Genomic DNA, 60,934 nt, shown 5'->3' with positions numbered 1-60,934 from the left:
TGGCTATTTCTTCTTCGCGTTCGCATCATTTGCCCCGCATTCGCATAAGCTCCTGCCCATTGTTCATCGCGTTCACGTCCCTTCACTCACGATCACGAAGGATCTTTCTTGGCAGTCTCAATTCTCTTCTCCGCGATCGCGGCCCTATATTCGCTATCGCGATGCATAGTCATTTGGACAGAATATAAGTTTTCCAAATCGAGGGTTAGGCCATTTTCACCATATTTTGACTTGTAGAGCTCGGTTTTGAGCGATGTTTGGTGGGTTTTTTTCAAGAAATTCGATTGGGTAAGTGTTCTTCACCTAGTATTTAATATATTCCATGATTTTATCTTTATTTTTATCATTTAAATTGTATTTTGAGTTGAGGAAAATGTTGGTTTTTGAAGAAAATTTTCAAAACGAAAAATCACGATTTGAGTGACGAAATGGTATCGGAATTTGATAATTTTAGTATGGTTGAACTCGTGAGTGAATGAGCATTCATATTTTGTAACTTTTGTCGAGTTCCGAGATGTGGGCCCCACAAGTAATTTTTGGGTTAAATTTTGGATTTTTGTAGAAAATTTATATTTTCATATGGAATTTATTCCTACAATTTGTATTGATTGAATCGAATTAATTATGACTAGATTCGAGCTGATCGAAGTCGAAAAAATCGAGGAAAGGGCATACTACTTGACTGATTGAGCGCAGTTTGAGATACGTGCCTTGCTTAACCTCGAGTGGGGGAAGTACCCCTTAGGCATTGAGTCTTTTGTGCAATTTGTGTAATTGTAAACAAGTACGCGAGATAACGAGTACGTACTTGGGGTTATATATGCAAATTTCATTGGTTAAAATCCTTAGACGCCTTATGTATTAAATGGGAAATTTTTGGTACTTATTAAATCCTTTAATTTTCTTGTCTAAATTCTTATTTTGTTGGTTTTGTTTCTATAAGATGATTTGGTGGAATTGACACTTTGATTCTTATGTGAAATATTATTTTTCGAGTTGTTCACTCTCGAATATATTTGTTAAAATTTTGTGCACACTATGGTCGAATCATGGGCTCCTTATTATAGAAATTTATTTATTATTGAATTTTGTGACAAATTATAATATTTGAGCACTTGAGGTACAATTTATGAGATGTGATATTGGCACGTTATTTTGTTGGAAAGTTTTGTTCGCGTGTTTGCACGAGGTGTCTGCCGTGTTATTATTGCTATTGATTTATGCGCACACACACACATATTATTGTGTGTGGGTGGGGGGTGGGGGGTGGGTTGGCGCATGTGGCGAGCCAAGGTAGAAACATTATTGTGCGCGTGTGGCGAGACAAGGCGGCATTCACTTTACTATTGCACACGTGGCGAGACAAGGTGTGCTATGTTGGGGATTGATTTATGATGGCCCGAGGGGCATTGTTGTTGTTGCACATTTACTTTTGGGACTACGAGGCGGTACCTCTGGAGTGCCCTTTGTTGATATTTTTCTATGGTTGCACTTGCCTTTGGTTATTTTATTTTTCCGTGATATATAAATTTCTTGTATTCTTCCGTGATGTATTATTTGATTTTATTATGTGTTTGTATTTCTTGTTGTAATGTGTTGGCTTTGGCTCTTGTACGAGAATCTGAGGATTTGTGTTTCTTGTTTTTATTAATTTTTAAGATTAAGTTGTTTTGAATAAAAGAAATTGTTGTATGATTTAATTCTTATAAGTTTTACATCCAAATCAGTAACTACGAGATGCTTCATTTTAATTGAAATGTTATTTTTTTCACCCAAATGAATTCTAAAATAAAGTCATGTGGATCTTATATACATTGATAATAATATTGGCACGTGAACTGTCCGTACAGCTGTAATCGAGGGTTAGGCCATTTTTACCATATTTTGACTTATAGAGCTCGGTTTTGAGCGATTCTTGGTGGGGTTTTCAAGCAATTTGATTGAGTACGTGTTCTTCACCTAGTATTTAATATATTCCATGATTTTATCTTCATTTTTATCATTTAAATTGTGTTTTGAGTTGAGGAAAATGTTGGGTTTTGAAGAAAATTTTCAAAACAAAAAATCACGATTTGAGGGACGAAATGATATCGGAATTTGATAATTTTAGTATGGTTGAACTCGTGAGTGAATGTGCGTTCATATTTTATAACTTTTGTCGGGTTCTGAGACGTGGGCCCCACAGGCGATATTTGGGTTAAATTTTGGATTTTTGTAGAAAATTTATATTTTCATATGGAATTTATTCCTACAATTTGTATTGATTGAATCTAATTAATTATGACTAGATTCGAGCCGATCGGAGTCGTAAAAAATGAGGAAAAGGCACACTACTTGTGCCACGTTCAGTGACTTAAGGTCTCAAGAAACTTCGCAATATGTATTATGACCCGCGGGTGTGGTCGAGTTTGATTTACGGAAGATTCAGAATTTAATTAAAAGAACAATCCTTACTTAGAAGCTTAAATGGAAAGAGTTGATCGGAGAGTTGACTCTTGAGCAAATGACTCTCGGATGGAATTTTGATGATGTCAATAGTTTTGTATGATGATTATGGACTGAGGAGCGTGTCCGTAAAATTATTTGGAGGTTTGTAAAAGAATTTGGCTTGAAATGACGAAAGATAAATTTTTGGGAAGTTTGACCGGGGGTTGACATTTTGATATCGGGGTCGAAATCTGATTCTGGGAATTTGAATAGCTTCTTTATGTCATTTATGATTGCCTGCAAGATTTGACGTCATTCCGGGTTGGTTTGATAGGTTCCGGCACGAGTTTTCAAAGTTGGAAGATTTGAAAGTTCTTATGTTCGATTCATGGCGCGATTCGTATTTTCGGTGTTGTTCGATGTAATTTGAGACCTCGAGTGAGTCCGTGTTAGGTTATGGAACTTGTTTGTGTATTTAGACGGGGTCCCGGGGGCCTCGGGTGTGTTTCGGATGGGCCTCGGGCCAATTTTTTCTATTTTTGGATTACTGGTTTCTAGTGTCTGGTGCTCTCTTTCGCGATCACGTACCTCCAGTCGCGATCGCGTAGTGTTCTGTTGATCCGCCCCATTTTTCTTCATCGCGTTCGCATAGTACCTCTCGCAATCGCGAAAGTCTGCTTTCTTCTACTTCGCGTTCGCATCATTTACCCCGCGTTCGCGTAAGCTCCTGTCTATTGTTCATCGCGTTCACGGCCCTTCACTCGCGATCGTGAAGGGTCTTTCTTGGCAGCCTCAATTCTCTTTTCCGCGATCGCGACCCAATCTCCGCAATCGCGATGCATAGTCAACTGGACAGAATATAAGTTTTTCAAATCGAGGGTTAGGCCATTTTTATCATATTTTGACTTATATAGCTCGGTTTTGAGCAATTCTTGGTGGGTTTTTCAAGCAATTTGATTGGGTACGTGTTCTTCACCTAGTATTTAATATATTCCATGATTTGATCTTTATTTTTATCATTTAAATTGTGTTTTGAGTTGAGGAAAATGTTGGGTTTTGAAGAAAATTTTCAAAACGAAAAATCACGATTTGAGGGACGAAATGATATCGGAATTTGATGATTTTAGTATGGTTGAACTCGTGAGTGAATGTGCGTTCATATTTTATAACTTTTGTCGGGTTTCGAGACGTGGACCCCACATGCAATTTTTGGGTTAAATTTCGGATTTTTGTAGAAAATTTATATTTTCATATGGAATTTATTCCTACAATTTGTATTGATTGAGTCTAATTAATTATGACTAGATTCGAGCCGATCGGAGTCGTAAAAAACGAGGAAAGGGCACACTACTTGACTGATTGAGCGCAGTTTGAGGTAAGTGTCTTACTTAACCTCGAGTGGAGGAATTACCCCTTAAGTCTTATGTACAATTTGTGTAATTGAAAACCAAGTACGCGAGGTGACGAGTACGTACTTGGGTTATATGTGCAAATTACATTGGTTAAAATCCTTAGACGCCTTATGTATTAAATGGAAAATTTTTGGTACTTATTAAATCCTTTAATTGTCTTGCCAAAATTCTTGTTTTGTTAGTTTTGTTTCTACATGATGATTTGGTAGAATTGGCACTTTGATTCTTATGTGAAATATTATTTGTTGAGTTGTTTATTTGTTAAAATTTTGCACACTATGGTCGAGCAATGGGCTCCTTATTATGAAAATTTATGTATTATTGAATTTTGTGGCAAATTGTAATATTTGAGCACTTGAGGTACAATTTATGAGATGTGATATTGGCACGTTATTTTGTTGGGAAGTTTTGTTTGGGTGTTTGCACGATATTTTTGCCGTGCTATTATTGCTATTGATTTATGCACATGCGGCGTGATAAGGCGGGCTATATATATATATATATATATATATAGGTAGGGCATGTGGCGAGATAAGGTGAAAATATTATTGTGTGCATGTGGCGAGACAAGGCGGGCATTCAATTTACTATTGCACACATGGCGAGACAAGGTGGGCTATGTCGGGGATTGATTTGTGATGACCTGGGGGCATTGTTGTTGTTGCATATTTACTTTTGGGACTACGAGGCGGTACCTCAGGAGTGCCCTTTGTTGATATTTCTCTATGGTTGCACTTGCCTTTGGATTTTTTTTCCCGTGATATGTAAATTTTTTGTGTTCTTCTGTGATGTATTATTAGATTTTATTATGTGTTTGTATTCCTTATTGTAATGTGTTGGCTTTGGCTCTGTACGAAACTCTGAGGATTTGTGTTTTTAGTTTTTACTAATTTTTAAGGTTAAGTTGTTTTGAATAAAAGAAATTGTTGTATGCTTTAATTCTTGTAAGTTTTACATCCAAATCAGTAACTATTAGGCGTTTTATTTTAATTGAAATGTTATTTTCTCCACCCAAATAAATTCTAAAATAAATTCATTCCTTTGTTGATTTCTACTTGATTTAAAAAATTTAAACTTATTTTATTGGGAATAAATTGGTCATGTGAATCTTATATACATTGATAATAATATTGCACGTGAATTGTCCGTGCAACTGTAATATGAAAAGTGGGCAGGAGCTGCCGAAGAAATATGATGATTTAATTATGGGCACGAAGGGCCGAAAAAAAATCTGAAAATGGGCTGAGACCCGTATTTTTATGATTATGAAATGAGGTGTCACATGGTGACTTTTAAATTGAAGAATTATATTTTTAAAGATATTTATTTGAAAGAGTTTTATATTTGAAGGATACTTATTTGAAGAAATATACTTGACGGGTATTTATTTGAAGAGATTATATGTGAAATACTTGTTTAATTGGTTGTACTTGTGTTCTTTCTTATTTGTTAGAGTAAAAATTGTGGTGTTCTTGTTGCCTTGCTGTTTATGTCAATGCTATTTGTTCTCGATTATTTTAGTATGGCACAAGTTATTTGACTAGAGAGTGTCTTGAATGTACCTCGTGACTACTCCACTGAGGTTAACATTGATACTTTCTGGGCACCGTTGTGGTGTGCTCATTCTACACTTCTGCACATTTTTGTGCAGATCCAGGTATTTCGAAGTGAGTTGATCATTAGCTAGCCGTGCAGACCTATTGTTGTGGAGACTCAAGGTAAACCTGTTGCTGCGCTCTCAGGCTTCAGAGTCACCTTCTGATTTATATCCATACTGTTTACTTTATTTCAAACAGTTGTATTTAGAAAAATTAAGAAAACTCTGTAGAGCTTATGACTTGTTCTACAGGTTTTGGAAATTTTAAGAGATTTCTATTTAACTTGTTAGATGTTATTTAAATAATATTTTTGTTTCAATTAATGTTAGGTTTACCTAGTCCCTAGTACTAGGTTCCATCAAGATACCAAACAAAGAGAAAATTGGGTCGTGACAAGTTGGTATCAGAGCTCAAGGTTCATAGGTGCTACGAGTCATAAGCGAGTTTAGTAGAGTCTTGCGGATCTGTACGGAGACGTCTGTACTTATCTTCGAGAGGCTACGGAACTATTAGGACAATCTCACTTCTTTCATTCTTATCGTGCGAGTTTATTCATCTCAGAGTTTGAACTTTTATCATTCCATTCTCTCGCAGATGGTGAGGACACGAGGTGCAGTTATCGACGACACTGCTCCCAGAGCAGGTATCGCTAGAGGCAGAGGCCGACTAGAAGTAAGTGTCGCATCCAGAGCACCTACCAGAGCAACAGTTGAAGATCCGCCGGTAGTTCCAGTTGGGGAGCAAGTACGAGAGGCGCCTGATGTTACCCTCGGACTTCATGAGACTTTAGCACAATTCCTGAGCATGTTTGGTATATTGGATCAGGCGGGGTTGATTCTGGTTGCACCAGCTATTTCACATACCGGGGGAGGAACCCAGACTCCCTCCGCGCACACTCCAGAGCAGCGAGTTCATGTTGGTCAGGTTCCAAGTGTCATGGCGACACAACCTATGGTTCCAGTTTAGCCCGTGGTCAGGGTAGCAACATCTGAGGAAGAGAAACTTATACTTGCAAGGTTCAAGAAATATGACCCTCCTACATTCAGTGGTTTGGCTTCAGAGAGTGCACAAGGTTTCCTGGAAGAGTGTCACCGCATTCTTCGTACTATGGGTATTGTGGAGACGAGCGGGGTTGCTTTTACTACGTTCCAGCTCAGGGGAGCGGCTTATCAGTGGTGGCGGGCATATGAGTTGGGTAGCCCAGCCGAGTTAGCTTCACTTACGTGGGTTCAGTTTTCAGAGATGTTCCTGAGAGAGTTTGTACCTCATTCCCTTCGAGATGCATGGCGCGCGGAGTTTGAGCGGCTGCGCCAGGGCACTATGTCAGTGTCAGAGTATGTCGTTAGATTCATTGATTTGGCCAGACATGCACCTGTTTTGGTCGCCACAGTTAGAGAGTGTGTCCGTAGATTCATTGAAGGACTCAGGCATGATATTCGATTCAGCATGGCTCGGGAGTTAGAGTCAGATGTTTCTTTTCAGCAGGTAGTAGGGATCGCTTGTCGTGTACATGGTATGTGGGATCAGGAGAGAGAGGACATGCGGGGATATGAGAGAGAGTACAGGCGAGATCAGAAGAGAGAAGGCAAGGAGGCGAGGAGGCCTCGTAGACCGTAGAGATCTACTGGTCCTTATTTTGGAGGCAGGGTACGACATGGTAGAGGTTTTGTGGGTCAGCCAGTTCAGTTTGCACTTCAAGCTTCGCACGGTGTTTCAGGTGCTCATGGGTCTTAGAGTACCTGTACCGCACAATTCCCACAGCCACGCTAGCAGAGGGGTTGCTTTGAGTGTGGTGACACTAGCCACATTATGAGAGATTGTCCAAGACTTGGGAGGGGTGAATTTTATCAGAACACTCAGACTATAGGCTCAGTGCAACTACCCCCACATGCACAACCAGTTAGGGATGGAGGACAGACGGATAGAGGGCGCCTAAGAGGCGGAGGCTCGACCCGTTGATATAATCGCTATGATTTGGCTGAGGCCAATACACCAGATGATGTCGTTACAGGTACGATCCTGATTTTGTTATAAAAGAATAATTTCCTTTAATTCGATTCGGATTTGAATATTGAGGCAAGTCCTCCTATTATGCTCCGCTTATGGGTGAGCTTAGTAATTTTGTGACCCACTTATATGTTATCCCTGTTGGGAGAATTGAGGATGTGAGCCTGTATCTGTTTTTTTTTTTTTGTTGCACCATTGAGGGTTATAAGTCCCAAAAGTAATTTTTATTATTTATCACATTGGGTTTAATGTGTTTCAGAATAATTGATTCCAATTTTTTTTATGAATTATATACCCTACCGGTATGAGGGTTCATTATGTGTTGTGAAAACTGTTTATGAAATATATTGAAAGAAGAAAGAAAGGAAATTGAAAATTTTAGTTGGCACAATGTGCAAAATACTTGTGATTCGGAGTTGAGGATGATATTCTCGTATTTTTTATATAATGTGAAATATTTAAACCGGGCTACAAGCCGTGGTGGAAGTTATATAAGGACGAGGTCCTTGTGGTAAAATATTTATGAGTTTAAAATTCTCCCTTTGTGAAATTTAATTTTTACAATAATATTAATATAGAGTCATGCCTGTTAGGTTTATTTGATAATTATTGTATATTTTCTGTTCATATTCAGCCATCTTCGTGCTGTAAATATTAAGTTTTAGCCTATGAGGTGAGTGCCCAGGTGATGTTAAATGTGACTCATTAATCCAAGTAAGTAATCATGAGGTTTTCATGCCCCACATTCTGTTGTCAGTGTTGTAAAAATTCGAAACGAGGTAGTGATTAATATGAGATTAATTTAAGATGCTGGAATTAATTATGAACAACTTTTAAGACGAGAGATGTGGTGATGAGCATACATATGATGTGCTTCATATCCTGATATCATTATGATAATGCAGTGCTTGTAATGCTGAGATTAGTGTTATTGATATATACCTTGTGATATTTTGTTGGGTTGTGAATGTGTTGTTAGGAGTTGTTTTGGTGTTACTCTGGCAAGTGGATATACCCAGTTACAGGGGAGACTCTGCCAAAAAAATTTGAAAATTTTGGGAGTTAGTAAAAAAATTTAGGGGATTTATACGTGCAAAAGAAGAGATAAGTTATGTTATGTATTTGGGGGCGAATGATCCTAAGTGAGGGAGAATGTAACAGCCCGAATTTTTTTTGAAATAGTTCAACACTATCAAGAAAGTTGATGTGTGCGTAGGCACGAGTTGCTATAGCCAGTTGAGACTAATACCATTTGTCGTTGTAAAAATCAGGCCTTTTGAAAATATTTGAAGTGTAAGAAATTGGTTTTAAAGTTTATAAATATGGATAAAATAAATAATCTCAAATGAGATGGTGTTGTCGGGCTTATCTCAAATGCGGTAACATGGGATCAACCGTGAGTATATGTGTAAAAGTAAAAAAAATCATCGATTTGGTAACCTCAGAATAATTCTTAGCACGTTCGAGGACGAACATTTGTTTAAGAGTTGGAGAATGTAATGACCTGACTTGTCGTTTTAAGAATTTACGCCTTGTTCAGTGACATAAGGTCTCGAGAAGCTTCGCAATATGTATTATGACCCACGGGTGTGGTCGAGTTTGATTTACGGAAGATTCAAATTTTAATTAAAAGAACAATCCTTACTTAGAAGTTTAAATGGAAAGAGTTGACATGAAAGTTGACTCTTGAGCAAATGACTCTGGGATGGAATTTCGATGATGACAATAGCTCCGTATGGTAATTATGGACTAAGGAGCGTGTCTGTAAAATTATTTGGAGGTCTGTAAAAGAATTTGGCTTTGAAATAGCGAAAGATGAATTTTTGGGAAGTTTGACCGGAGGGGGGGGTTGACTTTTTGATATCGGGGTCGGAATCCGAATATAGAAATTTTAATAGCTTCTTTTATGTCATTTATGACTTGCCTGTAAAATTTGACGTCATTCCGGGTTGGTTTGATAGGTTCCGGCATGAGTTTTCGAAGTTGGAAGATTTGAAAGTTCTTAAGTTCGATTCATGGTGCGATTCGTATTTTCGGCGTTGTCTGATGTGATGTGAGACCTCTAGCGAGTCCGTGTTAGGTTATGAAACTTGTTTGTGTGTTTAGACGGGGTCTCGGGGGCCTCGAGTGCATTTCAGATGGGTCTCAGACCAATTTCTTCTATTGTTTGATTGCTGGTTTCTGGTGCTCTCTTTCGCGATCTCGTAGCTCCAGTCGCGATCGCGTAGTGTTTTGTTGATCTGCCTCATTTTTCTTCATCGCGTTCGCAAAGGTCTGCTTTCTTCTGCTTCGCGTTCGCATTTGTTCCCTCGCGTTCGCATAGTAGAAATTAGGAGCTGGGAACTGTTGGCTATTTCTTCTTCGCGTTCGCATCATTTGCCCCGCATTCGCATAAGCTCCTGCCCATTGTTCATCGCGTTCACGTCCCTTCACTCACGATCGCGAAGGATCTTTCTTGGCAGTCTCAATTCTCTTCTCCGCGATCGCGGCCCTATATTCGCTATCGCGATGCATAGTCATTTGGACAGAATATAAGTTTTCCAAATCGAGGGTTAGGCCATTTTCACCATATTTTGACTTGTAGAGCTCGGTTTTGAGCGATGTTTGGTGGGTTTTTTTCAAGAAATTCGATTGGGTAAGTGTTCTTCACCTAGTATTTAATATATTCCATGATTTTATCTTTATTTTTATCATTTAAATTATGTTTTGAGTTGAGGAAAATGTTGGTTTTTGAAGAAAATTTTCAAAACGAAAAATCACGATTTGAGTGACGAAATGGTATCGGAATTTGATAATTTCAGTATGGTTGAACTCGTGAGTGAATGAGCGTTCATATTTTGTAACTTTTGTCGAGTTCCGAGATGTGGGCCCCACAAGTAATTTTTGGGTTAAATTTTGGATTTTTGTAGAAAATTTATATTTTCATATGGAATTTATTCCTACAATTTGTATTGATTGAATCGAATTAATTATGACTAGATTCGAGCTGATCGAAGTCGGAAAAATCGAGGAAAGGGCATACTACTTGACTGATTGAGCGCAGTTTGAGATACGTGCCTTGCTTAACCTCGAGTGGGGGAAGTACCCCTTAGGCATTGAGTCTTTTGTGCAATTTGTGTAATTGTAAACAAGTACGCGAGATAACGAGTACGTACTTGGGGTTATATGTGCAAATTTTATTGGTTAAAATCCTTAGACGCCTTATGTATTAAATGGGAAATTTTTGGTACTTATTAAATCCTTTAATTGTCTTGTCTAAATTCTTATTTTGTTGGTTTTGTTTCTATATGATGATTTGGTGGAATTGACACTTTGATTCTTATGTGAAATATTATTTTTCGAGTTGTTCACTCTCGAATATATTTGTTAAAATTTTGTGCATACTATGGTCGAACCATGGGCTCCTTATTATAGAAATTTATTTATTATTGAATTTTGTGACAAATTATAATATTTGAGCACTTGAGGTACAATTTATGAGATGTGATATTGGCACGTTATTTTGTTGGAAAGTTTTGTTCGCGTGTTTGCACGAGGTGTCTGCCGTGTTATTATTGCTATTGATTTATGCGCACACACACACATATTATTGTGTGTGGGTGGGGGGTGGGGGGTGGGTTGGCGCATGTGGCGAGCCAAGGTAGAAACATTATTGTGCGCGTGTGGCGAGACAAGGCGGCATTCACTTTACTATTGCACACGTGGCGAGACAAGGTGTGCTATGTTGGGGATTGATTTATGATGGCCCGAGGGACATTGTTGTTGTTGCACATTTACTTTTGGGACTACGAGGCGGTACCTCTGGAGTGCCCTTTGTTGATATTTTTCTATGGTTGCACTTGCCTTTGGTTATTTTATTTTTCCGTGATATATAAATTTCTTGTGTTCTTCCGTGATGTATTATTTGATTTTATTATGTGTTTGTATTTCTTGTTGTAATGTGTTGGCTTTGGCTCTTGTACGAGAATCTGAGGATTTGTGTTTCTAGTTTTTATTAATTTTTAAGATTAAGTTGTTTTGAATAAAAGAAATTGTTGTATGATTTAATTCTTATAAGTTTTACATCCAAATCAGTAACTACGAGATGCTTCATTTTAATTGAAATGTTATTTTTTCCACCCAAATAAATTCTAAAATAAAGTCATGTGGATCTTATATACATTGATAATAATATTGGCACGTGAACTGTCCGTACAGCTGTAATCGAGGGTTAGGCCATTTTTACCATATTTTGACTTATAGAGCTCGGTTTTGAGCGATTCTTGGTGGGGTTTTCAAGCAATTTGATTGAGTACGTGTTCTTCACCTAGTACTTAATATATTTCATGATTTTATCTTCATTTTTATCATTTAAATTGTGTTTTGAGTTGAGGAAAATGTTGGGTTTTGAAGAAAATTTTCAAAACGAAAAATCACGATTTGAGGGACGAAATGATATCGGAATTTGATAATTTTAGTATGGTTGAACTCGTGAGTGAATGTGCGTTCATATTTTATAACTTTTGTCGGGTTCTGAGACGTGGGCCCCACAGGCGATATTTGGGTTAAATTTTGGATTTTTGTAGAAAATTTATATTTTCATATGGAATTTATTCCTACAATTTGTATTGATTGAATCTAATTAATTATGACTAGATTCGAGCCGATCGGAGTCGTAAAAAATGAGGAAAAGGCACACTACTTGTGCCGCGTTCAGTGACTTAAGGTCTCAAGAAACTTCGCAATATGTATTATGACCCGCGGGTGTGGTCGAGTTTGATTTACGGAAGATTCAGAATTTAATTAAAAGAACAATCCTTACTTAGAAGCTTAAATGGAAAGAGTTGATCGGAGAGTTGACTCTTGAGCAAATGACTCTCGGATGGAATTTTGATGATGTCAATAGTTTTGTATGATGATTATGGACTGAGGAGCGTGTCCGTAAAATTATTTGGAGGTTTGTAAAAGAATTTGGCTTGAAATGACGAAAGATAATTTTTTGGGAAGTTTGACCGGGGGTTGACATTTTGATATCGGGGTCGAAATCTGATTCTGGGAATTTGAATAGCTTCTTTATGTCATTTATGACTTGCCTGCAAGATTTGACGTCATTCCGGGTTGGTTTGATAGGTTCCGGCACGAGTTTTCAAAGTTGGAAGATTTGAAAGTTCTTATGTTCGATTCATGGCGCGGTTCGTATTTTCGGTGTTGTTCGATGTAATTTGAGACCTCGAGTGAGTCCGTGTTAGGTTATGGAACTTGTTTGTGTATTTAGACGGGGTCCCGGGGGCCTCGGGTGTGTTTCGGATGGGCCTCGGGCCAATTTTTTCTATTTTTGGATTACTGGTTTCTAGTGTCTGGTGCTCTCTTTCGCGATCACGTACCTCCAGTCGCGATCGCGTAGTGTTCTGTTGATCCGCCCCATTTTTCTTCATCGCGTTCGCATAGTACCTCTCGCAATCGCGAAAGTCTGCTTTCTTCTACTTCGCGTTCGCATCATTTACCCCGCGTTCGCGTAAGCTCCTGTCTATTGTTCATCGCGTTCACGGCCCTTCACTCGCGATCGTGAAGGGTCTTTCTTGGCAGCCTCAATTCTCTTTTCCGCGATCGCGACCCAATCTCCGCAATCGCGATGCATAGTCAACTGGACAGAATATAAGTTTTTCAAATCGAGGGTTAGGCCATTTTTACCATATTTTGACTTATATAGCTCGGTTTTGAGCAATTCTTGGTGGGTTTTTCAAGCAATTTGATTGGGTACGTGTTCTTCACCTAGTATTTAATATATTCCATGATTTGATCTTTATTTTTATCATTTAAATTGTGTTTTGAGTTGAGGAAAATGTTGGGTTTTGAAGAAAATTTTCAAAACGAAAAATCACGATTTGAGGGACGAAATGATATCGGAATTTGATGATTTTAGTATGGTTGAACTCGTGAGTGAATGTGCGTTCATATTTTATAACTTTTATCGGGTTTCGAGACGTGGACCCCACATGCGATTTTTGGGTTAAATTTCGGATTTTTGTAGAAAATTTATATTTTCATATGGAATTTATTCCTACAATTTGTATTGATTGAGTCTAATTAATTATGACTAGATTCGAGCCGATCGGAGTCATAAAAAACGAGGAAAGGGCACACTACTTGACTGATTGAGCGCAGTTTGAGGTAAGTGTCTTACTTAACCTCGAGTGGAGGAATTACCCCTTAAGTCTTATGTACAATTTGTGTAATTGAAAACCAAGTACGCGAGGTGACGAGTACGTACTTGGGTTATATGTGCAAATTACATTGGTTAAAATCCTTAGACGCCTTATGTATTAAATGGAAAATTTTTGGTACTTATTAAATCCTTTAATTGTCTTGCCAAAATTCTTGTTTTGTTAGTTTTGTTTCTACATGATGATTTGGTAGAATTGGCACTTTGATTCTTATGTGAAATATTATTTGTTGAGTTGTTTATTTGTTAAAATTTTGCACACTATGGTCGAGCAATGGGCTCCTTATTATGAAAATTTATGTATTATTGAATTTTATGGCAAATTGTAATATTTGAGCACTTGAGGTACAATTTATGAGATGTGATATTGGCACGTTATTTTGTTGGGAAGTTTTGTTTGGGTGTTTGCACGATATTTTTGCCGTGCTATTACTGCTATTGATTTATGCACATGCGGCGTGATAAGGCGGGCTATATATATATATATATATATATATATATATATATATATATATATATATATAGGGCATGTGGCGAGATAAGGTGAAAATATTATTGTGCGCATGTGGCGAGACAAGGCGGGCATTCAATTTACTATTGCACACATGGCGAGACAAGGTGGGCTATGTCGGGGATTGATTTGTGATGACCTGGGGGCATTGTTGTTGTTGCATATTTACTTTTGGGACTACGAGGCGGTACCTCAGGAGTGCCCTTTGTTGATATTTCTCTATGGTTGCACTTGCCTTTGGATTTTTTTTCCCGTGATATGTAAATTTTTTGTGTTCTTCTGTGATGTATTATTAGATTTTATTATGTGTTTGTATTCCTTGTTGTAATGTGTTGGCTTTGGCTCTTTACGAGACTCTGAGGATTTGTGTTTTTAGTTTTTACTAATTTTTAAGGTTAAGTTGTTTTGAATAAAAGAAATTCTTGTATGCTTTAATTCTTGTAAGTTTTACATCCAAATCAGTAACTATTAGGCGTTTTATTTTAATTGAAATGTTATTTTCTCCACCCAAATAAATTCTAAAATAAATTCATTCCTTTGTTGATTTCTACTTGATTTAAAAAATTTAAACTTATTTTATTGGGAATAAATTGGTCATGTGAATCTTATATACATTGATAATAATATTGCACGTGAATTGTCCGTGCAACTGTAATATGAAAAGTGGGCAGGAGCTGCCGAAGAAATATGATGATTTAATTATGGGCACGAAGGGCCGAAAAAAAATCTGAAAATGGGCTGAGACCCGTATTTTTATGATTATGAAATGAGGTGTCACATGGTGACTTTTAAATTGAAGAATTATATTTTTAAAGATATTTATTTGAAAGAGTTTTATATTTGAAGGATACTTATTTGAAGAAATATACTTGACGGGTATTTATTTGAAGAGATTATATGTGAAATACTTGTTTAATTGGTTGTACTTGTGTTCTTTCTTATTTGTTAGAGTAAAAATTGTGGTGTTCTTGTTGCCTTGCTGTTTATGTCAATGCTATTTGTTCTCGATTATTTTAGTATGGCACAAGTTATTTGACTATAGAGTGTCTTGAATGTACCTCGTGACTACTCCACTGAGGTTAACATTGATACTTTCTGGGCACCGTTGTGGTGTGCTCATTCTACACTTCTGCACATTTTTGTGCAGATCCAGGTATTTCGAAGTGAGTTGATCATTAGCTAGATGTGCAGACTATTATTGTGGAGACTCAAGATAAACCTGCTGCTGCGCCCGCAGGCTTCAGAGTCACCTTCTGATTTATATCCATATTGTTTACTTTATTTCAAATAGTTGTATTTAAAAAATTTTAGAAAATTCTGTAGAGCTTATGACTTGTTCTACAGGTTTTGGGAATTTTAAGAGATTTCTATTTAACTTGTTAGATGTTATTTAAATAATATTTTTGTTTCAATTAATGTTAGGTTTACCTAAGTCCCTAGTACTAGGTGCCATCACGATACCAACCAGAGAGAAAATTGGGTCGTGACAGTTTGGTTATAATTTTTACAACATATTTGGATGTCTTTTTTCAATCATATTTTGCAACTAAACACCAGCAACCTTCCCATTTTCAAGTGAGATTGAAAAAAAATGTAAGATTTTGATAACCGAACATTATTTTCAATTTTTTTTATTTTAAAAAGGTAAAATTTTCTTATATCCAAACGGGCTAAGTGTGGAACTAGACACCAAATTAGACATGGGACAGTTCTCTACTTGATTTACCTGTCATTTTCCAACGAATTAACCTTCTTTCATTTCACAATAGTTGAGCTTATTAACAAAAATCTAACCACTCTTAAGGAAAATGAATTTCCTAGAAACTTACATAGTCAGCTGCATGCAAATAACAAGTCCAACTCCCACATAACACTTTCGATACAGCTGAGGAACACTAGGAAGAAATATTTTATTTTGATTTGTAAGAAAAATAATTAAATGACAATATGATAGTATTGGTGCATGAAGAATATTAGCAACGCGTAAGAAGCAATCTATCTAGATGTGTACGAAATAATAACAACGGCGACGCCTTTCTCCCCCCTACTCTGTCCGGCCGTCCTCTCTCCTCCTACTTCTTTGAAATATCTCCTTAATTAATTACGTTTGAAAGGGCGTCAAAAACTGGTCCAAACCTGCAAATCCAATAATTCTGACCAAATATATATAAAGCCGAAGCTTTATAAAAATCAAAATTCTGACCTCACCTCATTTTCAGTCTCCTGTCATTGCTGAAAATGGAGAACACAAGGTACTCGAATTTGAAGAAATCTTTTGTGATTGGAGTACGCAGCTTGTTAAGTTCTTGTTCTAGAGAGGTACAATAAAAAAACTTCTCTCTCTCTCTCTCTCTCTCTCTCTCTCTCTCTCTCTCTCTCTTTTTTTTTTCTTTCTCTCGTGAATATACCATTAATTTGAGAAATGCAGTGAATATACCATTAATTTGAGAAATGCCCTAAAACCACTACTTTAATTATTGTTTTCTTTTTTGATGAATGAATTGAAGAAATTTGGTGAAACTTTCCCCAATTTCGCTCCAGCAGAAGTTGAACGCCTTCATCAGTTATATTTTGAGGTCAGCTTTTGTTCTTATTCTATTCGTTTTTTTAACATATTTTCTAAAGGCTTCAGAATTTGAGAAATTTAGAATATCTAGTTGGAAATTGGACTTATTCATTAAGTAAGTTAAAATTCATCACTGGAGTTTGGAGATATCGCGAATTGTTTTTGAGTTTAAGTTCCGTGTAAACTTATTTACATTCATGTGGCATTCTTAGATTATGCTATAACTTAAATCCTTTTTGAGTTTAAGTTCATCTGTATAGAAATTGACATGTGGTGTAAACGTTATTTACATTGTCAGCGGATATAACTGAAATCCTTTTGAGTTTAAGTTTTATACACTATCGGTGATAAATTTTTTGCATGATAGGTTAAATTGACTTACAACAATAGGTAAATCTTCATAGCAAGCCTTATAGTAACCTATAAAATAGAGTAATAGCTTGCTGTACTCGATAAAAATTATTTACAATGTTAGTGTATATAATTTAAATCCTTGTTTTTAGCTTAATTCTAGTTATTTACATATTTTTGACTAGCTTTATTATTTTCTTCTCCTATGAGTGTTTTATTCTCTTTCAGGTGATTACTTGTTTGACCGAGAGTATAGAGGTATGTCATGAATACAATTTTATTTTTTATTTTTTCAGCAAAAGCCACCATTGTGGTGTAGGGGTTAAGGCATGACCCCTAACCTGTATATATCAAAATCCAGTAGGTGAAGACATAGAGAAGGGGGACATATTGCCTAACCTCTCCAAGATTCACTTGTAAGTTGGGCATTCCCAACATTAGGAAATTGTAAAGCTTACAAAAAAAGAGTTGTTCCTAGTAGCCTGGTTAGTTACAATTAGCAATGCAGATTAGACTTTGATATACAAACTAGGATGTACAAGATAGCTACACTACTATACAGTTTAAACATTTGAATTTTTCCTGACCTGTTTGATTCTAAAGCATGGAAACTGAGTTTAGCACCATACTTCGCTAGAGCATCCGCAGTTTCATTCCCCTCTCTAAAGCAATGTTGCACTACTACCCTTTGAGAAAAGATAATCTGCTCCACATTGTTGATATCATCTGTTAGTTCCCATGGAGGTTTGAAAATATCCTTCAGCATGTTTACCCCCAGTGAGGAGTCCATTTCTAGAATAACATTTTGGATATTATTGTAGAGACACCAATTCAAGGCATATAAGGCTGCTTGGACTTCAGGTTGGTTGTTAGTGCAAAACTGGAGATTCTTAGCAAATGCCATGATGAGCTCTCCATTTTTGTTCCTAACAATTCCTCCTATCCTTGCAATCTTGGTACGAATTTGACTGCTACCATCTATGTTAATTTTCAGCCATCCATCTGGAGGTTTGTCCAATTTTCAGCCATCCATCTGGAGGTTTGTCCCATATGACTGCTCTGCTACTGATAGTAGGTCTGTATCTCTCTATGTGGTTACAAAGCTGAAGCCAGGACCAAGACATATCAATAAAGACTCCCTTACTTCTCATATAGATTTTTAGATGGAATAGAACTTCCTGTCTCACTCTTGAGACTGAAATCCTATTGTTCCCATATTTAATTGAACACCAGCATTTCCATAGTTCCCGGAAGATAAATATGGCTGCTTCCTGGATCGTAATTCTCATCATTGGGTTTTTGTTGTTGTTCCTCCAGTCTTGAAGGGTTTGTGCATAGAATAAGCATTGGACTGGATACCTAAAAAATTCCAAGTTAGAAATGCAATGTCACTTGTCAGAAAAATTTGTGAGATGGTTTCATTCTTTGGATTCCTACAACACAAGCATTTGGACACCATGTTCTTTCCAAATTTTCTTAGTCTCATCAACCGGTAATTTTCCTTTGACTGCCCTCCACAAAATAAAAGACATCTTAAAAGGAATATGCCCTTTCCATATATCTTTCCAAAGAGGAAGAATCTCTTTTTTCATTCTTAAGCAGTTAAAAGCAGAGGAACAAGAGAAAACACTAGTGGAGGTAGGTATCCAGATAGGGATATCCCTTAATAGTCTATCACCAATGGGAATTCTCCTGATATGATCCAACAAATTAAGAGGGACCAATCTGGAAAGAGCATCTTCATCCCAGATATTGTCCCTAATACATTTCATAAGTTTCATGTTGCCAGGTTTTTTATCCCTCTGAATATAGGACCCCAAAGGACCAATCCCGGCCCAATTATCCCACGAAAATGATATATTTCCTTCATTCACTTTCCAAAGAATGTATGGTTCAATGTCCTTTTTAATGATCATAAGCTCTTTCCAGGCCGCAGAGTGTTTGGACTCTTAAGGATTTTGCCACTGGGTAACTTCTGGGACAATATTTGGCCTTGATGAACTGAGACCAAAGGTTGTTATTGACCCTAAATCTCCACCATCTTTTGGCTGCAAATGTCTTACATACCAGATTTTTAAAGCCAGTACCTCCCTCATTCTCCGAAAAGCAAAGGTTGACCCATTAGCTCCAGTGGTATCTGCTTTTGTTCTCAGCTGTTCCCCAGAAGAAGTTTGAGAAATGTTTTTCAATTTGATTAATGATAGTTTTAGGAGGGGAAACTACAGCTAAAGTATGAATAGATTGAGATTGAAGGATATTCTTGATTAAGATAGCTCTACCAACTGGGATATTAACTTACCTTGCCAGCTACCAAACTTATTCATGGCTTCCTTTTCCATGTCCGCAAAATAGCAAATTTTCTTTCTACCGGAGTAAATAGGACAACCCAAATATATAAAGGGAAAGGATTGATACTGTTAGTTTACAGATATGTATATAATGTAGTCTTGTCCCACATTGGAATATGAGTAATATGTCCTTATAGTGTATAGCTATAAATAAGGACCTCTTGTATTGTATTATTCATCTAATATCAATAACATATTTTCTCCCGTGCTTTCTCACATGGTATCAGAGCTTTGGTGAGAAAAGATCGTCGCGCGTCATTCCAGCGACATCCGGGAAGAAAGAATTCAGTCACCGTGCAATTTTCCACTGACCTAAGTGACTATTTATATCAAAGTCACTATTTATCAGTGTTGTGAAAAAACCAACACCACCACAAGGTCCGCCGTAGTCCCGCGACCAAATCCCAGAAATCCCACCGGAAAACTCATAGCCACGCGCTCTCACGCGCCGGGCAGAGTCCAAATTTTCCGGCGATATCTGTGCATGCGCCGGGCGCGTGAGACCACTTACAGATATTTTTTGACGAACTTCCTTCAGGAAAGCTTACTCGCACGCCAATTTCAGGTCTACCAGTGCTATCCCCGACAAATTCCGACCACTTTGAGTTTTTTCCGGCAGCTACAGTAAGATTCCGACAGCTACAGTATTCCCTTATTCTGTTTCAGTGTTTCCTTACTTTGTTTCAGTGGATTACAGTTGATTTGTCTCTTATTTGGTAATAATTTGCAACGATGTCTTTGGGATTTGATATTTTTGGGTCTAGAAGCATGAGTTCTGGAAGCTCTAGTGTTATGATTACCTCAAAATCTTTAATGGGAAGTTCAAACTACTTAGCATGGGCTTCATCTGTCGAGTTGTGGTGTAGAGGTCAAGGTGTTCAAGATCATCTAATTAAACAGTCTAGCGAAGGATATGAAAAGGCGATAGCACTTTGGGTAAAGATCGATGCTCGGTTATGTAGCATCTTGTGGCGATCTATTGATTCCAAGTTGATGCCCTTGTTTCGTCCATTCCAGACATGTTATTTGGTTTGGGCAAAGGCTCGCACCTTATACACTAATGACATATCTCCCTTCTATGATGCGATATCACGTATGACAAACTTAAAGAAGCAGGAATTAGATGTCTATTTACTTGGGTCAAGTACATGCAGTCATGGAGGAATTTGAGTAGTTGATGTCAGTTTCTGCTAGTGTTGAAAAACAACAAGAGCAGCGACAGAAGATGTTTCTAGCTCTTACCCTTACTGGACTTCCTAATGATCTTGATTCTGTACGCGACCAGATTTTGGCTAGTGCGACTGCCCCCATAGTTGATGAAGTATTCTCTCGATTACTCCGCCTTGCTGCAGCACCAAGTCACCCAGTGATTGAAGTATTCTCTCGATTACTCCGCCTTGCTGCAGCACCAAGTCACCCAGTGATCTCATCATAGATACTTGATTCCTCTGTTCTCGCATCCCAGACAGTGGATGTTCGGGCATCTCAAACTATAGAAAATAAACGAGGAGGAGGTCGCTTTGGAAGATCTAGACCCACGTGTTCTTATTGTCACAAACTTGGACACACTCGTGAAATGTGTTATTCCTTACATTGTCGTCCACCCAAAAATGCTTACATTGCTCAGACCGAGACTACAGGTAACCAGGAATTTTCTTTATCTAAAGAAGAATATAATGAGCTCCTTCAGTATTGAGCAAGTAAGAAAACATCTCCACAAGTAGCCTCTGTTGCTCAGACTGATACTTGTGTTATTGGTAATTCTTTTGCTTGTGTTTCCAAGTCTAGTACTCTTGAACCATGGGTCATGGACTCAGGCGCTTTTGATCACATCTCTGGTAATATATTACTTTTGTCGAATATTGTATATTCACAGTCTCTTCCCACTGTTACTTTTGTCAATGGATGTCAAACTAAGGCAAAAGGAGTTGGACAAGCTAATCCATTGTCTTCTATCACCCTAGATTCCGTTCTTTATGTCCCTGGCTGTCCTTTTAGTTTTGCATCTGTTAGTCGTTTGACTCGTGCCCTTCATTGTGGTACATATTTTATTGACGATTCTTTTATTATGCAGGACCGCAGTACGGGACAGACAATTAGTACAGGACATGAATCAGAATGCCTTTACTACCTTAACTCACTCAGTCCTTCCACAACATGTCTAGTTACAGATCCTCCAGATCTAATCAACAGACGTTTAGGACATCCGAGTTTATCCAAAATTCAGAAGATGGTGCCTAGTTTATCTAGTTTGTCTACATTAGATTGTGAGTCGTGTCAACTTGGGAAACATACCCGAGCCTCCTTCCTCGTAGTGTTGAGAGTCACGCAGAGTCTTTTTTCTCCTTAATTCATTCTGATATATGGGGTCCTAGTAGAGTCAGTTCAACCTTGGGATTTCGTTATTTTGTTAGTTTTATTGATGATTATTCAAGATGTACTTGGCTTTTCTTAATGAAAGATCGTTCTGAGTTATTTTCTATATTCCAGAGTTTCTGTGCTGAAATCAAAAACCAATTTGGTGTTTCTATTCGCATTTTTCGCAGTGATAATGCCTTAGAATATTTATCTTCTCAGTTTCAGCAGTTTATGACTTCTCAAGGAATTATTCATCAGATATCTTGCCGTTATACCCCTCCGCAAAATGAGGTTGCAGAGAGAAAGAATAGGCACCTATTGAGACTGCTCGCACACTTCTAATTGAATCTCGTGTTCCGTTGCGTTTTTTGGGGCGATGCAGTTCTCACCGCTTGTTATTGATTAATCGGATGCCTTCATCTCCCACCAAGGATCAGATTCCGCATTCAGTATTGTTTTCCCAGTCACCCTTATACTGTCTTCCACCTCGTGTTTTTGGGAGCACGTGTTTTGTTTATAACTTAGCCCGTGGGAAAGATAAGTTAGCTCCTCGTGCTCTTAAGTGTGTCTTCCTTGGTTATTCTCGTGTTCAAAAGGGATTTCGTTGTTTTTCCCCTGATCTTCGTAGGTACCTTATGTCAGCTGACGTCACATTTTTTGAGTCTAAACCTTTCTTTATCTCTGCTGACCACCATGATATATCTGAGGTCTTACCCATACCGACCTTTGAGGAGTTTACTATAGCTCCTCTTCCACCTTCGACCACAGAAGTTTCACCCATACCAACCATTGAGGAGTCTAGTGTTGTTCCTCCTAGATCCCCAGCCACAGGAACACCACTCTTGACTTATCATCGACGACCGCGCCCTGTATTAGGCCCAACTGGTTCTCGTCCTGCACCTGACCTTGCTCCTACTGCGGACTTGTCTCTTCCTATTACACCGATTGCACTTCGGAAAGGTATACGGACCACAGTTAATCCTAATCCCCATTATATCGGTTTAAGTTATCATCGTCTGTCATCTCCCCATTATGCTTTTATATCTTCTTTGTCCTCGGTTTACATCCCTAAGTCTACAGGTGAAGCGTTGTCTTATCTAGGATGGCGCCAAGCTATGAGTGGCGAGATGTCTGCTTTACATACAAGTGGTACTTGGGAGCTTGTTCCTCTTCCTTCAGGTAAATCTACTGTTGTTTGTCGTTGGGTTTATGCAGTCAAAGTTGGTCCCGATGGCCAGGTTGATCGACTTAAGGCCCGTCTTGTTGCCATAGGATATACTCAGATATTTGGGCTCGATTACAATGATACCTTCTCTCCCGTGGCTAAAGTCGCATCAGTCCGCCTTTTTCTATCCATGGTTGCGGTTCGTCATTGGCCTCTCTATCAGCTGGACATTAAGACTGCCTTTCTTCACGGTGATCTTGAGGATGAGCTTTATATGGAGCAACCACCTGGTTTTGTTGCTCAGGGGGAGTCTCGTGATTTTGTATGTCGCCTGCATCGGTCACTTTATGGTCTAAAGCAGTCTCCTCGAGCCTGGTGTGGTAAGTTCAGCACGGTTATCCAGGAGTTTGGCATGACTCGTAGTGAAGCTGATCACTCTGTGTTTTATCGGCAATCTGCTTCAAGTCTCTGTATGTATCTGGTAGTCTGTATGTTGATGATATTGTTATTACTGGCAATGATCAGGATGGTATTACCAATCTGAAGCAGCATCTCTTCCAGCACTTCCAAACTAAGGATCTAGGCAGATTGAAGTACTTTTTAGGTATTGAGGTTGCTCAGTCTAGCTCAGGTATTGTTATTTCTCAAAGAAAATATGCTTTAGACATTCTTGAGGAGACATGGATGATAGGTTGCAGACCTGTTGACACTCCGATGGATCCGAATTCTAAACTTCTGCTAGGACAGGGGGAGCCGCTTAGCGATCCTGCAAGCTATAGGCGGCTGGTTGGTAAATTAAATTATCTCACAGTGACTAGACCCGACATTTCTTATCATGTGAGTGTTGTAAGTCAGTTTATGAATTCTCTCTGTGATAGTCATTGGGATGCAGTTGTCCGCATTATTCGATATATAAAATCGGCTCCAGGCAAAGGATTACTGTTTGAGGATCGAGGTCATGAGCAGATCGTTGGATACTCAGATGCTGATTGGGCAGGATCACCTTCTGAGAGACGTTCTACGTCTGGATATTGTATTTTAGTAGGAGGAAATTTGGTGTCTTGGAAGAGCAAGAAACAGAATGTAGTTGCTCTGTCTAGTGCAGAAGCAGAATATCGAGCAATGGTTATAGCAACATGTGAGCTAGTCTGGACCAAACAATTGCCCAAAGAGTTGAAATTTGGTGAAATCAGTCGGATGGAACTTGTGTGCGATAATCAAGTTGCCCTTTCATATTGCATTAAATCCGGTGTTCCATGAGAGAACTACACACATTGAGATTGATTGTCACTTCGTTAGAGAAAAGATACTTTCAGGAGAAATTGCTACAAAGTTTGTGAGGTCGAATGATCAGCTTGCAGATATTTTCACCAAGTCCCTCACTGGTCCTCGTATTAGGTATATATTCAACAAGCTCAGTGATATGATTTGTATGCACCAGCTTGAGGGGGAGTGTTAGTTTACAGAGTGATGCATATAATATAGTCTTGTCCCACATTGGAATATGAGTAATATGTCCTTGTAGTGTATAGTTATAAATAAGGACCTCTTGTATTGTATTCTTCATCTAATATCAATAACATATTTTCTCCCGTGCTTTCTCACAGATACTTATAACCTGTGATCCTTCTGATCATATTTTTATGATGATCAGAAATGTAGATGGAGGTTAAGTAGAAACTCTTGTCTTTACTATTGTCTTGACCATAAGCATTTTCATACTTATGAAGGATCGTCATAACTTGTTTTAGGTAATGCTTTTCCCTTGACGAGAAGATAACTAAGTCATCCGCATATTTAAGATGATTTATCTTAGGACCCATGTTATTCATAGTATATCCAACAAACCTGTCCTTTTCATGGAGATGATTTAAAGCCTTAGATAGTACCTCTTCCCCTAGAATAAACAAGTCAGGGGATAGAGGGTCTCCTACTATCCTTGCTTTAATCCTCTAGTAGACTGAAAAAAGCCGTATCTAATGCCGTTAATAAGCACAGAATACCACACATTAGATAGTAACCTGTATACCATGTCAATGAAGAACTCTGCATAAGAAAGTGCCAGGAGACTTTATCATATGCTTTAGCCATGTGTAACTTGATCATAACATTTCCACCTTTATTCTTCTTATTGATATTTTGAGCTATCTCCCGAGTCAAAAGGATATTCTCAGTAATGAGTCCGCCCTTAACAAAACCAGTTTGATTTTCGGATACTAATTTGGGTAACAAGTCAGTCAACCTGTTAGAGAGGATTTTAGAGATGATTTTGTTTGAGAAAATTTTCTGAAATTAGAACCAGAACTTGAATAGGAAAACAAGTGGACACACCCGCAAGGAAACCCATCTCAAAACCAGCGAGTTGCCTAAAACCTCCCTTGTTGTCTTGCTTGCTTTCGGATAAGAAAGACTAGTTACTTTAACCTACCTTCCTAGCTTTAGTTGCCTTAAGGCTTGTCTTTCTTGGCACAAGAAGGTGAACTGTCATTATATATCAATCTTTTGCTCTTGCTCTAGTTGCTGTTGACTTGACTATATTGTCTCACTGGGCAGTGTTTTCTCATGGAGGAAAGAAAGATGGGCCAAATCATGCGGGTAAGTGCCGGGGTTGACGACATTCTGTTGTAGTACTAACACTAGCTATACTAGAGTAGTTTAGTAGCGCCCTTTGTATCAAATAGGCTCACCCTTTTCGAAAGGCGAACAGCCTGCCTTGCAAGCAAATATATAGCCCCCGCCCCTTTGGGTCGTTGCGAGACTCAAACTAATAGGTCGCATATGGGAAAAGTTGGTAGGAGAGTCCACTTTAGGTATGAGTAAAAAATTTAGTGAGCTTTCCTCCTTTAAAAATATCCTTGATCATGTTATAAACATCTTCAGAAATGATATGCCAACTGATTTCGTAAAATTTGCGGTTAAATCTGCCTGGTCCAGCTGTACTATCAGGGTGAAGGGATAAGACAGCCGCTTTAATCTCTTCATTAGTAGGAAACTTCTGGAGCATGGTGTTATCCTCCTCTGTAATGATTCTATCAATTCCCTATAAAATTCAGTTCATAGTCCTGATGAGGTTGAAAGAATAGGCTGGTATAATATGCAACTGCTGCATCAGCAGTTTTGTCATTACCGTTGATCCAATTATCCTCCTCATTCTTGATTCTGTGAATGTAAGCTTTCTTCCTTCTTTGCCTCATAACACTATGAAAATATTTCGTATTGCTGTCACCTTCCTCTTCCCAGTTTATCTTAGCTTTCTGTCTAAGAATGGATGTTTGCATATTCATCCATTTGATTTTTTCTGCATAGAGCCAATGTAGTTTGATCCTGTTGGTATCATTGCCATCTTGCTCATAGATAGCTTCCATATCAGCAATTTTATTTTCTAATTCATCCACTTTATCAAAAACATTACCAATACTCTCCCTAGACCAATTGCTAAGACAATGAGATAGTCTTTTAAGCTTTTGATGAAGAGAATACATGGCATTTCCTTGAACTTGCTCATCCCAACTCTCTTTGACCACCTTCATGAAATCTGGTTGTTCAGCCAAAAAATTCAAAAACTTAAGTATTTGATAGGAGGGATAACTGTTCCTGTGCACTTAAACAACAAAACACTATGATCTGAACCAGTCCTTGGTAGATGATAAACAGTTGATATTGGAAACATGGTAGACCAAGAATCATTATACAGAATTCTATCCAGCCTCTGTAAGATCCTTTTTCTTTTTCTTCCATTAGTCCAAGTAAAATTAGTACCAGAATATCCTGCATCTGTCATCCCACACTCATCCATACAATTAATGAATTCCAGACTTTTGCTAAGCCTGTGAAGTTTTCCACCCTTCTTTTCGCTGGCTTTCATAATAACATTAAAGTTACCCATGATGGTCCAAGGGCCATCAATCCGATTATTAATATTAGAAAGGTAATTCCTTAGTCTTCTCCTCCTCCTTGATTTGGTGCTGGCATAGACCACAGTAATCCAGAGTAATCTGCTGCTTTTTGTTACTAACAACACTACAGTTGTAATTCCCCTCCCAAAAAACCCATATTTTCCATTACAGTTAGCAACTGCATTTGGAAAACCAGTTTTCCTCCTATAGTATTCCAATTTTCTCGTCTACAAAGGGCTCCTGCAAAGCTATGAAAGAAGCTCTATGTTTCTTTACCAACTTGTTGAGTCTAGTGAAAGCACCCTTAGACTTAACCCCTCTAATGTTCCAACTGATAGAACTAATCATTAAAAAATAATTATTGGGGGGTTTTGATTTTTTTTCCTCTGCCTCTTGTTAAAGGAACATTTGCAGTTTTCTTTGTAGTTTTGTTTTGTGTCTTGGTGCCTCTTGGTGATAGTCCTCCTTTGTCGATGACTTCAGTAATTTGTTGCACGACTACATCATGTAACTCCAGATCAGGGATAGGGGAGTCTATGTTAATTAGACTGCCTGCTCTAGGGACAAAATTATTGTCCCTTCCTTCATTGTTTTTGTCTTCCAGATATTGTTTTTCTCATTGTTTATATGCTGGACATTGCTTATTGTAGTAGCATTCTCATAGTTTTCAAGGTTGGTTTCATGTGGATCGACCTGCTCTTCATTAGTAACCTCATCAAGATTTTGAAAAGAGTTGTTGGTTGTGATTGGAGGATTTGTCGGACACACAAAGATTGTTTTTCTTCTGATCCAGTAACCACTACCACTCTTCTTTGTACCATCATCTTGTTGGCTCCAAAATTATTTTCTATCTTCTTACTTATCTGATTGTTATCCTTATTCACTTCAACTCCTGAACAATGAGTTTCACCCTCTATAGCTTCAGTTTCAATGGTAGTACATATTTCTTCAGCATCACTATTAGTAGTATTAGGCACACCATTCCTTTGTTGCTTGGTAGAGTTGTTCCCATTGTCATCGAATTTATCAACAGTTCCAGGTTGATTAGAAACACCTTCCACTGACTGAATATTTGTAGGCTGGCATTCTTCGTTAACATCTGCTCCGGGTTGTTTAGAAATAACTTCCACTAGGAGTGTTCGTCGGCCGGTACGGTACGGTACGGTATTTAGACATTTCGGTTCGGTATTTTCGGTATTCAATTTCTTAATATGCTATACTTTCGGCTGTTCTCCTTTCGGTTTCGGTTTCGGTTTATTCGGTACGGTAACTTCGGTTTGTTCGGTTTCAATATTAACTAGTGCATAAAGTCATAGACTGTAATTTTCTTAAATAAAGTACTCACAAATATAAAAATAAAGACTTTCTAAGCTCATATGACTATTGACAAATTTTTTGTCGAAAACCAGCAAATATCAACCTATAGAGAGAAAAAACGTACATAAAGGAATAAATTTCATCATTGAAAATGTCTTGTTATTTGCTTAGAGCTAATTGCTGAAGTTAGAGAATACAATAAGGACTAATCCAACAGATGCAATTCAATACACGAGAAGAAACGCCCTAAACATGTGTACTAAAGAAAAGTATTATGTAACTCAATGCGTTATAATCAATAATATGTGTATAGTGTAACTTATTATATATTTCGGAACGGTATCGGTATTTCGGTATTATTTTTGTAAATATCAAATACCATACCTAATACCAAATTTTTATAAAAACTTAAACCAAATACCATATCAAATACCAAATACCAAAATTTTCGGTTTCGTTACGGTAATTCGGTATTTACCAAATTATGCACAGTCCTAACTTCCACTAACTCATTAGTTTTAGCTAAGCATTCTCTATTAGCATCAGTTCCAATTGAGACAATTTCATCTTCCACCAAATGCTGTTGAATCTCTTTTTTTTTGTGTCTTTTTCTTGCTAATGATTCTCTGGATAGCAGTTCTCTTCCTTCTCTCCCTCCTTTTTTCTTTTTCCTTTTTCTTTTCCCTGTCAACTCTCTCTTGAACAGAAGGATCATTTTGTTTAGGAGATTCCTCATTCTTATTCAGAATGTTCTTTCCTTGTTCCGTGCTTACACTCTTTTGCTTGCTAGTCTCAACTTGATCAGATGTGGATGTAGTTGTGATTGTTTTGTTCTCATCATCTTTTTGTGAATCTGTAGACATATTCTTTTGAGTTTCTTGAGGTTTGGCTTTAGCGTGAATACAATTTAATGGCCCTTTTTTCCCTTGGTGAAATTTAATGCACAGAATTATGTTTATTGTTATTACAAAGAATGAAGGTTATGTGTTAGGGTGAAAAGTTAGTCTTCTGCGTAATCCTTGGGGGGCAGAGTTACGCGACACCTGTGTTGATGGGAGGTAGCAGGTACCTAATGGAATAATGGAGGTGCCCGCAAGCTAGCCTAAACACCACCTTCATAAATAAATAAATTAATAGAAGAATATAAAGACGTGTACAACTTATTGCTATCAATCATCTCGGTTCGTTTAGTAATAATTGTTGTGCTTGTTTGATTGGCGGTTTTGATGAATCTTCCTAATCTCAAGCATCTTTGATTTTGTTCCCTTAGTGCTAGGGCTTTGGTCTGTTTGATGTATGAATACTTAGTCAATTGATGTATGCATCTTAAAACACTACAAGCATAATCTTTACTTGTGATTGAATATTTATTCAATTGATTCTCTTGCTCACTGTTTCTATTGATTAATAGCCTGTCAAATACATGGTTTGTGTCTGTGATGTCTATCTATATCAGGTATTTCTATTTCACAATAAGCTCAACTGATGTTTAGCTTTTATCCCTAAAGAAACAGTAGATCAGGCATGATGCTTCTTGCTTAGAGAGAGCTTTGAAGAATACTAGCGTTTAGATGTTCTACTCTATAATATCATGATTCATTATCAATTGGAACTTGGAATATTACGCATACCTGCTTACTCTTGCTTTCTTCATGTTTCATGTGTTATCTCTTCTCCGTCAAAGGAACTTGAAGAAGTCTATTTTACTTCATATCCTCAAATTGCTTGTCCCCCCCTTCCACTAAAAGGGAGAAAAGGAAAATTGATACATGAAATGAATCTTTAGTTTGTGTTTAAGATATTATAGTTAAATGCACGTGCGTTTCTTTGAAACTTCTTATTAAATCTTCATTCCTTCTCAATGTGAGTACGGGTCATTTGGATAATAGTTCTTATTTGTGGAAAGGGAATACATATAGAGTGTCTCTCCATTTGGGTTTATTTTTGTTGTAGTTATAGTGCTATTTCAAAGTACTATTCCATGTTTACTAGTGAACTTATAGAATTTTGACGAGCTTCTCATTTTGAATTGAACAGATATGAGTTGACTATATCAAATATATTAGTTGTTAGATTTTGTTATTCTCTCCTTTAATTGGAAGGGCAATGTTGAATTGTCTGTTTCAAATGTTGCAGGATGAATTTGAGTCTTTATGCGAGGAGACACAGGTACATATCATATGCTTCTTAGTTTATTAAAGTTATCTGAGAAAATATGCATCCTATTTCTGGAGAAGTAAAAATTGAATAAACCTTACATAATAAATATTCCCTTTGCTGCTTCAAAACTAAGCATTCTGCAAGATCTACTCTACCTTCTCACTTCTACTAAAACATCTCTCAACTTCTAATAAAATATGGTTTTGAAAGTAAAAAATCATGATTACTTTAAACGTGAAATTTCATTTTCTGTCCTTCAAGAGCGTACTTATCCGTTTAGCTGACAGCTAAACTAGATTCTCCTGGCGTCCATATTGTAAGGTGAATAAAAAAATAAAGAATTGCAAAAGTTACTATGAGGACTGCCAAGTGCCAACTGGTCTTCAGTTGACCACTGCACTAGTAACTTTTCAGGATGTGTACTTTTCGACCGAGATATAAGTTCTTCTTGGACTTGTTCCTCTTCTGGACAAAATCTGAAGATAATAGAGCATTACTGAGGATTGAATATTGTAGAAAAGAGAAGTTCTTGGAAAATATCTATCAATTTACCTCTAGATTATCAAATGTGCTTTCCTAGAAGTCTCTCTCATTGTAATGTTGAGAAATTCAGATAAAGCTTTGCTTTCATATGGATTAAGTGTAGGTTGACACCTCCAGTTAGAATTTCATTTACTGTGATCATTTATTCTATTATGCCTAATGAGAACAAAGGTTCCATGTATTGGAAACTGTTTGAGAAAGCTCTGCCTTGTAAAACCTAGTTATGCCGTTGGAGAAGAGATTCACAAGAGAGAAGGAAATTAACTGTATGAGAATTTTTAAAGAAGGGGCCATAAATTTCCTTAAGAATTGTTTGGTTCCCTCATGTATTCGTTTGATTATGTAACTTACTGCGCATGCAAATCGATATTATAGAAGACAGATTCCAACAAGTTAATTATGTCCACATTTCAGCTGACTGAATTCATTTATTTGGAAAAATGCATTTTCCAATACCATTTCTTTTGATATGATGTTAACCTGGAATGCTTATGTGAGTTTTGGTTGTTAAGTTGGAATAATGTGTGATATGGTTTTCCTTGGGATCGTGTTTCCTACTTGTAGGCAGGAACAACTCTAAACATGGTGGAGGAGCTTGTGGAAGAACAACGCTTGGAAGGAAGCTTGAACCCCTTGTTTCTGGAGAGGTATGCTTACTCCCGTTCTGCAAAATTGCATAAGCAGGATTAGAATGGTTTTCTTTTACCCACTATTGTTTTAGAAAAAGCTTTCTGGAATTCTATTTTTCTGTTTTGGTCACACCACGTGAAGGAAATCCACTCTAGATGATAACTGGACCTGCGCATATGTGCTAAAAAACTGTGTCGAACATCCTTAGTGCTATAGTAGTCTTTCTTGTTACAAGTGACATAGAGTACTAAGTTTTTGAGTCCTCAAACCCATGCATATAACCTGTGGTGTAACAAGAAAAATGACCTTCTAGGAAAGGATTTGTGCTGTAGGTGTATCTGAAGAACAGACATTTGTACACTATAATTTGCATCAAAATTGTCTAGATACTTTATAGTTTATACTTCTGCTTCTCTGGTTTTGGTTACTCTTCTCATCTTATTCTTCCCATGCTACCTCTGAACTGTCTTGTTAGCTTTTATACTTTGCCAAGTGCAGTACAATCCACTAGTGCAGCTTTAATACCTTAATAACTTTACAGTTTGCACACCACCATGACAGAGTCAAAAGATGTATTGACTACTGATTTTCCAATTTTCTCAAAGAATTTGACCTGAAAGAGAGCTTTAACGTAGAAGTTGAATCATATCTTATTATAACTCTTTAAACGTGAGAAAATAAGCGAAAATATAGCATTGATTTTCTGTAGTGTAGAAGCTATTTGTAATATTTGTTTACCCGAAAAATGAATAGAGTTGAATTTATACGTAGTTCTAAAGATACGTGGTATAACTTGGTACAAATTAGAAAAATAAGTAAAGATATATCGAACTTTAACTGTAAAAAGAATGAATACAAACCCAAATTGAATAGAGAGTGATTGATTAGAGAACAAGATGAATCAATATCAAAGCCCAAAAAGATAATATTTGCTAGATGTTATGTAAATCTCAGTAAATCTGAATGTGTCAATGAATGAGTCTGCCCTTTTACAAATGATAACCACTCTTGATATAGTGGGGAAATCCTACTTTGGGGATCCCATGATAGATTAATTAATAAGCTTTTCTTTGATTCAAGCCGTGATTTCCGCCGAGATTCTCTCCCCAAATGCGGCTATAACGGCTTTTTTGTTCCTTGGCTGGGTCTCGATCTTGGCCAGTCTCGGTATTGGTCGGTCTCTGGGTCTCGAGCTCGACCTTTGCTTGATCTCGGTATTGATCGGTCTCGGGGTCTCCATCTCGGTATTGATCGGTCTCTGGGTATCGATCTCGGTATTGATCAATCTCTAGATCTCGAAATCGACAACCCAACTTCACATCACAGCTCGATATTATAATGATGAACCTCGGTCCATCATGCTCCAATCCTGCTTAGTCACATGAAGGGTAAACTCGGTTTTGTTCATATACAGATAGTCCCCTCCTTTCTCGGAAAGAATGTGGTGAGAAACGATATGATTTTTCAACTTCCGACTAGATGAACACTGACGTATGCGACGAGCCCGACTGTGACGTATGTGACAAATGTCCCGTCGGTCCAGTTACCAAGGTATTAAATGCGCGTCAGTCGATGGTCGATCACTGCCAATTTTGAACCGTCGTTGTGAAATCTATAAATAGCCCCCTTCTTCATTATTTCGAACTTTTACCTTCAAATCTTTTTCATTCCAATCATCACAGTGGTAGCGTAAAGAAAAGATTATAAAAATTATTGGGTACTTGCCGGTCCGCTGAGCTTCCTTAGTAAGTATCGTTGGAACTAATTCTTGTTATTGCTCTACTTGTGTATATATGAATGTACCGATGCACTATTAGCACAATAGTTATCTTCCACAGGCTATTCTTGGTTTCTTGAAATTGGAACTGGACTTCTTTTGTGAATTTCCATGTTATTCAATAGATGGACTTGTACATTTGTTGGACTACATGTGTATCACGAAGGCATATGGTTATGTATATATTTTTAAAGTATCTCTGAATATAATACATATCCTTGGGACAACTCTTAAGGTAGTAAATGTCTAGTGCATGCTAGATATTGTGTGGTCTGGATGGTCAACTGAAAAACATGGACAACAAACTCCGGAAAAGGAGAAAAGAGCACGAAAAAGCATTCTCGTTTCACTACCAATAGGTATAGATAGTAATATGTAATTCTATGTAAAGGTATCGTCATGGTGGATACTGCATATCCAGATACTGAATTCTTAATTAGTAAAATTAAAACATACAATTCAGTTTATATCTGTCTATTATGCAAACTTCTTCGTGGTTCTTTAAATGAGAGAATGTTGATGGTTGTTGAGGCTTTTGATACTATTGAACAAGGCTTCTATCTTTTTAAGTGTTAGTATATTTACTTTCGGTCCTAATGCTTCGTGGAGTCTTATATGCCAGTGAAAATATAGAGAACTTCTAGTAATAGCTAGTCAGAGAACTTCTAGTAATAGCTAGTCATTTTGCAGGAGTAATACTGAAGAAGTCATGAGACACTACCTATCTGAAGCCAAAAAGGACGAGATCAGTTACTTGATGGCTATGTTAGAGAAGGTGGTCTTAGTTATTTACTTACACTCTTTTGTAAATGAAGAGCTAATGCATCATTTTTCACAAGATGTGCATATCATCTTTTTTCTTATTTAAAATTAAAATTTCCTCGACTGATTGGTTGGCATCCTAAAATGATTTGTTAGGCAGAAGAACAGAAACGTGCTGTCACTTCTCTTCTTGAAGCCGTGAAGAAAGAAAGGCATGATTTCTCTGGTGTCAAAGACATTGTTAATAAGGTATTATGCTGCTTACTAATTATCTCATTCAAGTAACGGTGATATGAGTATCTCAGCTTAAAGTGTTTATTTGGACCAACCTGTAACCTACACCTCTGCCCCCCTGCAATAGTGTGGGGCGAAACAAGGAATGTTGCCCTTTTAACTCTTTCCTGTATTTGGCTTCCCCTGCATTGCCCTGTTTAGCCTTGTCCTACTCTTCACTGTTATATTAGATTTTAAAACTAACTATTTTTTCATTAATAGTTTCTTTACCTTTTTATTATTTTCAAGTATTTTCTCATATGTTTACCAATCAATAGCCGAAGGTGACGAGAAAAGTTTTATTTTTTGAAGTAAAACTTTTTATAAGATTATTACAATTCAACTCATGTCCTTCCACTAACAATGCAGAATGCAAAGAAACCATATAACATCCACAATCTAACTCAGACGGCGAACCGGCAATTTTCATCTTTTGCACTCAATCTTAGCATTATATAATTTTCTCACACATCAGCATAATATTATTTAGTGATTATATTATTTGAGAAGAATTCAAGTTACGTTACCGAGCTTTAATTAGCCTTCTAAAGTTAAAAACAGAGAAAACAATATCATGTGGAACGTGGAACTTTCATTGAAGCAACGGTTGGGCACGATTGAGTATATTTAATTTAACTTTATAGAAGTACTAGATAGTATGCCGCCACGCGCCTAACATTGTAAGGTTTTCTTTTTGGTTTCGCACCTGGTGTATCCGGAATCCACATTACTTGGAAATATGAAAAATGAGAAGAACGTGGGACGGTGAAAAAAGGAGCAAAATTATATTACGACACGATAACGAGTACTGGTAGCCAAAGAACAGTACCAGAGTGTTAGAAACATTATGGAAATTAAACATTAAAAAAGAGGAAGGTACAAAAGGAACAAAATCGATATAAAAAAGACACTGTAGAGCAGGATCAAAAGAAATACTAGTACTTACTTCAATAGAGATCGAGTTGGAAATTGAAATGGCGTTGAGTACAGTTGCAACGAGGAGCTTCTATATGCCGAGAATATTGGACGTAAATGGCGTGAGCAGTCGAACTCAAATGGGACGCGTGTCACTTGCTGAGGCGAGCAGCTTCGTTGGATCTTCTTCACGGTCAACTCGTTCAAAGCGTTTGTTTGCTTAAGCAGTTCTACTGATAGTACGGGTAATGAAGACAGAACTTGAAGTTTACTTTGATTCAGGCTGTGATTCAACATATATGTAAGCAGTGAAAGTGGCAAAGGGTGGTGGATTTGTGTCTTAGGTCACAGGTTCAAGCCCCCACACCATGCAAAGCAAAGCCTGGTATTTAAGTGGAGAAGGGTAGAGGGGCGGGCCCATTATCCACCGAGTTTCGAAGGCTGCGATTGGTCCAAAGGATCGGCCCCAGACGGATTTCTCGGTCATCAAAAAAAAATGTAAGCAGTGAATGCACATTCACTGCACTTCAGTTAAAGAAAAAGTTTATGCACATGTCCTTAACAAATTAAATGTACTCCTTTTGCTACACAATAATACCGAATGTATATACAATCACTTTCCATTGATATTGTTACTTAGTCTAAAGCTATACTATTACTTGTGATATTAGGTAGTAAAAAGGAGGCTATTAATTAATACTGATAAGGCTCCAGGCTTATAATTTCATTCATGTCTCTGGCACTCTAGGTCTTGTTTCAGAGGTTTGTGATAATTGTGGTGTTCGGGCTAGAAATTTGTGATATTACCATCTCAGTTATTTGTCTTTTAATCTTAGATCATTTAAACTTGTGACATGCTAGCATTTTCCTATTCCTTTTCCACTGTTAACCTCTTTTGTAACTGAATGTAGACTGGAAATTTTGTATCTGACAGTGTGGAGGATCAAACAGAACAGGTATTTCAGTAATCAACTTACCTTGCAGTTTATCTTTGTTAATTCATCTTAGGTGTCTAATTAAAATATCTGACTTTGATATCGATCTTTAGCTCTCAAGAATATTGGGGAGATACTTAAAGCTGGAGGTGTTAACTACTCTTCAGTTGTTAAGACAACAATTATGCATGTCATTTAATTATTTTTGTGTTTTTTTTGTGCTCGTATCACACAGGTAGTCTTGGTTACTGATACTGAATAATACTACATTAACTTACAGGTTGGCTGATCTAAAGGACTTCCAGAAAGTTAATGCAATTTATGCTAAATGTGAGTCGTGATATATACTGAAATAACTAGTTTTTGTACAAGTACTTTACCACGTACTGCCTCCTTGGTTTTGCAAAATTCATTTAATTTCGTTGGGTATGTTGAAGAATTTACATCACCTGAACCAGCACGTTCAACTTTTCAGGCAGCAGCACTACCACTGGATGCAAAAATTGAAGTTGACTGCATAGCAGTATTCTAAATAGACGAGTTAAATGGATGAGTCTTAACTTTCATCGCTAGGATTTTGAATTTAATAAGAGGAGTTTAGTGTTTAATTCAGGGGCTCTTGACCCTCTGCTTTAGATTCTATTCCCAGAGCTGGCAGATTATATGTAAAGGGCTCTTCAGCTCCCTTATTAAGAACTCAGTATTTCATTGTATAACCACGTTCAAATTACTTGTATTATTGTTACTGATTGACAAACCAACACTAGTTAAAAGGAACTTGTGCTGTTAGTGCACAGCCATGGATATTACATGTGATTATGCCAATGTTCTGTTTGGATCATTGTTACCCATCGTTTTATAATGTATCGTATTGTATTGTATGATATTGTATTGTATCGTTTTATGAATACAACGTTTGGATAGATTGTATTGTTTGCTGTTGTCAAATAATATTTTGCTGTTTGGTTTGACTGTATCGTATTGTACTGTAACTGATAAGTTTACTAAAATACCCTTAATTGTTTTAAATATTATCAAGAATTACACATAAAGTAATTAGAGTTAGAATTAAAAATCAATATTATATAGCTAATTGGAGATGAAGTAATTAGAATTGGAGTTAAAAATCAAAGTAGAAGAAAGAACAAAACAAAAAGAAGGCAAAACATATACCTGACTTGGAGTTGGGAGTGGGAGAAGGAAAAAAGAAATAACGACGTAGGTTATAGGTTAGGAGATTTGGAGTAAAAAAAAAAGTGAAAGGTAAAATAGAATTATAAAGTAAGAAGTTTGGGCATAATTGGAAAGCAAAATAGAAAATAATCTTATCACACTAAATCGGTTATTTAAAAAAAAAGGGGACTTTTCATTGTTCTGGAACAATGGATTTAACAATACATTACAACCAATTTTAACTAATCAATCAAAACAAACATTGTTTTGGGATAACAATACGATACAACGGGAGCAATCATCCAAACAAGCTGTAAATTAAGATCAAAAGCAAAACTCAGTCAAGTATTGGCCTAATCACATTGTGATTGTGATATTTAGTAGGCTTTTAACTTGTTTGGCATAGGGATAATTAGTTCTTTGATCTAATATCCCATCCAATGCTAAAGAGTTTACATTTAAGGAAAAACTTGAAGAGGTTTTAAAACTATTAAGTTTTTTTTATAGCTCACTTATACTTCACAATTCTCTAATCAAACTAGAAAATTTTCTGAGACACCATACCATAAGTCATGGAGTAACCAAAATAGGATTCAATCTGCAGGTACCTTGTCAAGACCTTTCCAGGTCTGATAACAATTCAAATAGGCAAATCAGATAACAGACCGATAGATCATTCCTTGATGGGTTTTTCGAATGTTCTTTACCAGCCAAAATTTGCAACAGCACCTGTATAATAAAACAATAAACGGTAGTTGCTGGACTATATACATCTATGCAGAAACACTAGAAAACTATAGTGCAAGTCAGATGGTTAATTAATTTTTAGAAAAAATAACAGTTACATAAAGACAAAGCGCAAATCCAAATGACACATAGGATAGCATAGTACTTGTCACAAATACTTGTACAAGAATGCACGGCAAAGCTGTATTTCTTCCAGCAATCCATCCTCTACTATCCCTATTATGTTTCTCTGTCTAAAATGCAAGACAATTTTCTATTGCACAACAACTGCATCACCAAAATAAACAGGGTGCTTTCATACTTTAACTTCTACATCATCATAACTTATTTATTGAGTAGACCATACACCTTCCTATGAAATTTGAAAAACTTCATGAAATTGGTTTCCACTTGTATAAAGAAATGAAATCAATATATTTTGCTTGGTTTCTTGTCCTTTGGGTTTCATTCATTTGAACTCCTGGAAGTTCACATGTCCAGTTGCTTGTGCATGCTCAACAGCTTCCTGTATATCAAATGCAATTTTTAGCAAAAAGCACAAGTTTAAGAAAGTAGGCAGAAAAATAACAAGAAGCAAGCCACGATATAAGCTGTGCTGGTCAAACCTTTTGGCCCACGACCCCGATTTGGCAAACTCCACAACGCAACGTGAAGTTGGCTGTATCAGTGTAGCTCCTCTTCCTGCAATGTGCAAAAGCATAGTGATTAGTAGATTTAAGTAGTTTCTATTCATATCCTAGAAGCAAAATAAGATCAGATAAAAAAGAACAGCAGCTCAGAGTTAGAACACACACACACACACACACACACACACAAAAAAAAAAAAAAAAAAAGCAAGGAACAAAGTAAAATAAGCCCTCACAACCACATTCTTATCATGCCAATAACCTCAAAATGCAAATAATCTATATAACTCTTATCCGCAAATCCTCTAATTCTTATCATGCCATTCCTCTCAAAATTCTGTAACTTCAGATCTTACCAATTTTACCCAACCATAAACGCAAACAGCATAAGAACCGAGGACTTTAAGTGACAAGAACGCACCAACTAACAAAATGCATGAGAGTACAACTGCGCAATGTCTATTAAGAGATCCTTAAGTTTATCATGTTAGGACATCTTATCGTTGTTGTCCATGCGAGCAACTACACCACAAACTCAGCAAAGAGAACTATGGATAGATTTGACCCACAAGGAAAATGATTATATAAGTAGTATGTTGTTCTTCAGAACAAACAAATGCTGTCCAACTGTATGAATGATGAATCTCTTCTATTATTCAAAGCTTCATATTTGAACTAGTAAATGTGCTACAAAGGAATCGAATTGTGTGAAAAGCATAACCTAAAAGTTAAAACTATTGGAAAGAGAAGTCTTCTATTCAAACACGCGTCTCCTCACACGCTGCAAGCATGACCCTGGACTTGATTCTTTATTCTTAGGCCACACGTGGAAACTTTTTTTTCCTTTATGAGACAGAGCTTCGAACTCATGACTTCTGTCAAATAGTTGAATTGTTTGAATGGGTTTAAGCTATTAACGGGGAACACTATCATTAAATTATTTATTTTAAGCATGCAACATAAGGGAAGCAAAATCACAACCCAAATCTGTATTTCAAGACTGTATTCGACCCCTACAACGCGCGCTTGAAATGCAATTTCCAACCTTGCAGATCTGTTAGCTGATATTGAATGGACTTCGAATAAACGATAAGATGGCTGAACAGACGTCTTTTTTTCCCCCAGACCCCACTTTGTGGGTTTACATTGGGTTTGCTGTTGTGCTGAACAGATGATGCACAGCCAGTTGAGAAGTCACAGCTACTAGCAGCCTTTTTAGTACAGAATATTTATACACACAGAACAGACTGTTTACCAATAGATCCTTGAGCTTTTGGGCACCTTCTGGACAAGCCAAAGTAAAATTTCCCATGCTATATAGCTATTATTTTAGCTGCCAACACTGCATGAATTTGACAGCTTTAACTTAGATATAGTTGTTCAAAATTGATTCTGGAGTTTACTTATGCCAAAACTTATTTAAGTTGGATGATTCCGGAGTACTGAGTGTTTAAAATGAGGGAAGAGACAAGTAAAAGAAAAACTGGGATTTACCAGACGGTGCTGCAGATTGCCTACATACACCAGGTTTAGTGAAGGAGTTATTGCGATTATCTGACAAGATTCTAAAGAGCTACAGGATGCACGGATGCTCCCAGAGGGTGGATACATTTTCTGGGGAGTGTCGAGGGTATAAAAATGCTAAACCCTTGATATGTCGCTTTTTAATTGAATAAAGAAATCCTTGATTGAGCTCTTGTATCCAAAAAAGGAGATCAAACATTGCAAGATTGTAAATCCAAGGATATTTAAATATCTGGATTCCAAATCCCATTGATGGCTTGAAATCATGATCCATAAAGCCAGAGGCAACAACAGCCATGTCCTAAATGGCACTGATTGAACAGCTTCATCCAGTATTGTCTTAGCACATCATTATCTATTGTATAGTAAAAAGCTTGAAGATCAAGCCCTTTCTGTAAGTATCGTCAGCTGCGTTATCATTTAACTTTCCTGTAAGCAAGCGGAAGAGTACGATCTGCCCCTAAATATTAATTCAGCAATCGACCATTTCTAATCAATCCAGGTAAATAATGTTTAATAGGAGAAGCAACCAAAAAGAGGTACTCAGAATTATGATGATAAAAAGAAGAGCTTGATGCATGTGAAACAATACAAGGAAATGAAAAACTCAAACGTCATAAATATAGAGAGAAATAGAGATGGATAAAAACTAGAGAAAAGACTTCTCACTGGGAGCTGTCTGGAAATAGGTATAAAGCACCAAATCGATTAAGCAATATATATAAATCAATCATCTATGCCTCAATCTCAAACTAATTAGTGCTAGGTTTATGAATTTTTTGTATCAATTCCGCTTTAACCAGAGTATCATTCCAATTCCAATCTAAATATTTTTTTTTTCAAGGCAAATGATGGGTTTTCTAGAACTAGAGTTCACTAGATCGTACGCTTATCATTACTCCAAACAAATACCAGACCTAATGTAAATCTAACAACAACTATACCTCAATCCCAATAAGTCGGCATCGTCGATATGGATTCTTTGCTTCCATTATGTTCTACTCCTAGTCGAGTCTGATTTGATTCCGCTATATTGGCGGTCTTCTTAGACAACTTCTCTTTTGTGATGTGACTCCGCTATATTGTCGGTCTTCTTAGACAACTTCTCTTTTGTGATGTGACGTCTACCTCGTCTCCTTTTATCACCTTCAACCACAACAGTGTTGCACCTACCAACTGGTGCATATGGAGGTTCATGTAGCACTTGGGTAAACTATCTCAAGCAGCTTTCTCTTTATTTATCCTATATTTGTGCTACTTGCACTCTATCTGATGAGATCATTTCTAACCTTGTCAAATCTTAACATCTGAATTTCAACTACATACATTGTATAGGATATGTTAGACCATAAAGACTCAACATTCACTCCCATATAACATGTTGGTCTCACACTTGTTCAATAAAACTTGCATCTCATTTTATTACGTTTCTCCATATCGCATAACACATTTGTGGCACTCCACAATTTCAAACATCATATCTTAATTATATGTCATTTTCACCAATCATGCCATTCTTCTGGAAGATTGAACCAAAAAATATGAGTTGTCCGCATTTAGGCACCACAATCCGTCTCACTTCTACTTATTCTAGAACTGACTCGTTGTGTTTATTCATAGTTCCAACTTTTGGTTAACTCCCTTGCTAGCTTCGCAATTAACATAATTAGGCAAAATATTCACTTTGTAACAAAAGTTAGATCAGATACAAACTCTTTCAGCACCCAGAAGAGAATAAAAGCATTATTCCCAGGAAAAATAACAAATCAATCTGAAGTAAAGAAAGTTGAGATCTCCAGCACACTAACCACAAAAGACTAGTTCCTATACTAATAGCGTGGAAAAGCATTTTAACAAAGAAACTTAAGGAACCAGGTAGATGTATCAAATCTGAGCCCATTATCATCCGGCCGTACAAAACTTCCCCAACTCTAACTCTTGCTGGTTTCTTTGTTTCTTGAGGAATTTTTGTCAAGACATAAGGGTGCTTCAAAGGAATTTTCTGATGCTTACCGTTGTTGCTCCTTAACCAGATTAAGAGCAAGCCTCTCAGCTGGTCCTACAGTGCCATCTCTCTGCACAGTAAAGATTGTCTGATCAAACTCCTCTGGAGCTCCTTCAGCAGGGGACATCTATTGGTTGAACACATGAAACAAGGGGTAAGTGGGATAGTATAAACTTAAAAAAAGGAAATCTAACTCCACGCAGCTTTGTCAAAAGATAGCAAAATCTTCATACAAATGTTAGCTTGATGATCTCATACTCTACTAACTGGCAGCTAATAATTTCACATTTCTTATGATGGGTAAATGCAAAATTTCATTAGGAATGGCACTAGCGATGGGCACAAACCCAATTATACGAGCCGAAGAACAAAGATATAAGGAGCTCCTACCCATTACAAATATGCTACTCCCTCCGTTTCAATTTATGTGAACCCATTTGACTGGGCACGGAGTCTAAGAAAAGAGAGAAGACTTTTGAACTTGTGGTGTAAAATGAGGCACATATATTTTGTGTGTATAAATCATTGCATAAAGGTAAATGGTTTCCAAATAGGGAAATGGGTCATTCTTTTTGGCACATAAATTGAAACGGAGGGAGTATTATAAAACAAAATAACCCAATAACAATAAAATTTGAGCCAAAACGCCCAAAGCACGTTAAACCCAACAGACTAACCCAGCATATCATTTATCTGTGCCTTTTCAACAATTGCTATATCGGATTCAGATCACTAATCCTATCTCATTGATTTGATAAGAGTCTAGACAAAGTCCAACTTGGGACCTTAACTTTGCCCACAGTCCATCGATTTATAGGATCTATAAACAACTCTCCTTGTGGTTCTTCCAGTATAGAAACAGAAAGATCCAGAAGGTGCGGGCGTGTGTGTGTGTGTGTAGAGAGAGAGAGAGAGAGAGAGAGAGAGAGAGAGAGAGAGAGAGAGAGAGACACCATACAGCCAAAGCATCATAATGGAGCCCATCATAAATCAGCATTACTCTTTCCTGATAGTTCTTCCCCTGTTTAACGTTCAGCCATATAAAGGTGGTTAAGAAGACTTGGAATTAAAAATTACTCATGTAGAACACATCCTGCTACTTAAATACTGACCTGCCCATACAGATCACAGCGTGTGGTTTGAATATCATAGGCTGCGATTTCTCGTCCATAGTAGTCAGCCAATATTGAAAGCTCTATGGCGCCTTAAGAAAATAAGTGTTTCAAAGGTCAGAAATGTTGTTGAGAAAACACAATACAAATAACAAGAACTACAACGATTAAATATGAAAGGGATGTTCCTTAGCAGCAAGAAACTAGAGTTCATCCAGCTGAACATAATCGCAACTAGACAGACAACTAATTGCAAGATTTTATCACCCAGTTCTACTGTAAAACTATCTATGGAGGGACCAAAAAGGAGAGCATTGACTAGTGAACTAATTGTTTTACCCGAACAGGACTTCAGAGGTTGAGATAATGCAGGAATATGATAATTTAAAACAGACGTCAAGTATAGACATACCTCCCCATTTCTCTGGGTTAAGAATCCAATCACAGTACTCTTTGTTGGACTTCCCAAGAAAGGCATCAGAATATTTTGTCGGGTCACTTGCCACTGTTGCAGCTATAACCTTCAAATTTAAGATGTGCAAAGAGTCATGGATGAGGACTGATTAGCTTTACGTATAAGCAATACACCAGGCATTCAAACCATATCAACCTATTGATTAAGTCTTTATTTTTTTTATATATATATATATATATATATATATAAAGGAACTGATTTAAGTCACTTTTCACTCATAGAATTAATAAACAGGAAATCGGAAGCTGGTTGTCAAGTGATCTTACTGAATAAATTTTCCCTGTGGCAAACAAATTATTTCAAAACTATTGTAAACCCAGATTTCATGTCCACTATTGATGTCTAAAAATGTATTTCAGACCCAACCCTCAGGAATGTCTTTTTACTACATGACTCTTTTTCTTATGTAATTTGTTTCCCTAGGCACGACATTGAAATTAAAAATGATCTTTGGTCACCTCTCGAGATTGATAAGTAACAAAGACCCATAACAAAAAAAAAATCTGTCTAAGCTCGGGGGCTTAGACAAAATTGAAACCTGTCTAAGCTCAGGGGCTTTATTTCTGTCATGGTCCATCACATAACTGCATAAACAAAGGAAGAACGAGACATTGATTCAAATCCATCCCGTATCCACTCCAATGGAAAAAAGAGGAGAAAATCAGCAGAAAGTAAAATGGAAATAAAGTTTACCCAACAGCATTGAAGAGACAACTGTTATCAGAAGGAATAACCCTTCGAACTATAGCACCTTCCATCTACAAACTATACACCGAAAAAAACAAAGAAAATGAACTTGCTGAGTCTTTTACACAATAGGCTATTACCAGCAATAATTAAGCAGAAAAAGCGGTTAAAAAAACAAACCTTTATCTAGATGAACAGCGTCTGGAGAAATGGAACCAAAAATTTTGGTGAAAAAAATCAGCTAAATTACCCGAAATATCTGTCAGATAACGAAAATAAATTCAAAATTCGTAAATGGACAGGATACACAGATAATGAAGGAAGACGATAGTTCCAGATCTATATATGCACTGACCAAAAAATAGGAAATTGCTCTTCTTCTTTTATTGGTTAACAGTAAACCGAGAATTGCTTTAACTTGACGACAGCTGAAAATCAAAAGACAAGTTACGAATCTGAAGAAAACACCACTACTTTCTGTTTTTTAAGTTTTAATATTAATATCGTGGATAAGAGAAATAAATAAGTCATTTCCTCCGTGACTATTTCATTTTAACATGTAAAAAGAAAATACATTTCTATATTTAACTTTAAATTTAAAAAATAAAATTCTTGGTTAGGGGTTGATATAGAAAAAGTATTTTCTTTCATTTTAATAAAACGAATATTTTCTTTTTATGATGTAAAAAAAATATTTTCTTTCATTTCAACAAACTGACTAGTTTTTTTTCATGGTGTAGAAAAACTATTTTCCTTCATTCAACAAAATGAATAACATTTTCATGTTGTAGAAAGGATATTATCTTTTTCAGTGTAAGTGTTTGCAAACTTATTTTTAGTTTTATGGCTATATTTTTTTTATTAGAGATTTACTTTTATACCTAAAAGATTTATTGTTTATATATAAAAGATCTAAAAAAAATATTTTTTAAATTTCAACATAAATATTTTTAGAAAGAAATGGTTCAATATAATGCCTGCAAAATTTGTTATATTTTATTTTTAGATCTTTTATATATAAAATAAATTTTTAGATATATTTGACATGAAATTTAAAAATTTGTAATGAGCCATGGGGGGGGGGGAGTAGTGTTTGTTTGCTATTGTAATCCCTGGTTAACTATAAATATTACAACTTTTAGCCAAAATTGTCCTTTATGTTTGGGGTTAAGTCTAACTTTGTCCTTTATTTATTACCCTAAGCACTTATTGTCCTTTAAGTTTGCTAAACTTGAGCATGTTTAGTCCACTTAACAAAAGACTCAAACTGGTGGGTAAAAAAACTTTCAGTACTCAAATTTTGCAGAATCGATGTAGTGAACGAGTAGTGTTTGTTTGCTATTGTAATCCTTGGTTAACTATAAATATTAGAACTTTTAGCCAAAATTGTCCCTTATATTTGGGGTTAAGTCTAACTTTGTCCTTTATCTATTACCCTAAGCACTTATTGTCCTTTAAGTTTGCTAAACTTGAGCATGTTTAGTCCACTTAACAAAAGACCCAAACTCGTGGATAAAAAAACTTTCAGTACTCAAATTTTGCAGAATCGATGTAGTGAACCTAAACATGTTTAACATGCCGGGTTGACCCGGTTCCGGACCGGCCTAGACCGGTAGTAAATCGGACCGGCCCAGACTGGTAGAAAAGGGTCAGGTAGGGCTGGGTTTGGGGGTTAGTCTGTATATATTTTTTTACCGGTTAACCGGACCGGTCAAACTCGGTCAATGAAAATTACTGTTGAATCGGTTAACCAGGACTGGCTCGGTTGAGAAAAATAGTGACCGGTCGGTCACCAATCCTGGCCGGTTGCCAAGTTTTTAAAATCGGGCTTAACTAGTCCGGGCACATCCGATGAAAAATTGAACCGGAACGATTCCAGGCCTAAGGGTCCGGTCCGGCCCACCCCTTTGTCACATTTAAGATTGTAGAAACAAGTTTGATAATTTTTTTAAAAAAATAAAAAAAAATAGTCGTTGAACCGGGTCGGGCCGGTCCGGTTAACCGGTTAAAGTAACTTTCATTGACCGGGTTTGACCGATCCGGTTAACCGGTAAAAAAATATATACGAACCAACCCCCTAACCCAGCCCTACCTGGCCCCCTTCCACCGGGCCGGTCCGGAACCGGGTCAACCCTGCCCGTTAAACAGGTTTAGGTTCACTATATCGGTTCTACAAAATTTGAGTACTTAAAGTTTTTTTACCCACCAGTTTGGGTGTTTTGTTAAGTGGACTAAACCTGCTCATGTTTAGCAAACTTAAAGGACAATAGGTGCTCAGGGCAATAGATAAAGGACAAAGTTAGACTTACCCCCAAACATAAGGGACAATTGTGGCTAAAAACTCTTAAGTGGACTAAACTTGCTCAAGTTTAGCAAATTTAAAGGACAATAAGTGCTTAGGGCAATAGATAAAGGACAAAATTAAACTTACCCCAACATAAGGGATAATTTTGACTAAAAACTCATAAATATTAAATACAAATATTTTGTAAAAAAAAAAAAAAAAAAATTAGCGCGCTGTACGTAACGTTAATAAGGTGGTCCAGAAAGGAATAACGGTCAAAAACAAGTAATTGGGCAAATGGCGCGGCCGGGTCCAATGCATCGGATTCTATAAATCTCTGTTTATTTTAATATCTCTGACTATTAAAAGATGTTCTATCCTATCTGTCTGTGCAGATATAATATTCACATGTAGCTTTGGAAAAATTACACGAGCCAGTAGAAAATAACCTTTTAACTCCCATCTAAATCTGTAAAAAGAATGCTCTTTCGGCTTTAAAAAAGGTCTCTTTTATTTGGTCATCAAATGGTCCTTCTTATGATAGTAGTAAATTTGTCAACTCGTCTAACTTGAGAATTGAGGTGGAATCATTAGATTTTTATTGTTGAATCAGTAACTGAAAGAGACAAAACGTTGCCCCCGGGTCAATTTGAGTCATTATGTTTTAGAAAAGTGCAAAACTTTCCCCATTTTTTCTCCTTGGCACTACCTGTGACATTTGATACCTCCAAAATATACTTCTTGCCTTTTACCCTTGCAATACATAAAACAAACAGTTCAGATGATTTTTCAATTTTTTAATTCAAGGTACCGAAGTTTATCCTATTGAAAAATAGATACAGGTAAATTACCTAAGGTAATTAATTAGCACATCTGCTGCTTAGTCATTAGATTAGTCAATTAGATGTATTTTTGTTCATTGTCGATGCTAATACGATCATATGTGGATGTCTTTATGATTTCATTAGATCTCGAAAGGATTAGTTCGTTGCTGGAATGTGAAATAAGTCAATTTTTGAGACATTGCTTACATATGTTTTTTTTTTGTTTTTTCGTTCATCACTTGCCTATATATGCGGGCAATGCAGATATACATACACGTATATGGTACATGATTTTTAAAAATATCATTATCTTTTATTAGAAGCCTGGTCTACAAAGAAAATCAGCATTAGAAGCAATTTCCTATGGGGGAAGGGTTGGGGAGCAATGCAAAATTTTCCAGGATTCTGTCAATGACTTTATTTTCCTTCTTAATCTTTTTGATCATTTTTCAGCAATCAACTTTAATAAATAAAGGCAAAGAAAGGACAATTATTTCAGACAGAAACAAAGGAATGAAAGGAATTCAATTATGCAAAGTTCTCCTCTCTTCGTACTGAAACTTCTGTGGATAATTGGCCACCAAACAATACATTATAAAGACATAATCAGTGGCCAATAATGCACCTTCCAGATTACAAGATAACAACTACATAGCTCCAATAAAACAATTCTGATTGATACAAAGACGATGCATCGGCAAGAAGTTTCAGTAAGCATAAAATGAGGAGATACTAGTCTCAGGAGAATGTGGACTTAAGTTTTAGTTTTATCGATATACCAGCTGACACGGACGATTTGGGCATTCAAAACTTGTAACCTCTAGATCTTCTGCTTCAAGACATGGCGCAACTGGACCTTCTGGCTCTCCATTCTTGCCTCCAACAGCTTTGATTTTAAACTGTGCTTGTGAGAATTCCGCGGCCATTCAATGCATCCTTTCATCCCTCGTGTTATTTGTGGATTGGTTGAGTCGGGTGAGCTCCACTGTCCAGCAAGGTCTGAGGCGCTAAATCCACTTTTACTCGAACCATGATCTGGAGAAAGAACGGCGCAATTTGATAGCCTCCCATTCATTCCTTCTACTGATATCTTTTTGTAATTGTCTCCATTCGATTTCCAAAGCCTAGATATAGATGACACCTTCTTAAGCTGCCGACCTGGTCCTAAACATACTTCACTTATCTCTGTAATTGGTGTACCATCACCTCTTGAGACATTGCTATACTTCCTGTTGGTAGAAGAGATGCTTCCTTCAGGAGAATAACTAGAGCCTTGTTCATCGAGATGGCTCACTGTTTCCCATTCACTTCCCTCTTCCTCTAAATCATCGCTTTGATTGACATCTGCGTGAGAATGTCTGTGGAAGTTGTCTTTATTGTATACACCACCATCAGGACTGTATGCAGGAGATGGCTCAATCTCCCTGTCATTATTTTCAATAAAATTAACATCCTCAAACACAGAGAAAATATCATCTGGGTGTGGAGGTTCATAAGTGAATTCCGTGATATCACGAATATCCACTGAAGCAGCTGTCTGTTGAAGCTGCTCAGCTCTTTTGATCACTTCCTCGCCGTGGTTCATACCTATAGAACTTAGAAAAGACTCTAGCTCTGCAATTAGTCTATTCATCTGGGAATACTTCTCTTCTAGTGTCACCTTAGCATCAACTAGCTTCATCTGAACCCGTTCCTCACGCCAAACCTCAGCCATCTGCAACATCTTTCTTTCTTCATCTACTTCCTCTCTTAGTGTCTGAGATTCTCTCTTCAATGCCTCGACTTCGGCCTTGTCTTCTCCAATTTCCTTAGCTAATTCTTCACACACTTCCTCTATCAACTCTCTACCCTTCCTTTCTTTTTCGTAATCTTGAAAGTAGCGCTTTGCTGATAACTTGGCATCAGCCACCTCATTAACTAGCTTGGAATTAACTATTTCCAGCCTCTGTCTGTTTTTCCTTTCTCTGGACAAGTCAGCTTTCATATCATCTATAATTGCACGAATTTTCTCGTGTTCTCGGCTTCTCCATGCTGTCTTCTCTTCACTAAGTTTTCTCAGAAACTGCTCGAGTTTCTTTTTTGATGACCGCCGCTCCATCTCAAGCTGATAAATCCGGGAGCGAGCCTGCTCTAATTCACCCTCAAGCTTAGAAATCATTGCAGCATTCTTCGACTGTTTATCAGGAACCTTGTGATGGCCATAAATCTCCTTTATTTCCTCAGCTATTTGCCAGCCAACTGGATCCCACTTTGTTGCCCCTTCCATAGCTGAGTTTGAATATTGAAATGACGGTTCTAGCTACAGAATATAGTGGTAACCCTTTTGTTAGACGAGCAAGTACGGAAACAATGAGACAGCAATGGTGAAATAGTACCATTACTAAACTGAATACCAAGAGTCTTTAATACTCAAAAAGAAAAACATTCATTAACTTCCGATAACTCTAGGATTTCCCTAATACAAGGGAAGTCGCTTTTCCTGCGCCTATTACATTGTTTAGGACTATTAAGAAAACTTTAGGACTTACATAAAAGAGCTTAGATAGTTAAGAAAATATTGAGAAAGCACCTACATACCTTGTGAAAAAGACCATTTCTTGGACCGGAGACAGATCGAGGACTCTGCACTGTATCATTAATGTGAGAATCATTCTCTTCACTGTGATGATGATGGCCATAAAAGGGCACATCAACATGACCAGCCTGCAGGAAGGAAAGGAAAAATAAAGTTGAGAAAAGTTGCTTAACTTAGGATCTAGAATAATACCACACTAGTCGAATTTACCATTCGTTCTAAGGTCAGAAATGTACCAACTTGGAGACGGTTATGGTCCTAAATCACAGGGACTAACAAAATTAAACTACCAACATAAGAAAATGAAAAGGTCAATGTTAGCAGAAGTGAAGCTGCTCACAATTATACCAAAGGGACCAGAAAATAATCTCAGCTGGGAAGATTAAAATAGATTATAGAGATGATACTTAAACTTCAATCCTACAGTTTCTAATCATGCATTCATAATTGCTTTGTCAATTTCTTTTTTAAGGAAATGCCAAAGTCAATGTAAGTAAAGCAAGTAATCTCAAACTAGTTGAGGTCGGCTACATAAATCCTCAATATAATATCAATTCCGCTCTATTCAAAAAGGATTATAATCATTTAGATTCCAAATACAATTGACATTCAACATATAAATGACCAAAACTAGAGAGGAAAAAAAAAACCTAAAGCTGCATTCTTTAATATTTCTTAAATGAACTACCTGAAATGCTAAGTTTTGAGGTGGGATATTGGGAACTTCCGGCAACTGCAGCCTCCATAATCCAGCAGCTAACTTCCTTGCAGAAACCAAGGTTTTAACTTTCCGGCCAGATTTCCGACCAAGCTCCACAGTAGACTTGTCGGCGTCCCAGGTACAAGCAGCATTGTCATTTACATCCTCGTTATATTTCCAACGTAGTAAAGGGGTCTCGGGCCTGCTCTTTTTCCCACCTGCAATATCTCTCTTTAACCTCACTCCGGTGCCGGAGTTCTTGGTTTTCCGGCGAGGCGGTTTACGAGAGCAAAAGGGTTTGTGTAAAAGATCTGAATCAGGTAAAGGGTTCACTAGTTTGGATGATGTAATTGTTGGAAGCTCAGCTTTGTTAGCAGTGACCTTCATCTTTGATGCGCAGATTTAGCCATTACTCAGCTCTTTTGGTTTATTGCCTTTTCTGGGAGTTAGTGACATAGATGGGCTGAGTATTAGAGTTGAGGGGGGTAGGGGACTGGTAGTATGGGGGGCCCGGGTGATGAGGTTTGAGGAGGGGGGGTGGGTTTTCTGTGATCTCTTTTGGTTTTGAGGCGAAGGCAGAGAGAGAAGCAAAGTGCAGTGTGTGTGTGTGTGATGTAATACGTATAAGTAGATTACTTGTACGGTCAACGTCTCTCATTAACAATAAATCTTTCTTTTTTTCTTCCATTATATCTGGTAATTGCATTTAGATACTCACATTAAAATCGCACAGGGAATGGTTAACTTATATTACAGGGTTGTATGGAGTGGTTTTGGTCAAAAACGGCGTCGGTTGGTTCTTAACTGGAAGGTGGCGGTTAAAAAATGTAGTTTAACAGGAGTGCCAGGCTGCCGTTAGGCATGGTCCCATGCCCCTCTCCAGCGGGAGCGCGTAATGACTTTGCCGCTGCAATTTTCTTTTCCTATTTTATTAAGGGGGCGTTTGGATATAAGAATTGTAAAATTACAAAACAAAGGTGAAAACAAAATTCAAGTAAAAATAATATTTAAAATTTAGAGTTGTGTTTGGACATGAATATAATTTTGGGTTATTTTTGAAATTTTGTGAGTGATTTGAGTGAAAATTTTGAAAAACAGCATTTTGGAGGTTTTTAAAATTTTCGAAAATTTTCAAAATGCATCTTCAAGTGAAAATTGGAAATTTTATGAACAAACGCTGATTTCGGAAAAAAGTAAATTTTTTTTGAAAAAAAGAAAAAAATTTCTTATGTCCAAACGGGCTCTAAGTTGAAGTGTTAAGGACATTCACTCGGTTTAGCAATTTTAGCTTAATGAACCTTGCAGTATTTTAGCCCAATTAAAAATTTATAAATATGTAGCCAAATAACAATAAGCTCATATCCAAAATAAAAGTTTTTTTATTTTTTTGATTCTCTAGATCTTTGCGAGAAATATATGTGAGTTTCTATTTTTTTTTTTTCCTCAAGTTTATACATACCTATCCCGGCTACAAAAATATAAAAACAGACACGAGAAACCTAAAATCTCACCTTCTTCAATGCTAATCCTATTAAAATTCGAATATGATTTTGTGAGAAATTTAGAGTGGGTATTGTTTGAACTTATTAGAAATAATCTAAGTATGTTGTATACAAAGTTTGAAAGTCATTTGATGGAGATTTGGACTAGTTTGAACAAGCATTGCAAGTGAAAAAATCGTACAAGAAATTCGTCGGATATGCTTATACACTTTATAAAATTTCGGTAGAATTTTGGCGGTATGTGGGTAGAGCAGGCGTGGAGTGGCTGACAAGGTCGTTTAATGTTATTTTTAGGACAAAGAAGATGTCAGATGAGTAGAGGCGGAGTACGATGATTTCCTTATACAATAATAAAGGTGATATCCATAATTGTAACAACTATAGGGGTATCAAGTGGCTAAATCATATCATGAAAGTTTGGGAGAGGGTGGTAGAAGAGAGCGTGAGGAGAGCGGTGTCTATATCAGACAACCTGTTCGGATTCATGCCGGATCATTCTACTACGGAGCTATCCACCTTATAAGGAGGTAGGTGAAACAGTAAATGGATAGGAAAAGGATTTGCACATGGTGTTTATTGACCTAGAAGCGTATGACAAGATCCCTATGGAGGTTATTTGGAGATGCCTGGAGGTGAGAGGTGTGCTGGTAGCTTACAGTAGGGTGATAAAGGATATGTATGATAAAGGTAGGACTCGAGTTAGGACTGTGGAAGTTGACTCGAAGTATTTTTCGGTTGTTATGGGGTTACACCAAGGATCTGCACTCAACCCGTTCTTATTTGCCATGGCGATGGATGCTCTAACACACCATACTCAAATGGAGGTGCCATGGTGTATGTTGTTCGTTGATGATATAGTTCTAATAGATGAGACGCGAGGCGGCGTTAACGAGGAATTGGAGGTTTGGAGACAGGTCCTTGAGTTTAAAGGTTTCAAATTGAGTAGGACTAAGACAGAATATCTTGAGTACAAGTTCAGCGACGTGACGAGGGAAGCTGACTCACAAATCATCCCCAAGAAATGAAGTTTCAAGTACCTAGGGTCAATTATCCAGGGGATGGGGAGATCAACGATGATGTCACACACCGTGTAGGGGTGGGTGGATGAAATGAAGATTAGCATCTTGAGTCATGTGTGACAAGAATGTGCCACCAAAACTTAAAGGTAAGTTCTACAGAGCGGTGGTTAGACCGGTCATATTGTATGGGGATGAGTGTTGGCTAGTCAAGAAGTCACATATCCAAAAGTTGGAAGTAGCAGAAATGAGAATGTTGAGATAGATGTATGGGCACACTAGGCTGGATAGGATTAGGAATTAGGATATTCGAGAGAAGGTGGGTGTGGCTCCCATGAAAAACAAGATGAGGGAAGAGAGACTTAGATGGTTTGGGTACGTGTGAAGGAGAAGCCTAGATGCCCCGGTTAGGAGGTGTGAGCAATTGTCTTTGGCAGGCATGAGAAGAGGTAGAGGATGGCCTAAGAAGTATTTGGGCGAGGTGATCAGGTAGAACATGGCGCGACTTCAAATCTCTTAGGACATGGATCTTGATAGGAAGGTGTGGAGGTCGAGCATTAGGGTTGAATGATAGAGGTAATCGAGTCTACTTTATACCGGGGGTGGGACTATTATGATAGTATTTTGTCTTGGACTACTAGTGACGTATGTTGTGTTTACTATTTTCTCATTTTCATAATATTGTGTAATTAGTAAATATTTTGTTATTGCCTTTCCACCTATTTTTCTGTCTTTTACAATGTTGATATTAGCTCTCTGGTTGCTGCTGCAGGTAAGGATCTTTTGTCTCTAATTCGTCTTTTGAGCTGAGGGTCTCCCGAAAACAACCTCTCTACTCTTTCGGGGTTGGGGTAAGGTCTGCATATACTTTACCATCCCCATACCCACTTGTAGCATTTTACTGGGTTGTTGTTGTTGTTGTTGCTATATGCTTATAAACTTTTATACAATATTATACACACTTATACAAAGAGGTATATTATGTATATTATTGTATAAAAGTGTATAAAGATTTATAAGCACTGTAGTGAAAATATTCGTGATATACTATGAATATAGGTGTATAAGAAGAAAAGAAGAAGAAAACATAAGAAATTCATTAAATACATGTAAATATTATATGAACCATGTATGAAATAATGTATAAGAGGTATTTATATACTATTATACACTACTTATGCAATATTATACACTAGTATACAAATGAATCCTATAAATGGAGTTTCAAAGTTTCTTCTTCTTCTTTTTCCTTGAGCATCTTCTGAAATTTAACTCAAATCTAGCTTAAATCTACTCTAAATTACCTCAAACTTAAGTTTTAAACTCCTCATGATGATCCACTCAATTGGGACAATACCAAATCCAAACAACTAACAAATCACAAAATTCAATTTCTGAAATTAAAGCTTCAAACAACATTTAATGGTGACTTTTATTTTTCAAGTTTTTAATCAACCACTGGAATTAATTATATTTTAAACGAGGATAAGACTGAGACAATGTCAACACCTTCTTTCTAGGTTGATGATCCAACAACCTACCAAGCGAACCTCTTTAGTGCATGGCAATAAACATAGTTCTCTCCATTATAATGGAAGAAATGATCTTCATATGACTCCAAAAAATTCATTCTTTTACATGTTATTTTTTCTTCTTCATCCAAATAGTGACTATCAGCTTTGAATCTGGGAGGATAATTGAAGGAGAATAACAATGATAAAAAAATTTTAGGGTGCAAAGTCATGACACGGGGAGAAGACGAACGAAGAAAATAAAAATAAAATAATTAAAAAGGGTGGGCTAACGGGTAAAAAGTTTGGGGCAAGTGCACATATAGCCATTATCATGGGTGATATTTAGAGATTAGCCAGTATTTTTTTTGTCCCGAAATTTTAAACTAAAAATCTTAACTTCATGACAATTCAGAAAATTCTTTTGCTGAAAATTGAACTGAAAAGTTGGAATTCATAACGCACTGGCTAATTCTTAATACCAGCCCTTTAGAGTGGCTATCTCGTGTCATTTTACGTAATTTTCAGGTTATATATACAATCTGGACCATATCGAGTAAAGTTTTCAAATGTGGACCATTTTCTGATGAGTTGTTGGGCCAAGTGATAATGCGTGTAATTCTCCCTAGCTTAATTAATTTCAGGCAAAAGTTACTTAGCTAATCTTATTAGCCGGTGTAATATAAGCGTAGTTTCGTAAGCATGGGTGGAATCTAGTCAGGGAATAGCTGATCATCGTGATCGCTCCGATCAAATTTTAGATACGTATAAAAGAAACTAGTAAGGGATGGCCCATGCTACGCATGAACCCAATAATACAATGCTTAGGTTGTGTTAATTAGTATGTGTTAAAGAATTTCTTAATTTATATGCACCGATAACATAAAAGTTTACTTAAGATAGTTATGGATAGTTTATTAGACGATGCTACCTTTCGTTCAAAATAAATGCTTAGTTTTTGACACGTGCATTAAGAGAATCATTTAATAGCATTAATATAAGTGTTATTTAACTAAGTTATCCTTTATATCTTCTTAAATTACTCTTTATATATACTCATATTTTGTAGATCATTTATTGGTTCAAGGATAATTTGAAAAAATACTAATATATGCCTTCTTGATTTTTCAAAGTCATAATTACTTTTGCCAAATTAATTTAGCTCAAATAAAACGTATTTTTTATCATATGGAAGTCGATGAAAGCTACTAAATGTACTGGTAAGACACCAGTAATGCCTCAAAAGCATATATATATATATATATATATACCTTTTTAATTTATTTAAATAATAAATAGAAAAATAACTTTACAAGCAAGGTCATTACTTATTTTTCTTTTTCACGTTAAGTTGGACTCTATTTTGCTATACTATTTTATTTTTATAAGATTTTGAGAGATGTGTATTGCTAAAGTTAGATTAATATTAATTTATAGTGATAGAAATGAAAAATCAATTTTAATTTAAAACCATGAGCTTCCCTTGTTTACCAAAAAGAAGGGACTTTAATTTTATTTTATAAGATTTTAAAAATAAATATGCTGAAGTTAGACATATTTTTCTTTATTATGACGGAAAGACATATTATTTTAATTAAAAAGAAACTACGAAAAATATATTTTTTATTTACTATGAAGTTCACGTTTGAGAAGGAAAAATTCGAAACTACATACGCCCAAAATATAAGCTAGACAACATACTTATAGATTTGTGAGAAGACGAAAGTTAAAATTTATGAAATTCCAACTTCAAATAATTCTTTTCCCACCTTTTCTAATGATGTCATAAATGGAATTCACATTAATTAATCATTCTCCATATACAACTGTAAATGAATAAAAGCTAATAATAATATAATCTAACCTTAAGATATTTATGTTAAACTCATACATATTGCTAAGTATTCTATTATTTTTTTCTCATTCAAGTACACTCTTTGTATGTTTCTATACTATTTTTCCTAAATAAATGTATTCGGCGTAAAAGATGACAACCTAAATTATGCTTTATTATACGTATAATATAAAAGATCATTAAAATTCTAAATATTTTTATGTAGTTTTTCACTTTTAATTCACATTTAGTGCACTCAAACTAAATTACAGTACTTCAAATCAAATACTAATTTTTACGTATAGATAGCAGTGTAAGACTACACCTAGTAGTAAACAAAGCAGCATTAGTCACATATGAATAAGAACTTTAAATGGGCTCCATCTCTTCAATGAGTTGTACAATACAAATAGTTACTCCCTCTAGTCCATATGATTTTTTTGGTCTTTTTGTGGTTCAAAATAAGTGATTTTTTCAGATTTCAAGAATGAATTAATTATTTTTTTCTACATTACCCTTGGAGTAAATAATGTTAGAGTATATGTTAGGAGTATTTATGTAAAGAAATAATAAAAATTAATAAAGTCAAATTCATTGCTAATTAATATTAAAAGATGAATTTCTTAATCAAACATTAAAAACATTAGTAATTGTGAATAGGAGGGAGTACATGCAAAATGATAGAAACGTGTAAAACAAAATTCAGATGGGACCCACATCTCCATAAAAGCTTTTGGAAACTATGGTGATGTATGATGTGATAAGCAAGGGGCAATTTAGTCAAGTCCAACTCAAAGATTTATATGGCAGCTACAATAAGATACCTTTTCGGCCAATAGCATTGCTCCGTTTTAATTAAGTTTACTAAAACGCCCTTGAGGTGCCAAAGCATTGACATTTTGTGTGCTTATTCCCTCCTATTAATAATCAATATTAGATAGAATTTAAAGCTTTTGGTTGTGTTACTTTTATCTGTCTTTGTACTGCATATTAGTTATGTTAGCTTTCTTCATGTTTATGCTCTTTTGGTAAAGTGATATTAGAACTCTCTTACTAGTTACTCCTAGTTTATAAATAAAGGGGAACATAATTCTTTAAACTGACAAATATATAATATATGTATAATATATGTATCAGTCATATATAATATTTTTCTTTGTTTCAAAAAAGACTAAACTTATTACTATTTGAAGAATTAAATAATACTTTTTACCATATTTTTGCAAATATATTTTTTGAATATTTTGAATTGAGACTTATAGTATTTTTATGCAATTTTAAAATATGCAAATTTTATTTAAAAAACCGTAAAGAATCTATGTACTAATTCACACCAATAATTATTCAATGATTCAAATAAATATGTATATAACCGTCAATATATAATTTATATTTATTGGCTAAAATACATAAGTAATAGTAAATCAGATTGACTATTTGTGTATGGTCCCTAAATAGATGGGTTAGGACTTAGGAGTCTAATAATAGTACGGTGAGGGGCCCGGCGAATGTAGGTGCGTAGTACACTTCCTAAGATTGGTTGCATTATTTAGTTACAGGGGAAAAAAGGGGAAAAAGCATCCGAGGGAATTAGCACGTGCACTCTATTTTGGCTTCATGCACGCACTTGCGTTGCGTGTTCCCTCTTCCGGTGCTCTACCACTCGGGTCCGGAACCAAATGTAATTCTTTTGGACTCAAAAAATCATAATATGTGAGGAAAAAATTTGGGCACCATAATATATATAGTGCAGTTATTCACCGCGCTATATTTTAATGGCACATTTATCCATTAAGATATAGCACGGTGTATAACCGCGCTATAATTGAACATAAAATAGGCGGGAAGGTATAACGCCCATATATATCGTGCTATAGTATAGCGCGGTATATATTGACGTTATACTTATATAAATAAATGACCCTTCTCCTTCCTCACCGGACGTGAACCACCAGACCCCTCCTTTCCTTTAAAAAATTCCAGCCCCCTCCCCCCACCAATTTTAACAACAAAAAAACTCGGTTGGAGCCCACCGATCCCACAAAAAGTGTAGATTCTCGATCACACATCGTATCTGAGGCATTATCTCATAGTGGGTTGCTCGTTTCAGCTCCAAATCACCAAATCTTCAACTTTTCAAAAAATTAAAATCAAGGCATTTCGACTTATTTTTTGTTAAAACTCATGTATAAAAAATGCCTATTAGTTATTTTTTACAGTGTTCTATGTTATTTCTTGATTGTTTTGCGATTTAATTAATTTGTTATTTTTTATCTGGATTATATTATTAGTGTGCTAAAAAAATTAGTAAAATAGATAAATTGTTATTAGTTGTTAAAAAATTATTAATTAGTTAATTTTGACTGTGGTATATGTTTTTTCGTGATTTTTTGTGATTAAATTAATTTATTATTTTTATCCGGTTTAAATTATTTATTTGCTAAAAGATTAGTAAAATAGATAAATTGTTATTTTAGGAATAATTAATCTTATTTAGATTTTATTGTTGTACATATATGAATATGTGATTTTAGTTCCCTATAGTGGTATGTTGTGCCCGTAATTTTAATGTAGTGCTCGTATTTGTAATGTAGTGCCCTTTTAGCGTAATAAAATATAGTGCCCTTTAGCGTAGTATCTTTGTAGTTATTGAAATTAATCATTTAATTATCTGTTAAACCCAAAAATATCTGAAAAAAGCTGATAGTTCAAATACAAACTCTCTCGGATTCTAGTCAACAAACGTAAGAAAATAGTATTAGAAAACAATAATATTTGTCAAACTAAGTATTTTTATATGAATGTTTAATAATTAAATATTGTATAATTATGAAAAATAATTATTTAATTTTATTATAGTCAAAAATAGGTGAGTAACAAACAAACATATAAAATAATAAACTAACATATAAAATAAGAAACAAACATATTAAATAATAAACAAACACATAAAATAGTAAACTAACATATAAAATAATAAATTAACATATAAAATAATAAACTAACATATAAAATATAAAATTATAATATAGAAAATATATCAACCTAATTAAAAATATAGTAAAAATATCGAATAAATATTAATATTAAAGATATTGCAATATATTTAAAGATGTTAAGCAATTAAAAAGAAAAATACTTTAATTAATATTATTCAATTTACAGTAGTCGTCATGGAGGTTCCGCCTGTGCATCCCGGACCTGCATCGCTAGAGCTACTATTGCTACAAGCCGAGCATAGGTCTTCGTACATATGGTAGGGGCAGTGTTTGGCCTAGACATTCCGCGCTAGATGGGTAGACGATATGTGGGACTTTATTAGTTTATTAGGGCCCACCCACTCCTATCCCCGTATAGTTAGACGCCTTCAGGATACGAGTTTCTACATGATCATAGAGATTAGCTGATTGCAGTTGGACTGGTCGTTGATCACGGTTATGATAGAGCGGTGGTGACCGAAGACGCACATGTTTCATTTACCCATCGGCGAGGCTACCATCACGCTTCAAGACATGAAGGTTCTTTATGGGCTGTCGATTGATGGATTACTCGTAGCTTTACCGCATGCTATTATAGAATATACAAGATTGCATTACCTGCAGATGTTGCAGCGACTCACCAGTTTCCAGCCAGAGGAGGAGACTGCATTGAGTGGGGCCAGTCATTTGCAGTTGACGCCCGTCCAGCAGCATCTGGAGGCGATGGATGCGGACATTACGGATGATACACCAGATCTTCTTATCGATTGGTACACAAGATTGTTGATGTTGCTTATGTTTGGTGGGGTATTGTTCCCGAACACTTCGGGAAACCTAGTCAGCTTGAGATTTCTTCATCATCTTGAGCGGCTAGATGATTTACCTGGTTACAGCTGGGGTTCAGCTGTTCTAGGTTACTTGTATAGGCAGATGTGCCGGGCATGCATGAGCACCCAGCGAGACGTTGCCAGATTTTTTCCGCTGCTGCAGGTGAAAACATAGTCAATTATTTCATGATTATAACATACATAGTGAAAATATACCTTAAATTTTACATCCACAATGTATATTAGGTTTTGGCCTAGGAGCGATTCCTGCAGTTCCAGCCACCTCTACCACACATCGCTTAGGATGCACCACCTCTACCATTTTTCCCTTTAGCTAGGATATAGGTTGATAAGCGAGGCTACGGACGCGGGTCGGGGCTC

At 36.5% G+C, this 60,934-nt stretch overlaps 3 protein-coding genes and 1 long non-coding RNA gene across 7 annotated transcripts; 2 read left to right on the top strand and 2 right to left on the bottom strand.

Moving 5' to 3' along the window:
* The first annotated feature begins 16,072 nt into the window (after positions 1 to 16,072).
* On the top strand, positions 16,073 to 37,037 carry LOC104118086 (uncharacterized). Of its 4 annotated transcripts, none has more exons than XM_070181510.1 (11): positions 16,073 to 16,476; positions 16,665 to 16,733; positions 17,303 to 17,332; positions 25,499 to 25,540; positions 30,295 to 30,327; positions 31,426 to 31,508; positions 33,959 to 34,043; positions 34,187 to 34,279; positions 36,130 to 36,174; positions 36,434 to 36,483; positions 36,629 to 37,037. In XM_070181510.1, the coding sequence occupies exons 1-10, from the start codon at positions 16,396 to 16,398 to the stop codon at positions 36,440 to 36,442; spliced, it is 570 nt and encodes a 189-aa protein (XP_070037611.1). In that variant the 5' UTR covers positions 16,073 to 16,395; the 3' UTR covers positions 36,443 to 36,483; positions 36,629 to 37,037. The 4 variants fall into 4 exon arrangements, with proteins under 4 accessions (XP_070037611.1, XP_070037610.1, XP_009627561.1 ...); XM_070181509.1 differs by lacking the exon at positions 25,499 to 25,540 and adding an exon at positions 18,069 to 18,113; XM_009629265.4 differs by lacking the exon at positions 25,499 to 25,540 and having other exon boundaries at positions 16,089 to 16,476.
* On the top strand, positions 25,547 to 29,847 carry LOC138896484 (uncharacterized). Its single transcript, XR_011409687.1, has 2 exons — positions 25,547 to 27,982; positions 28,675 to 29,847. It is a non-coding gene; the product is annotated as an uncharacterized lncRNA (long non-coding RNA).
* A 1,150-nt stretch (positions 37,038 to 38,187) lies between the features above and the next one.
* LOC104118087 (OVARIAN TUMOR DOMAIN-containing deubiquitinating enzyme 2) lies at positions 38,188 to 45,094 on the bottom strand. Its single transcript, XM_009629268.4, has 10 exons — positions 44,858 to 45,094; positions 44,683 to 44,761; positions 44,509 to 44,580; positions 44,354 to 44,399; positions 43,753 to 43,861; positions 43,341 to 43,432; positions 43,187 to 43,249; positions 42,237 to 42,355; positions 38,679 to 38,754; positions 38,188 to 38,578 (listed from the first exon to the last, which is right to left on the bottom strand). The coding sequence occupies exons 3-10, from the start codon at positions 44,571 to 44,573 to the stop codon at positions 38,522 to 38,524; spliced, it is 627 nt and encodes a 208-aa protein (XP_009627563.1). The 5' UTR covers positions 44,574 to 44,580; positions 44,683 to 44,761; positions 44,858 to 45,094; the 3' UTR covers positions 38,188 to 38,521.
* A 3,026-nt stretch (positions 45,095 to 48,120) lies between these two features.
* LOC104118088 (uncharacterized) lies at positions 48,121 to 51,492 on the bottom strand. The gene is made up of 3 exons (XM_009629269.4): positions 50,874 to 51,492; positions 50,188 to 50,313; positions 48,121 to 49,909 (listed from the first exon to the last, which is right to left on the bottom strand). The coding sequence occupies exons 1-3, from the start codon at positions 51,270 to 51,272 to the stop codon at positions 48,431 to 48,433; spliced, it is 2,004 nt and encodes a 667-aa protein (XP_009627564.1). The 5' UTR covers positions 51,273 to 51,492; the 3' UTR covers positions 48,121 to 48,430.
* Between the last annotated feature and the right edge of the window lie 9,442 nt (positions 51,493 to 60,934).

Source organism: Nicotiana tomentosiformis, chromosome 7 (genome assembly GCF_000390325.3).
Source record: "Nicotiana tomentosiformis chromosome 7, ASM39032v3, whole genome shotgun sequence".
NCBI classification, from domain to species: domain Eukaryota; kingdom Viridiplantae; phylum Streptophyta; class Magnoliopsida; order Solanales; family Solanaceae; genus Nicotiana; species Nicotiana tomentosiformis.
Note: the sequence above shows the minus strand (reverse complement) of the source record. Positions and strands in the feature narration are given on the sequence as shown.

Bases quoted from the DNA above. Each gene is read 5' to 3' on its own strand.
- LOC104118086 (XM_070181509.1), top strand. From the start codon at position 16,396: ATGGAGAACACAAGGTACTCGAATTTGAAGAAATCTTTTGTGATTGGA. The intron at 17,333-18,068 runs GTATGTCATGAA...GTTAATTTTCAG, and splicing joins GTTTGACCGAGAGTATAGAG to CCATCCATCTGGAGGTTTGT. The intron at 18,114-30,294 runs GTTTGTCCCATA...CAAATGTTGCAG, and splicing joins TTTCAGCCATCCATCTGGAG to GATGAATTTGAGTCTTTATG.
- LOC104118087 (XM_009629268.4), bottom strand. From the start codon at position 44,573: ATGGAAGGTGCTATAGTTCGAAGGGTTATTCCTTCTGATAACAGTTGT. The intron at 44,400-44,508 runs GTAAACTTTATT...TTGTTTATGCAG, and splicing joins TGTCTCTTCAATGCTGTTGG to TTATGTGATGGACCATGACA. The intron at 38,579-38,678 runs GTTTGACCAGCA...TTTGATATACAG, and splicing joins TCGGGGTCGTGGGCCAAAAG to GAAGCTGTTGAGCATGCACA.
- LOC104118088 (XM_009629269.4), bottom strand. From the start codon at position 51,272: ATGAAGGTCACTGCTAACAAAGCTGAGCTTCCAACAATTACATCATCC. The intron at 50,314-50,873 runs GTAGTTCATTTA...TCCTTCCTGCAG, and splicing joins CTCAAAACTTAGCATTTCAG to GCTGGTCATGTTGATGTGCC. The intron at 49,910-50,187 runs GTATGTAGGTGC...TATATTCTGTAG, and splicing joins GAAATGGTCTTTTTCACAAG to CTAGAACCGTCATTTCAATA.